We start from the raw sequence: 72,089 nt of genomic DNA on the forward strand, positions 1-72,089 counted from the left end.
GGTCATAGATTCTAGGAAGTTATCATCAATATGGGGCTGTTGCATAAAACAGATATCAGTTTTACATTTGCACAAACAATCTAGAATGTTCCATCTTTTTACTGGATGCCTTAAACACTTAACATTGAGTGAAGCAATTTTTATCTTACAACTATTTGCCATAACAAGTTTAAGTTGACAGAAAAAGTATAATAGAAAGAGGGATATACATAGGATGTGGAAAAACTAGAAAATAATAGATCAAGAAAGCAGGCAATAAATAAGGACAAACAACTAACAAGACAGACAAACCCTTATAACTTTGCGAAGAAAAACACATGAAATGAGATATCGAAACTACAAAGGTATGGTCTAGGAATCCAGTGGAGAACATCTTGCTTGTTAGTGGAAGAAAAGAACAATATTAGTTATGCAACCTCAACCACCAAGTATTGTTTATAATAGATTGAGATTCCATTGCCATTGGAGCATGAAGATCAAGATATGCAATTAAGTCAGAAGGTGAGGTGAAGTATTTGGTGATGTAATTAATCCAGATTCTCATTACTGCAGTGCCAAATAAACCATATTTATATCCAGCTTCTCTCAGTCTGGGGAGTAAGTCAGATATTTGCTTGCACATGGCTACAATCTCCTTTCCAAAGTCTCAATAAATATAGACTTCATGTCCTTTAATCAAAAGTGTTGGAATTTATCCAACAGCCTTCCAAATAGTGGCATGCCACTCACCTGGCTCTTGTCCTCAGAGAGCATGCTGGATCTCCAATCTCTCCTAGGGTGGCATGCGATCAGGGAATTATAACTGTGATTCAACTTCTGCCCCAGAAAGAAATGGATTGGAACAAAATAGCAAACATGGAGAGTTGAGTGCCTTTGAGCTCAGCCCCCATCTTCTTGGAGTCGTATGTATGTCTCTTCTCTGTCCTGGAGAGCGTTGTTGTAATATGTAGGTAATATAGTGCATGGTGAGCTGTACTAAAAAATACAGGTAGAGAGGTTATTCAACAAACGAGTAGCCATGAAATATTCCTTAATGCCTTTGACATGTGTGCTAACAGTCACTTACACGATAATGAGTGTTTTGCTGCATGGACTTCCAATACTAAACTGTTACCCTTTGAGTTGCAGCTTTCTCAACAGAAGACATATTGTGTTTTCACATTACCCACTAAGGTACACCTTAGTTGTTCAACACTAGGCACAAGATGTTCAAGAGTGTGCTTTTACATTCATAGACTATGGCACAATAAGGGATGTCTCATAAGAATGTCATTGTGCACTAATATCAAGGCCTCAGTATGCACGGTAAATAATACCCACATGTCTCAATGTTCAAGAGTTGTCCTGTTTTTTGATTTTTAGCATAATAAAAACAAGTCTTTGGTTGATACGCTTTCCTTTAGTGCACTAACCTTAAGGATGGTACTTAGTCATGTTTTCTCCTTTTAGGTGCGGAGTTGCAGGGATGGTGTTAGGTGTATCACTGGATGTGCAGGGGAGAAGATGCCCATAGTGTCGGGAATTCACAAAAGAGCTGTGAGGTGTTGCAGGGATGGAGTTTGCTTTGTTGCTGGATTTGCAGTGGAGAAGATGTCTCCAGCATTGGAGATTCACAGAAGAGTTGCAATGGAGAAGGAACTCGGCCAAGTTGTGGAGACGTTTAGGTGAGCGGAATCGTTGAAGAGGATCCGTCCTCTTCAACCAGGGGGTAAGTCAACCACTGGCCCGTGATTTGAGTGTGGTATAAATAATTTTACCAAATCTTGATGAGCCAGTCCAAATATCAAAAATGGAGAGGACACGCACAACCGTGTTTATCCAATATTTTCAAGTTACTTGGTGTCGCCTGCTACTGGGGCTTCACCTTCCGTTCCCACAAGTGTTATCTACACAGCCCTACAACATCAGCAATTCAAAGAGTATTAAGGGCGAAACTAATACCATCATTAAATTACGTGCAGCAGGCCTTTCCAGGCAAACTATCAAGCACCCTGGAAAAAATCCACTGCTCGACCTATAAAAAATTATTTCACTTACCATCTAGCACCAGAAACACCCTGATACGGCTCGAATTCGGCTTGACACAACAAAAGCTTGAGGAACTGGCCGCAATTAGTAAATATTTTTACCTTACAACTGCAGCCCCAGAAAACTCTCTGAAATCCAGCATAAAGAATATTTTTCTGGAAAAAGAGAACCCGTGGTCAAATACACTTGCCTCTGCAAAAGAAACCCTGAACCTTGCTGTGAATAACTGGGACTTAACTATGCCGCCATTAAAAGCGCAACGAAACAAGTCCGGCTCTGCTCGCGCATCACTGACCTGAAAGCATTGGAGTTAAGAGGCTTACACGAATCGCTAACACTCCCGCAGCGGGCACAGTCCTCGAAACAGCACCTTATCCAAGCTGTGGGCAAGGTGGCAGTCAATAGGATTTTAGCGTTTCGGCTACACCTGCTGCCCCTTAAAGAGCTTTACGCCACGAATAGACTTGAGATAACACATTCTGAATGCCGCTTATGCAAGTATAAACAAGAGAGCTTCTCTCACATCCTGTTTTGCTGCCCGGGGCTGACTGTCGAGCGTAACCGCTATCTAAAGCCAATTCTACTCAGACAAGGAATTAGAACGACAAAGGAGGAGGTGAACTACCTATTCACAATGGATATAGTGAAAGATATGGCTGTGTTCAGTAAATATATACAACAGATACATGGGAAGCTGATGGCCCAACCTAAATTAGGCCCGCGGCCGTCAACTGATATGAGACATTTCAGCCTATGATGAAATGGACTAATGAATACAGCTCTTTTAACCATGCTTTTACTCATGTTTAAGTTTTTTGTTTCTTTCCTCTTTTCTTTTTCACTATTTTATTTCTGACATGAAAATAATGCCCACCAAAGTTTGTCTTCTTTAATGGTTTTGAGTAACCAAATAAAGTTTTATTCATTCATTCATTCACAAGTGTTATCTAAAGATCAATCAGGTGCAACTCCTGCATAGAATGTGTCTCCCAGTGCACAGCGTAGAGGACCAAAGTGTTGGTTTAATCCAATTTGTAAAGTGAATGAAAGTTGAACTGCACCAGAGTTCGTTATCAATTGATTTTAAAGACCAACCGTCAGTTTCAGTGTTCATTGCGTTTAATAATCAATCATAATCTAAAAGTTCACAATAATCAAATGTAATGGTTTGGCGATGAAAGCCTCAGAGCTTTAAATCAATGTTTATCCCCGTTCACAATCAATCCCAATGCATTTCGGGCATGAATTTTGACCTTCATCAGGGGAACATTCTGCAAATGAAAACAACATATATGCAAGGTCATAGTAGGAAGATCCTCACGTACTCTCTAAAAAAACGTTCTGCAATTAATACATAACATGGTGTTCATAAACATGCAAATCAATGGTAAATGCAATGGTGTACACACGTGTCCAAACATAAAGTGAACATAAAGTGAACTTGTGCGTGAACAGTATCAGAGTGAGGTACAGCATAGAGCGGTAATGCAAGGTGTAACATGGACTGGCGCGTCATAATGTGAACTGTGCTGGTGAGCGAACGCATGAAGTGTAACCAATGTAGTCTAAGAGAGCCACGGGTGGATAAGACGTGATTGGGTACAGAGGCCAAATGTGGCCTTGCATACATGTTGTTTTCATTTGCAGAATGTTCCCCTAACGAAGGGCAAAATTCATACCCAAAATGCATTCGGATTGATCGTGAACGGTCATAAACATTGATTTAAAGCTCTGAGGCTTTCATCGCTAAACCATTACATTTGATTATTGTGAACGTTTGGATAATGATGGTTTATTGAAAGCGCTGAACACTGAAACTGACAGTTGATCATTAAAATCAATCGATAACGAACTCTGGTGCAGTTCAACTTTCATTCACTTTACAAATTGGATTAAACCAACATTTTGGTCCTCTATGCTGTGCACTGGGGGACAACATCTATGCAGGAGTTGTACCTGATTGTTCTTCAGTCCAAATATCCCCATTTACATGTGCCTGTGAGTCAGCCCAACTATCCCTATTGTCATGTGCCTATAACTGAGCCAACTAGTCCCAAAGGCATGTGCCCATGAGTCTGCCCAAACCTCACCAAAGTCATGTGCCTATGAGATAGTCCTTATATCACCATAGTCATGAGGCATCCCGAATGCCCTGGAGAATGTTACTTTTTGCACTTCGGTGCATCATGGCCTGGGGGATAACCATCATGCCAAGAACGCTGTCAAGCGTACAGTGCAATGAGTCACATGAACAGCCAGGGAGGCGCTGAGATATGTGCTCGATCTCCTAGGTCCCCTCAGACAAGGCTCTGGAGGAGTGAAAGCACAAGGAGGTCAGGGTCACGGCAATACATACCAGATGATGATGTTGTAATACTTTACAAATCATTTGTCTTGGCTTGGGTTGGTATAATTTGCTATATGAGGGAACTCGGTGAGCCTTGTCAATTTCAAATATTTCAGATAATTTTTTTTTCAGTAGTGGAGGTACGAGATTTTGGAAAACAGATCTGCAATTTTGTCCCTGAATATTCTCTGGTAAAGTGAAAATATGTAAATTATATTGGTAGTTTCTGTTTTCAAGGTCCAAGAGCTGTTTCTTCATAGGCACTATTGGATTAGCTTGAGGGGTAATTTGGTCAATTTCAGTCTTACTATCACTTATTTTAATGGTATTGTCAGAAATTTGCCTTGTGGGTGCTTCTCTTCAGATTTTTAATTTCACAGCAGTCGGCATCCGTATTATTAGGTATGACCTGTATTTCCTCCAATATGTTTGCCATTGCTTCTGTATGTGAATCCACCATTTTGGTTTTGGCAGGAGGTGGGGAAGATGCTTGCTTTAGTTTTTTAGGAAGATTTTGTGTGTTTTATAAGTCCTCTTTATATTATTTTAAAGACGTCTGTCTGAGTTTGTCAAATTTGAAGTAAATATAGAAACATGATAACAAAATAGTCCAATTGTGTGAAGATAAACTGAGAAAATAGGTAAAAGACAATTGAAAATATGGTGTGTAGAGTGCAAAGTTTAGCAGAAGCCAGTCTTCAATAATAACAGACCTCGTCTGTAAGATATAGAGCAGAAGGTATAAACAGTACCTTTGTGAAGCAGCAACAAGGCTGAATAAGACCTCCCTGTTCCAGTTAGTGTCCCTCAGGCAGGTTTTTCGAAATGCAGACTCCTGACTGGAACATTAAAGGAGCAGAAAAGAGGGCACTGAGGTGTGGCAGACAGCGAAAAAGTTATTGATTATGCACCAGGGGTAATAAGAAGGCAGAAGAAACGCAGCCAGTGAAGATTTAAGGTGTAATTCAACATCTTTCATCTTCATAAATTGCAGGCATTGAGCAAACTTAAAGTGTGTCTGACATCTTGGAACCCATGCGCTCCCACAGGCCCTGCCCAGGCCTAGTTGTGAATTAAGGTCCTGCAATATGATGTACTGTACTATGTTTGGATATGAGCTGATGTGCTGCTATGATTTGGTATGTTCTCTCATTCTCTCGTGTGAAGTGCTGTCATATGATATACTATGGTCATTGTTCCATAAGCTGCTATGCTGTACTCTGGTGTGCTAGATGTGTTTTGGTGCTTTTTGATGTGCTGTACTCTAATGTTCTATGTTCTGATTTATTGTGCTCTAATTAGCTTCTCCCTGCTCTGAAATGCTGTAATTTGCTAGACTGTTATGTGAGGCACTGTAATGTTATGTTCTCTGTTAATTTATCAAACCATACAAAGCCCCTAGATCCCTCCGCTCCGACCAGGAACACCTCATTGTCACCCCCAGAATTAAGAAGGCCCGAACAGGAGGAAGACGTTTCTCGGTTCACACCGCACGTCTCTGGAACGCCTTACCGCACTACCTGAGAACCGAATCCAACTACTTACGGTTCAGGAAGCAATTGAAAACCCACCTCTTCCCTTAAACTGTCTCTCCCCTTTCCTTGCTGACTCCTAGTTGTACTGATTTTAGCGCTGGGATACTTACGGGTGACTACGCGCTCTATAAAATTAAATAATAATAATAATAATAATAATAATAATTACGTATTCTATTGTAATAATCATGTGTACTGTGCTGTAATGTGCATTGATGACATCTGGTGTACTGTATTGTGCTGTGCCATAACGTGGTTCACTATGTAGTGCTATGCTATGCAATTAGCTGTGTTCTAATGTGCTCTGCAGTGCTGTGCTGCTATGGGATAAGTTCATGTAAGGTGTGTATATGATATGCAATCCTGATATGTACTGTGTTGGAATATTTTTTGCTGTACTGTGATGCGTTATTCTCTTGTGTGCTGTGACATGCTGTGCTACCCTTGAAGTGTTGTGATGTCATGAGACATGTTTTGACATAATGTGTTGTGATATTATTTGTTGACATCAAGCCATTTCTGAGATCAGCTGGGATATGCTTAGATACAACATAATTGATGCCCTGTAATATGCTCTGGTGCGCTCTAATGGGCTGTTTTAAAATAGCATGAGTACAGCACTGCTGCTATGTGCTTTGATTCCCTTTTAAGTAATCAACTGTGGTGTACGGTAGTATGATATCATATGATGTGCAGTGCTCAAAACCACTGTTTTCTTGTACAATCTGATGTATTCCAATGCTGCGTGAAGGGCTGTGCCGTACTGTTATGTTATGTTATGTTAAATTAATTTATTGAGCGCGCTAACACCATTAGGTTTCTTGGCGCTGTACAGAGGGAGCAGGGAGGAGAGACAGAAAATAACCCAACTGAGGATGATAACTAGTGGTAGGCTACAGTAAACAGGCGCGTTTTGAGAGAAGATCTGAACATGGAGTAAGGGGAGGACAACCTAAGAGAGAGAGGTAGGGAGTTCCAGAAAGACGGGGCTAAGAAAGAAAACCTAAGGCCACCGTGTTTCTTCCGCTTGAATCTGGGGATAGAAAGTAAAGCCAATTGGGATGACCGAAGGGTGCGAGAAGGAACATAAGGATGGAGCAAGGAAGAAATGAAGGAGGGGCCATGACCAGTGAGGGATTTGAAAATGATGCAACCAAGCTTAAATTTACATCGGGCAGAGACCGGAAGCCAGTGGAGACTTTTTAGGAGAGGTTGGACGTGCTGATCTCTAGGTTGATGGTAAATCAAGCGGGCAGCTTGATTTTGGATCAGCTGGAGTCTCCTAAGTTGGTATGCAGGAATGCCTACGTATAGTGCATTTGCGTAGTCAAGCCTAGACATGACTAACGCAAGCAGGGCCAAGGTGAGGGCATCGGAGGTAAGTAGGCGGGAGATTTTGCGTATTTTCCTGATCTGGAAATGGCTAGAGGAAACTACCGCGCTGATCTGGGGTGTCATGGATAGGTCGTTGCTTATGACAACTCCCAGACTTTTTGCTGAGTTGACGGGGTAAGGAGGGTTGCCAAGACTGGCAGGCCAAAAAGACGAGTGCCAGGGATTGGAGGGCCCCCCGACAAGAACCAGCTCCGTCTTGTCGGGGTTGAGTTTCAGATGGTTTGTGCCCATCCAATCACTGATGAAGCAGAGGGTGTTTTGAAAAGTGGAGATGGATTGGTCACTGGAGTCGATGGTGAAAACCAGTTGAATGTCGTCCGCGTAGTTGAACGCGGAGACATTGAATCGACGGAAGGAACGGATTAACGGGGCCAGGTATAAATTAAAAAGGAGAGGGGATAAGGAGGAACCCTGCGGGACACCACAGGTCAGTTCGACTTGAGGGGCAGAGAACTGGGACAGCCTGACAGCTTGATGGCGATGGGTCAGGAAAGAACGCACCCAGTCCAGAGCTGTACCCTGGATGCCAGCCTTTCTGACACGGTCGACCAAAATATCATGGTCGACCGTGTCAAAGGCGGCCGACAAGTCCAGGAGAACCAGGGCCTGACAGGTGTTAGAGTCGGCGCCCCTGCGTAGTTCGTCCATCACAGAGAGGATGACTGCTTCTGTGGCATGCGCAGGTCTGAACCCAGCCTGCAGGGGGTCCAGAACACAGGAGTCCTCTATAAAAGAAGTGAGGGTTTGAGTAACGTGGGACTCCAAGACTTTGCTGAGGAAGGGGAGGAGGGAAATAGGGCGGTAGTTGCTCATGGTGGACGGATCAGCCGTGGATTTTTTCAAGATGGCGACCACCTCTGCACGTTTGAAGGAGGCCGGAACCACTCCTGAGGTTAAAGAGTTGTTTAAAAGGGCCAAAGGGGGGTCCGGGCAGGAAGTAAAAGCTTCTCGCAGGGCAGAGGGGGGGGCAACAATCGCTAGGGGAGCCAGAAGAGACTTTGAGCAGGAGGGAGAGAAAATTCTCTAATGAGATAAGGGGAAACTGGGAAAGGGTGTGGGTGATGTGGTGAGAGGAAGTGCTAGTGGGGGGAGGGTCAGGTGGGACATGGGCGGAGATGCTGGTTTTGATTTTAACAATTTTATCCACAAAGAACTGGTTCAAAGAATCACATAGAGGCTGGGAGGGGAGCGGGGCGATAGTGACTCTAGCCGGATTGGACAGTTCCTCAACAATTGAGAAAATATCCTTGGATTTATTGGTGGAGTTCAGAATCTTGTTGGAGAAGTAGCTAGATTTAGCCCGGGCTATAGCAGATTTGTATTCCCTCATCTGAGAAGAGAAGACATCCTTTGTCTCAGGGGTATATCCTCGATGCCAGCGTCTTTCGGCCTGACTGAGACTAAGTTTCAGTGCCTTAAGTTCCTCGGTGAACCACCTATGGGCGTCGTGACTGCGCCGCGTTTTAACAGGTTTTAAAGGTGCCACCGAGTCAGCGGCTGAAACAAGCCATTGGGTAAGATGATCAGACTGGGAGTCAATGGAAGTGATGGGTCCCGTGATGGAGGGGGCTGATGAGCTCAGGAGGGAGGTGAATTTATTAAGATCGGCCTTGTTGAGATAACTAAAGAAGAGGTCCATACCTGGTCCAGAATATGACCTTTTATGTGCATGGGTGTGTGTATATGTTGGGTGCAGTTGAGACCCAGCATAAGGTCAGAGAAGGCGAGGGAATCAGGGGTTTCGTGAGGGTCAGAGGGCCAGTAATTGAAGTCGCCAAGAACTAAAACATTGGTGTTATTGATAGTTAGCTGGGTGATAAGCTCCCCGAACTGGACTGAAAAGTTAGGCATGGGTTGGGGGGGACAATAAGCTAAGACACATACAAGAGAGGACCCAAGTTGCTCTAGTTGAACGGTACTGTACCGTTGAATTCTGTGGCGCGAATCAATGTTACATTCTATGCTGTGAGACACTCTAATGTGTCTTACTATTATGTACTCATGTTTCAAGATCTTTCTTTGCATTCACAGTTGCCCTGCTGCTGGTCTCAGCTGGAGTGAATCTTGACTCCCTAATGCTGTCCCCAAGATCACAGCTTTAAAAAAAAAAATCATAACTCTGGTTCCAATTACTTCATTTCTTTATTTTGGAGTTGTTTTATTTATTACAATGTATTCTATTCTTCTGGTTTGGGATTTTTCTTGTGTTGTATTTTGACTATGAAAATCAGTTGTTTGGAATTGTCACATAAGCCACAGTCCTAATTGAGTTTGTTTATATAAGTTGAATTTCTACAAGCTTTAAAAGGCTATACTTCTCAGCGAAAAAGTGTACATTTGTATGAAATCTTACAAATTTTGTTACATTTAGAAGAATGGAAAATCTGAATTCTCTCCCAGCACACAATGAGCCAATTATAGATTAAATGTCCTGGCTGGGAGACGGTACATCATCGTTGCTTGCTGATGCAGGGGAGTGTCCTTGTAACAACTCGCAGAGTACGTCAATGGAGCACAGATGATATTCAGTACTGCCAATAGCTGGTGTAGAGGCATCTGGTTCTGTATTCGATACCTGGCTGCTAGTGGTGCTAGTGGTAGAGCTGATGCTCAACCCAGTTGTAAAAGGCACCTGCGGGTTCTTGAGGAATGTAGTTATCAGTATAGGAATACGCTGGGGACATTGCCGAACACGCGACCTTAAGGGTTCCAGGCTGGTATTCAAGTTCGCAGACGGGTCCGTTGCAAGTGTCAGACAGAGGTGCAACGCACATTTGTCACTGCAAAACAGGCATTGAAGAACAGGTAATATGCAGTCCATCCAGACTGGTCTAAACAATAGGAACCAAGAGGTGCTCAGTTCCCGTAGGCGAGGTGTGCACAGATGCTGTACCATGTGTTCACGGTATCACCTCTCCAGGAGCACTTTTACCATCTTGTTGGTGATTGGGCAAGTCCATTGTGTAGCAGATTAATGACAATCAGGATTCCCGCTATTGACAGCAGGATTAGAGGTAGAACTCCAAAAATGCGGAGTGTATAAAGTTTGGAATAACTCTGAGGATTGTCTGAAAGGTGCTAAGAAATCCAGACCCTATGGTCTTAAATAGGTGTAAAATCCAACTCGTATCAGACATATCAAAGATACGACTCGCCATTTCTGCAAAATGAATGGGGCAGTTTGTACGTATAAGTGGCTGTATCTCAGTCGAGGTCCTTGCGATTTGAAGATCAAAGGTCTCTTGAGCGGAGGTTAAGGGTACTGTTTGATGTAAAAGCATGGATTTTAGTCTGCTGAAGGTATCAAACTGTAAAATAAATATTCAACAAAGGCCATAACGGCTCCTATCGGACTGTACTTGTTGAGGGAAACAATACTTGCATACAGCAAGTAACCCTGGCGTTCACAGTGATTAGATAGCCAATGCCCGGAAGCATCCCACAGCAACCATGATCGTTCAGCATCACGTAACTCCCATTTGAGAGCAGCTCGAATACAGGTTTAATCACAACAGCTGGAGTCCCTTTCATGTGGCAGGACAAGTTTGCTACCGACCCATTACAAGCTCCATGCAATGAAATGTCCTGGCACATGAGAGAACTGCTTAAAGTGTTCTTGCAGTTTGTACCACTTAGAAACACTTCTCGATCCCTACTCCGGCATCAAACTCTATATGGTAAATCCCAGGATTCCTTAATGCATTCCTTACCCATCTTTTCATATTGGCCCACCTCCCTCTGTTCAAGGCAATATTGAAACTGAAAAGTAGTGACCGGTAGAGTAATGTGGCCATGGATAAGCCACTCCGTAGACAGAGCTTCCGCTACTGTAAATGGTAGTCAGTCCAGTTTTTCAATATGCAGTATTGTATATTTAGCTCCCCTTTGTGCCATTTCAACCTGTTAATCTGTTAGATTATATTCAGAAAACAGAGATTTACTGTTTATAAAACGCCAAGGCACATAGCCTGCATGCAAAGATTACAGCGTCCAGCTCAATAACATAATAGAACGTAACTGCGATTGTCCAAGTTGTAATATGGCTAACTCCTGTTCCAGTATGTCTATTGCAGAAGATACAATGTTGCCTAAGGAATATATTCTGGAGGACAAGTTGTTAACACATTGTCTACCACTGTTAGAGATTTTTCTAAGTTAATACGGTCTATTTCCAATATTCTCTCTGCAGCATCTTGTTGGGATATTTTCCAAATTTCATTGTAGGCAGCATAACTGCCAGCATATATGAAATGTTTCTGATTGCGTCTCCTGGAACCTAGTAAAACATCCCTAAGATCTGTCTTGTGAGAGTAAGGGTAAGTGTTGTTTCACTTCGGTGAGTGTTGAGATTTTTAGCCAATCAAGGCACAACTTCCCAACACTGTAGGATGTCACTACCCCTGGGTGTTCTCCTTGTACATAGCGTGGGTCTGGCCTGCGGATACTGTACCCTTCGGTAATACCCAAGAATCTTTATGACATATGTGTGTGTCTAAGGGCCAAATCACCCATTCTTTCCAATTAGGGTCTGATCAATTATACTGTACAATGTCCAATTCTGCCACCCCTCCATCTGTGATGGTGTTGGAAATTGTGTTGTGTTCACGTCATGGTTCTTGGCTAAACCAAGACAGGATGTATATTTCACAGTTAGTTTAGAAGCAACATCTGCTGTGGAATGAGGCATGCTCTAAGTAGCATTTCTGTTCCCTGGACTTGCCAGTCTCTAGAATGCCAGACTGATTTTAAGTCTATTGTGTCCTTCCATAGGTCAAAACTCTGTTGAGACAGTTTGGAAATAAAGGAAGCAGAGTAAATCTGTTTGGTGTTTGTCAACATAATTTTCATTGCTGATGTTGATGTAACCGTATAATAATATGAGGTCGAGTCACTGGTGTTAAATCCTGAAAAATATGAACATTTCTGTGCAATTGTGTGCAAACTGCTTTTTGGTGCTGTAGGGCAATGTTCCCACTGATGGTACTCAAACACATTTCTAGGTGAAATAGATTTGTGCAGAAAATGATGACCATAATGTTGTAACAGTACAAAGTGTCATAGTCTGAATTACATTCTAACATTTCAGTGTTCAGAAATGCAGAAATAGTTTCTAAATCAGACAACATGTTATTAACAGTTTCAGAGTCCCAATCATCGGAAAATGTACTGGAGGTAATGATATCACTTAATGACATTTTAAATACATGAGAAATTTTTTAAAGTTCAGTAGGACAAACTATTTCAAAATCAACCTTGTCCTAAACTATACCATCCGGTATAGGAACGTCTGTGATGTTCACTGTTGACAAGTCTCTTTGTTCACAATGAGACCATTGATGTGATTTTAAAATCAAATTAACGTTCTAGGCTGTAGAGCTTTGTTGAAGGTATCATCCATTAATAAGCATGCTAAAAGTTATAACTAAACCTAGTCAGAAAAGAAAAGATAGTATCCCAGTAATTGCCCAGAGTGCTAACCAAGGAGATACCAGGTAAGTCTTTTTGAGAAAGTTCAGAAAGTCTATAACTTGCTGCATGAGTGATTTTTGGGCTGGCATCTTTCAGGTTCACTTGGATCAAAGGAAACAAATCAAAGTTCATGAAGTAGCCAGAAGCATTTGGATCAATAGTTGGAAATGCATCAGGATTTGTTGAAATTGTATTTTGCTCTCGTCGAGGCATGTTGATATAGATGTCTGTATTAGGTCTAATTGCAACCTGGGTATTATTTTCGAGTTTGATTTTGAAGATGAACTTTGGGTTCAAGGGAACAAGAGGAATGAGTTCCATAGCATTGTTGCATGGTCCTTCATTCCACACAGGAGGCTCTTCAAACGTGATGAGTGTCTCTGTTTAAACTTCTTAGATTTTAGCTAGAGGAGGGCGTCTACTACTGTGGAGTCCACGAGGCCTACTGTTTAGAATTGGCCACATAGTGTGATTTGATTAAGTCAATTGAGAAAAATATTTTCTCCTTTTTTCCGGCAAGAGGAGTCAAAAGCACATTTTTTGTTCCTTGAACTGCTAGGAACGGTACAGGCTTTTTGTAGGATGGCCCGCATTCTTTCTTGTCTGTTATTTTGTCTCTGACCAGATCCCAGACTTTTGGAATCCAGACAGGTCTTGCCATGACTGCCTATCCTTTGCCAGTGGTGGTCTGTTTTATGTAGACATTACTTTGTTTTGTCCTCGATTCATTTAGATCATGTAAAACAGTGAAGCAATCATGGATATCAAATGGTTTCCCATCTACCACAGCAACTTCACAATTAAGATCAAGTACCCACATTCTCGTCCCAAATAGGACCTCATATGGAGTGACACCCCCTAGAGAACTTTGTGGCTGGTTGTTGAGGGCTCTATGTACCCCATATAAGTGATTGATCCAACTACCGCCTTTGCGGAATACCCTAGCTGTTAAAGATTGCTTTAAGTCCTGTTTTTTCCTCTTCACAACCAAATTTCCCTCAGGATGGTACAGAGAGGAGCACCACAATGCTAGACCCATACTTTCCATGGCCTCTTTGTAAGTCCGAGAGCTAAACACCGGGCCACGGTCAGAATGTAACGTGCCAAATGTGTATATCCCTATAAAGACTCGCAAATCTTTGATAACAGTTCAAGCATCAGCCGAGTGCTGAGGCCAAACCCACAGGAATCGTGAGCATGAATCCACGGTAACTGTGATATACTTGTAAGCCCCATCCGATTCTAAGGGACCGCAGTGATCCAGATATACACAAGCAACACATTATTTGGTATTACTCTTTCCCCCACTCCAAGAATCTGAGCATATGGAATGTTGTTCGCATCTAACTTGTAGGAGTACTTGAGTGGAAATGTCTTTGGTACTGCTGAGCTGCCCTTGCGCGAAGCAATGACAGCCACCATTATCTCGCCGTCTATCCTCGTTTTGGAACACGTGATTGCAGCTATGGAAGCAGTGCATACAGCCCCCTTTGCAGCTTCATCAGCCAATGAATTCCCTTTAACATGCATGCAATCACGCTGATGACTCAGTGTGTGTATCACGTGAGCCCGGGGTAGTTCGTTTTTCAACTCAACTACCTATTCCCATGGCATTTTATGCTTCATTTTGCCACCTTTTGCACCTTTAAACCCGTTTAGTTCCCAATGATGTAAGTATTCATTGTAAGACTGTACACATTAAAAGGAATCATACGCAATTAGGGTGCAGAATTCATGATCCATATTTATAAGGGCCAGTATCAGCGCCTATAATTCCGCCAAGTGTGCCGTGCAGTCTCCTAGAGATTGCATATTTGTGCAACTCGGATGGAACTTTCCGTCCCGCATGCGACCTTTAACGTTAGCACATTCTGCGCTGTGTTGTTGCTTACTCCCTATGGCCGGTTGAGCAGATCCGTCAGTGTAAATAATATGTTCATACTGATCTAGAGGCAAGAGTTTGTTTCGTAGAGGATACTCTTGTTCGAATTGCAGAAATGCTTGTGTTTTTAGACTTTGATCAAATCTGTATTCATCATGCATTGCAGTAAGAGAATTATCCCATTATATCCATCTCGGATGTAGGGCTTTTGCATTTGGAATGCTAGCCTTTGTAACAGCCTCTAAGGCTGGTACAGGGGTGATGATGATTACGCACTTCCCCAGAGCCAGTTCTCTTTCTCTTGCTACAGCAGTCTGAGCAGCTGTCAGGTTTTTTTCTGTGGAAATGAAACTCATTTCTGCATTTGTGTACAGGTGTGATTTGTATGCGATCAGTAGCGTTTCGCCTTCATTAAAGGTGAAGTAAGTGTACCCGTATTGACCCGCTATTACATGGATCACCATGTTGCGTACATTTACGCTTGTCTGTAAGTGTTTGGAAGCTATCCTGTCTTCTTGTAGTGAATGTAGTATGTTTAAGTGTTCCTGTGTCCAATGTCTAACTGAAAAGTCAGGTTTTATTAAGTCGTAGAAAGGTTTTAACCTTTCTGCATAATCCAAAATGTATGTTCTGCCGAAATTTAGGAATCCAAGTATTGATTGTAGGTTTTTAAATGTTTTTGGAGGTTGGAGCAGCGCACACTTTTCTAAAAAAGTTAGCTGTCAGTCTTTTCCCTTCACTTGAAAGCTCATATCCTAAAATTAGGACACTGAGGTGGGCAATTTTTTATTTTTTAAAGGTACATTTGTAGCCCTCAGAGGCGTGTCCCATAATCATGATGTTCACCCTGGTCAAGTACTTCTTTAAGTCATTGTCCTTCAGATAAATATCATCCACATAGGATAATGCTTCCTCATCAAAATTTTGGAGTAACTCAGATACTCTTGCTAAAAACACCCCCGGGCTGTTCTTATACCCCTGGAGGAGACAACAAAATTGTCGCTGGGATCCCAACGCTGAGACTGCGGTCAAATACCTGCATTCAGGCACCATATTTTGGCAGAAAAATCCATTTGAGATATCAAGGGTTGTTTTGTATTTTTTCCGGACAATGTTATTCATTATTGTGGCAGTGTGTGCATTTTGAACGCATTTGTTTAAATGTCTGTAATCTAAAATTAAACGATATGGGTTGTCCGGTTTTAATTAAGGAAACAAATGTTTTGCGCATTCCTCGTGAGAAATGTGCATGCGTAGGCACCCGCGCATGCACAGTTTTTATGAAGAAGTAGTGGAAGAGGGCAGCCGGGGGATGCCGTTGATAAGGTAAGGAGTCTTTTAGGTTTAAATCTTTTTATTGACAGTAGCACAATCAAAGCAAAAAATATACACTGCACATGGTATGCGATCTGACAATGGCCTGAAGCAGCCGAAAGGCAGGTGCCTCCCCAGAGTGATGAATTTCGTATGCAGTAGCCAACTCGACCAACAAAGGCATGAGGCTCAGTCTTGCTACTAAGAACCCCCCGAAAACAGGGGGGAAAAAACCCGCCCCCCCCAACTCCCAGTCCCCCCTCTCCCTCTCCCCCCCGTCCAGTGCTCTAAGTCTTCTTCCTGCGGTCTTCTCATCCCAGTTCATAGGAGGTTCGTCATCCGCCCCCTCTTAGGAGCCCGCCTCCGTGGGCCCTGTAAGCCGTAGCAAGCGGAGATATCTCGGGCAGGTAAGTTCTCTAAATTCAGTGACCAATAGAGAGTGAAACGGTTGCCATAGGTCCTGAAATTGATCTATGTCCCCAGCTTGTGTAAGTGAGAGTTTCTCCATCCCCAGCACACCCCACAACATATGTTACCAGCCTGTAATGGAGGGGACTGTAGCCGTCCGCCAATGTGTAAGAATATTCTGCACTGCCGAGCCCAGGGCGATGGCTATCTGGCATCCCCTACGTGAGCGCAAGGGGTATGTTAAGGGGTTAGGGAGCCCTAACAAGGCGTAGGCAGGGAAGCGGGGTAATTCCGTTTGAAAGTGAGCGTCAATGTCATCTATCACTTGAGCCCAGTAATCCTGGAGGAATGAACAGTCCCACAAGAGATGCAGCAAGGTGCCCGTGTGTCCACAACCCCGCCAACAGTGCTTTTCCTTGCTGCGGTCTATCTCGTGTATCCGCTCTGGTTTGTAATACCAATATGTGGAGATCTTAGTGAGTGTCTCTGTAAGCCCTGTATGATACGCAGAGTGGTGCGCCCTGTAAGAGATCTGGTCCCATTCCTTATGAATTAGTGTTCTGCCTAGTTCGCGCTCCCAGCGTTCCCTGCCAGGGTTGTAGAAGTGTGCTGTAGGTGGTTCCAGAAATTTGTATAGGTCTGAAATCAGTTTAGTGTCTGAGGTGCGTGAGAGGAGCCATCGTTCATATGGTCGGAATTTCCTGTCTGCCATCTCCATCACCTGCGGCTGAAGTGCCCAGTGCCTGACCTGCATGTAGCGCATCCGGTCTGTCTCCGGGAGGTTATATTCCTGTTTAAAAAGCGAGAAAGGCAGTACCCCATCGGGCCCGTAGACGTGGTAAAGGAACCGACACCCTGCGGGTCGCCAGTGTGTAAATGCTCCCTTTGCAAGGCCTGGTGTGAAATCTGGGTTATCATTAAGTGGAGTGAGTGGGGAGGGGAATGTGGTAAGGTCATAGATGGTGTTAGTGGTAAGCATGGGCGGATTTCGCGGATTCGCGATCTGCAAATTTGCGTATTTGCGTATTTGCAGATTCGCAAAATCCGCGAATTTGCGGAATCGCGGATTTTGTGGATTTGTTAAATGGGGGGGGTCTTCTGTGCGAGTTCAAGTTCCTCTTGTGTGTATAAATGGTCAGAGGCCGATCAGAGCAGCAGATGAGGCTAAAGAAGCTCCTGGTCATAGGAACTGCATGGGGATTGCGCTCGTGAAAGTCAAGGATGCAAGTGCCTCTGTCCAGCATCACAGCTAATTTTCGACGGTATATCAAGGGAGAAAGCACACCTGCCCAGCCATGACAAAGCTCACTATTGTTTTTGGGCTGATGAATGCGTTACTGAATTTGAGGTGCAACTTGAGCCCCTGCTTTGTCTCCAGTGACCACGTGTGTGTTACTATGCCATCGCACCGATGTGGGCAGGGGTCCCTTGAGTGAGCTGTCCATCATCCTGTAACTATTTTAGGATGGCGCCGGCAAGCTGCCAGCGCCATCCTAAAATAGTTACTAAATTAGCGTCATCAGGAAGCACTAATAGATAAAATAAAGCAGGTGCTCGAGCACCTGCTTTATTTTATCTATTAGTGCTTCCTGTTGAAGCTAACTTAGTAACTATTTTCGGATGGCGCTGGCAGCTTGCCGGCGCCATCCTAAAATAGTTACAACAAGTTCTAGCTTGAAGGCTTGAACTTTTGCCCCCCGAATCCGCCGCTCGCGGATTTGCGGATTTTCGGTAAATTCGCGGGAGTTCGCGGATTGCGGATTTACTGTAAATCCGCAAAATCCGCGAGCGGAAACAGATTTTGCGCTCACACTTAGTTAGTGGCATCCCATGCTTCCAAGGGGACCCTCGTGATGGATGAGGCGTAAAGATTCGCGGGTCGATGGTCCTTACGAAGAAAGGGGATTTCCTGTAGTGGGCGTCCCGCGATCGCCTGGTCTTGAAAGAGCCAGTCCCTAGGCCGCCTGCTTCCGGGCTTAACATTGCCAAAGCCTTCTTCATTCTCGGTTTCCGGCCTTGCCAGATTAAATAAGCTAGGCCCGCCTGCGTCTGCTGGATCCATCCCAACGGCGGCCGCAACGGCAATGCCCGGAAAAGATAGAGGATTTGGGGAGAACTGTCATTTTGACTGCTGCGATCCTGCCCAGCCATGAGAGGGGGGCGTGCTTCCACCGTCGCAGCTCTTCCTGTATCTTTCTTTGTAGTATAGCATAGTTAGTCTTTGTCATAACGGGGAGTGTAGGTGCTAGTTGGATTCCTAAATACGGCACTGTGTCAGATGACCATTGGAGAGGGAAGAGGTATTGTAAGTGGGCCCTGGTGGAGGGGCTCAGGGACAGCTCAAGGGCTATGGACTTCTCTGTGTTCATTTTGAACCCGGCCACTTCCGCAAAGGTGTCCAGTTCCGCCATGCAAGCCGGCAGGGCTGTTCGCGGGTTCTCTAAGGACAACAGAACGTCGTCTGCATAGAGACTGATGGTGTGCGTAAAGCCACCGAATACTATCCCTGTCACATCACTGTTCTGACGGATCCTCTGAGCGAATCGTTCCATAGATAGTGCAAATAAAAGTGGCGACAGCGGGCAACCCTGCCTTGTGCCCCTCTTGATATGAAAACTCTCTGAGCTATAGCCGTTGACCCTTACCACCGCCGTGGGGAGCTTGTAACAATTAAATATGAGGGTGCGGAATTTCTCCCCGATACCAACTTTCTCCAGGATCTGTTCTAGGTAGGGCCAGTGAACCCTGCCGAATGCCTTTTCAGCATCAACCGCTAGTAGCATTCTCTCCCCTGGAATACGGGAGGCTTTTTCTATGAGGTGGACAATTCTTTTAGTGTTAGCCACCGTCTGTCTTTCGGGTATGAAGCCCGTCTGATCTGGTTCTATAAGGCCTGGCAGATGCGGGCCTAACCGGGCCGCCAGAATTCCGGTATATAGTTTTAGATCCACATTTAATAATGATATCGGTCTGTAAGAGCCGCATTTGGCCCTGTCCTTCCATGGTTTAGGTATAACTGTAAGGGATGCACGCAGTAGGTCGGGCGGAATGGCGCCAGGTTCGGAAAAGGTGTTAAATAATCACATGAGGAGTGGTGCTAGCGTTGTGCAGAATGTTTTGTAGAAGAGTGCCGTAAAGCCATTCGGACTCGGAGCTTTCCCCGGCTTGAGCTTGGCGATGGCTGAGATCACTTCTTCAATGCAGATATCTCTGTCAAGATATTCCGCCTGTTCAGGTGCAAGAGAGGGGATCGTAACAGAGTCCAGATATGCGGTTGCTGCTAAAGAAGCCGAAGGGCTGCCCTCGTACAGTGTGGCGTAGAAGCTACGGAAGAGTTCTGCAATCTGGGCATCCTCCGTGGCCATGGACCTGTCCGGTCGGGCGAGTTCTTTGACGCCCTTAAGTTAGCGCGCCACTCGTAATTTGTTCGCCAGGAGACGGCCACACCTATCCCCTCCCGTGTAGTAGGCATGACGGAGCCAGAGGGCTGCGTACTCTGCTCATTCCATGTCTAAAGCCGCTAGAAGTTGTTGTGTGACTTTCAGTTGCTTCCAACTCCTGGGCGCCCCTGTTTGTTGGTGCATTTGCTCGAGTTCGTGCACCCGTTGTGTTAGTTCTTCACGCTTGCATTGCCTTTCCTTATTTTCGGCTGAGGCAAGCACCAAGAATTCTCCCCGCAGGACTGCCTTCATGGCCGCCCGTTGTGTCGCTAGGGTCGTGTCGGAGTTAGCGTGGTGCAACAGATAGTCCTGGATAGCGTCTTGAATATGCTTCACCACCTCTTTCCTATGCAATAACGTGTTTGAAGGCGCAAGACCCTGGGGGGGTAAGACACCGGTGGGAGAGAGAGTGTTTTAGTAACAGGTGCGTGGTCTGAGAGTGAGATCACCCCTATCTCCATTGAGGTGGATAAGGCGCAAACAGGACTAGTAAACAAAAGATGATCCAACCTGGCATAGGTCTTGTGCGCATTAGAATAGTAGGTGTACTCTCTATCTCTTGGATGTGTACGGCGCCAAAGATCTTGAAGATCCAGTTCCGTTAGGCAGTCAGTGCAACTAGTGGAAAAAGTACCAGCTTGGTGGGTGCGTTCGGCGGACCTGTCCAGAGTCATGTAAAACACCATATTGAAATCCCCCCCCAATATTATATGCCTATCCGGCGTGTCCGATATATCTGTAAGGGCTGAGTGTAGAAATTGTTCTTGGTAGTCATTAGGGCTATAAAGAGACCCAATCGTGAACGTCAGACGCCCTAGGGCGAAGTGGTACGCAAGCAGCCTCCCCCTCTGTTTGGCACTCTTATGTAGGACCTCTCCTTTGAACTGTCGTGCCACTAATATCGCCACCCTTGCAGTCTTGGTGGAGCAAGAAAAGAAGAATTTGGATGGAAATTTGCGCGACCTGAGCCTATGGCAGTCGCGAGCCAGCAAGTGGTTCTCCTGCAGTAAGCAAATGTCTGCTTGGGCGTTTTCTTAGCAGGACAGAAGTGCGCGCCGCTTAATAGGATTGTTTAGACCCCGCACATTGAGGGTCAGGACCTTATGGGTTGTAGGTGGCATGATTTATGCAGTGAAGAGCTACGCTAGTCGTCGTATCTGTAAGTGTACAAAGAATGAGTATGAGTGGATAGTGGTGGGCCAATCGCGACATCAGGGTCCTCCAGCCGAATGGAGCATCCCAACCAAATTCAGAGCACTGGACATTCCTCCCCCCCTTCTCCCCCTCCTTCCCTGAACTTCCTCCCCAACTGCCCACCTACCCCAAATCCCTTACCCCCAACCGCCGCCTCCCATCTCCCCCCTCTCTAACCCCAACTGAGAGTCCCAACAAACAAACCATAGTCCAGGCTGAGCGAACCCACGTCAGGCCTGTGGTAAAGTCGTCCAGGGGGAAGTGTGGCAGTGGTGACCTCCGTGGCCCCCCCGCCCGTCTTCCCTCGCCCGTATAGGCGTCAAGCGATGAGTGCAAATCCCATGATAATGCTGTCTCAATGCCCGGCCTTCGTATCCTTGACCACTTCTTGAATGGCCGCTGCCTGTTCCTGGGCCATAGTCACAGGTCCGGTTTAAGTTCCGCTTTGGGGGAGCGGTGTCGCCCCACCTGCTGCCAGTCGCCTCTAGAGTGCTGCATGGACCTCTCCTGTGAATGCCGTGGTGACATTTTGCCCCCGGGTTCGTCATCGTCCATATCAATTCCCAGGGGAGAGCAAGTGTCCCGAAGGGAGCGGAGTTGGTGAAGTGCCCCCTTCCATTTGAAGACGAGCCGGAAGGGGTGTCCCCAAGAGTAGGGGATCCCAGTGCCCCTTAGGAACGTCGTGGCCACCCGGAAGGCCTTCCGTTTTTGCAGGGTGATGGCCGAGAGGTCTTCGTACAAGGCCACCGGGTTGCCCTAGAAGCGGAGAGGTTGTTTCCGCCGGGCCTCCTCCAAGATTCTTTTCTTCTGAGGGAAATCCGGTAGATAGGCTATGATGTCCGGCAGTGGGGTGGGTGCGCGCCGCGCTAACCCAACTCTGTGTGCCCTGTCTATGCGGATTTCATATTCTGCGGACTCGCCTATAACGTCTCGAAACAGCCCCTGTAGGTATTCGGTCACACTGTTCCCCTCCGCCTTTAATGGCACTCCCCGGACTCTGATGTTGTTCCTCCGGGAGCGGTTTTCTAAATCCTCTGCATGCGCTTGGAGGTCCACCTGTTGCTCCTGGAGGCGGATAACCTCCTGCTGCAGCTGGTCAACCTCCGCACTCCTTGACGGGTCTGCTTCATCCACCGTCACAACCCGTTCCCCTAGGCTGTCCACCTCACGGCGGAGTTCGCGCTGTTCCCCCACCAGTTCTGGCTTTAGGGTCTGAAAGTCCTCTCTTAGGTAATTGAAAAGGGACTCGAGGAAAGCCTTGGTGATCGGCCCCCCCCTCCTCCTGTCCCGAAACACCTGCCACTGCCTGGGGGGCGGGCTTTTATCCACTTTTGATGCACCTTTGCGTGCGCATCTGGGGAATTGTGCGTCCTCCACTGCGCCCCGCGTTAGCCATCGTGCCCGTGCCCGGCTATCAGTCAGACCTGCCTGACCGGTGATGCCTCCCCCGGGAGGCGGGTAGGGTCAGGTGTGCTCTGGTCCCATTCAGTCGGCCTGGCTTTCGGCAGCGGGAAGGCCTTCACAAGGTGACCCTTCCTCACCAATCCAGCTCCCCCTCCGTAGATCAGCTTGTGGGGCGTAGTATGTGGCTAACGGGCACCTCCAGTCACTCTGTGCCCTTCCTAACCTTACGGCAGGGCGCCCCCTCCCAGGGTGTCTTTTATGTCTCTGTAGCCTGAACACCTGGGTGTCTCCCGGGGCAGTCGAACCTGTTATCGCATCTCCGCTGTATGTTCTACGCAGTAGGCCCCAATGCCTAGGCCCCTATGTCTACAGCGTGCCGGGCCCGCAGTGGAGGTGTCTGTGCCTTTAAAGGGGTCCACCCGGGTATCCAGTCCAGGGGGTCAGACTCGTGGAATTGCCGTCTGAGTTGCATGTGGGGGTCTCTTGTAGGGCTTCCTGGTGCTGCAAGGCCCACCTCGTTTCCCCCCTCCGATCCAAGGCCGGGGCTCAGTTTGGTATCTGCCCGCCCACACCGTTTCTGCTGTCTGCGATGCTTTAACCCCTGCTCCAGGTTCCACCTATTGCGAAGGGTGCCTTTCCCACTCCCGGGATGATCAGTGAGCCGTCTCCGGCTCGTGGTGGCGGTCACTCTGGCTGTTGGGCACCCCCGGCCACTCCGTGCCCCTCCTTACCATGTGATAGGATGCCTCCTCCCTGTGTTGCTGTCGGGCCCCCGCAGTCCGAGGCCCGGGTTATATCTTGTGGCGTTCTGACAAGGCGTTACTGCCCCGTTGTCCACCCCATGCAGCAGGCCCCGAAGCCTGGGCCTCAATTTTCGTGACGCGCCGGGCCCCCCGCGGAGGTGTCTGCGCCTCTGCAGTGCGACCACCCAGTCTTCCAGCCGGGGGGGGGGGGTCAGTCTCTCCATATTGCCGCTGGACTGAATGTGGGGGCTCACCTCTTGGGCCTCCTGGCGCTACTCAGGCTCCGCAGGTCCGCCACGTCTCCCCTCTCAGGCCTGAAGCCCGGGCCTCAATTTTCGCGACACCTGCTGGGAGTCCGCCGGTCCCCTTCGCTACTGCCGTCTGCTGATCTGTGCTCCTTGTGGCAGAACCCTCCCGTGTGGCCGGGGACCCGGCCGCATTTCAGGGGGATCTGCGGGTCACCTCAGGTATGCGCCTCTGGTATGCGGTGGCGCTCCCACTCATCCTGTCACCAGAGCTCAGCGCCCGCCTCTTCGTTGTGCTGCCGCCATTGCCTCGCGGCCGCCGGGGCAGAACTCGGGTCTCCGTCCGGAAGACGCTGCGCAGCCAGTCGGGCCGCTTAGCTTGCTTCAAAAGTGGCCTAATGTAGTCGGCTGTCGAAACTGTAAATCGCCAACACTGCTGGGGAGTTTGCAGGCTAGAATTAACACTATTTGGGATTCGGGACGGAGAAGCCTCGAAAGCCTGCATCTCCTCAGGCCGCCATCCTAGCCACGCCCCTCAAGGAGTTTTTTAAATAGATATTTTAAATCTTTTAATAGCGCAGGTGGGGGCCAACTTTGCTCTGCCACGAGTGTGCGAAGATTTGCCTGCTCCGCCTACTTCACGGAATGCAGAACAGGCAAAATTCCACACATTCCGTGGGCGGAACAGAGTTGTCAGCCCAAAATTCCTTTTTACAAGATAGTAGCGCATAAAACATTCATCAAACAGCTTTGTAAAACTTTGTTTTAAAATCATTTTAAAAACAGTCCAAAAGGGAAACAAATTACTACGGAAATCAGAGATCACTCAAAGGTTGGGAGGAAGTCCACCTTCTATCGTCCACCAAAGAGGAACTACAGAGTCATGAAGGAGAAAATGAGGAGTAGGATATGAAGGAAGAGGGGGATGTCCCTGCAGGGGAACCAATGCCAGAAGAAGATGAGCTTACAGGTGCCAAATTCTCTACCTTGTTCAAAGAGCAGTGTGTCTTCTTGCAGACTGGCCATGGCTCAGCTAGAGGATAGAGAGACAGCGAGGCTCTGAAATTACAACTAACAACCCTTGTCCTGGAAGAAAATTGATTGACTGCAGGAAAAAATAAATCAGTCCTGGTATGTGGTCGGGGATGTTATTTGCATGTGGTTCGCAGGATATGAATTGGTCCTGCATATGCATGGAGTCCCAAAGGAAGTGCATGCCAATTGTTGGGCCTGAATATGTCTCTTTACATTGCAGATTTTATTCCTTGATGCGTTCACAACGTGGTGGTTACAACGACCGCCTTGTACAACAGACTGCCATTACAATGCAAGTTGTCATTACAGCGACTTGCGCTAGAAGGCGCGCTGGACTTAGGAATAGTATGATTTACTATTCCAACTCCAGTGTGTGCAACACTAGGGAAAGTTTTGGTACAGTAAAACATACTATTCCTTATCCTAGAGCACCATCTGGCGTAAGTTGCTGTAACGACTTGCGTAGTAATGGCACTGCGTTGTTACAACTCGGTTGTTGTAACGAGCGCGTTGTGTTTGCATGCAGTGTAAAACCCAGGATGTAAACGTTGTCTCCCGATGGAAAGTACACCCTATTGGCCCAAGAGGCAGCTGATCACATGACCCATGCTCTTATCTCCAAGTTTTGTCTAACTCCTGAAAAGTGCCACCTAAGGTTTATGGATAGCCAGAAGCAGTCATGCCAGTCATGGGTAATGGGTATAGTTTGTGGATCCATTAAGTAAGGCAGTATATGGTTGTGTGAAGGGCAGCTAAGCAAATGATTATGAGGGGCTTTATAATATGATTTTTGAAGGTGCACACACTGAGTGATTGCTTTACAGACTTGCTCTAGAATCTAATTGATTCTAACCAAACTGTACCCCCGTCAACAGCATTAAGAGAGCAGGCAAAACCGAAAGGAGTTCTATAAATGATCCCAAAGGAGTATTCAAGAGAAGGAGTCTCAAACTAGCCCTGATCATAAGAAGAGAGGGTTTAGGGGACGGTTTAGAGAGACAAACGCCCCAGGATTTTTCCAGCTGAAGTGCTATGAGTGTTACCAATCAAGGCACATGAAGAGCATCTTTTTTGTCCCTACATGCAAGAGCCCTCTACGGGTGGGGGTACCCTGGGTTTTGTCAGTATAGGGCTTGGGGAGGAGGATGCCCAATTTAGTTTGGGGAAGAAGTACAGATGGCACTATAGTGCCCCTGGGTAACAGAGAGGTGGTGCCTCAGGCTCACATGCCTGATAACACTAAAAGGTAGAGGCAAGGTCTCACCATCAGTAGGCAGAGAGCAGCAGCTCCGAGAGACATATAAGCTAAAATCACTATGGTTAGGTATCACCTGGTATCTGAAAAGAACTTATCTCTAATGTAGATCACCATGTTGTACAAAGGAAAACCAAAGGGGATGATGGACGATGGACGGAGTGTTGAACATTGCAAGCACTCTCCCCCAGTCAACTGATCTGGGTTTGATCCATTTTCATTCATTAGCTCACTCCACCTCCCCAGTTCTGACATGACCTTATGCAAATCAGTTTGACCCTGTGCCTCATGGGAACAGTCCAGCACAGGTTGAGACAGCTGACAACCAGGTACAACACTACCTGGTTACCCTAGACTGGGGTTAGTGCCTCAGTTCCTCTGAAAGTAGCTGTGAGGTCATCATCTCGTGTTGATTGTGTGCTGGGGAATGACCTAAAGCACTATCTGTCAGGAAGTAGCACTCACGTCCTATCTGGAGATGTTGGGGTGCCAGAGCTCGGTTCCTATGACCACACAGTCCACGACAACCCGCCAGGAGAAACAAACAGACCAAAAGCCTGAAACAGTTGTCCTGGTGCCTGCCGGGAAGAGGATGGGGAAGGGATGTGGAAAACCCCAGCTGGAAAGTTCCCTTGGTCTGACAAGAGGCTGAAACTGAGGGGGAGGCCCCAGAATGAACAAGGGAGAACATTGCTGTCCTGGGAAATCTGCCTGAGCTATCTGGGTAGCAAGCTGTGGGGTGTCTGGCACAGGCAATGTTCTGCAGGGTGCAAAGGGGATGCCCCACTCTTGATGACCAATGGTAACAGGCTGAAACCCAGGCCAATGGCAACTCCTCTACTGTTCACCACAATTATTGGTAGAATATTGTCCTGTATAGGAAGCTTTAGGTATCTCAGGTTGAGTGAACTCATGTGTTGGTAATCCCCCCAGTGATAACAGGCATTTTCTACTGGAACTGGTAAATGATATCCCACTGCCAGGACAACCAGGACAGGCCAAAACCTTTAACTAACTGTTCACCCACTTCAATTGGCTTGGATGATGATCCACTCATATGCAGTACCTGCCCTGCCATTTATAAGTCATGCACTACCTGCCGGGAAAGTCAGGGGTAAAGTGCCCACCTACAACCTTTCCCCATGGTGGGTGCTCCCTTTGAGACAGTGTGTTAGACCTGGCATCCTTGGCGTGGTTTCCCCTGACTTTTTGCCTCGACCACCTGTATTTTTGACACTGTGCTGGATTTCATTTTTGCAGGTTTAGATGCTTTGGGCACTTTGCCACTGCTAATCAGTGCCAACGTGCAAGTGCTCCCTGTGTAAATTGTTATTGTGATTGGTTATCCATGATTGGCTTATTTGTTTTACCAGTAGGTCCCTGGTAAAGTGCACTGTATGTGCCAGGGCTGGTAATTCAAATGCTACTAGCGGACTTGCAACAATGGTTGTGCCACCCACATGAGCAGCGCTGAAAAGAGGTCTCAAGCCTGCCACTACAGTGCCTGTGGGCAGTTTTTTAACTGCCATGTCGACCTGGCCAGTGCACCTATTTGCCAGGTCATACCCTACCCTTTTCTTACACATTAGTCACCCCTATGGTAGGCCCAAGGTATCCCGCTGGGCAGGGTGCAGTGTATGTGAAATGTAGGACATGTACTAGTGTGGGTAATATGTTCTGATAGTGAAATACTGCCAATTTCGTTTTTCACTATTAAAAGGCTATCTTGCCTATAGGACAGAATGGGGAATACTGTGTAACATGTTTACCTACATAATTTACCATAGGAGCAAGATAGAAAATTGGAATCTGGTATCCAGGCACTCAGAATTTAATAACACGCCTTTTAGGAAGGATGGTTTTTAAATTCAGTGTTTGAAAATAACCCTTTTAAAAAGTGGCTACTTTCTTGTTCAACCTTTCTGTGTGCCTCTGCCTGCTTGTGGATTGACTGTCTGGTTTGAGAGTGACCGGGGCTGGGGTGGCTCCAGGAGTCTGGGTGAGTCAGCACTAGGCTGATTAGACCTATCTGCATTTGGAGTGGTGGGAGGAGTAGCACCTGGGCCTTCATGGGGCTGTGCCTGCCTTCCACATGGCTGGCTCCACCTCCTGGGGTTCGTCTGATGACCCTGGCCCACACTGACAAAGGAAGAAGTTGTGCACTGGCAGAGTGCACCCGGAACTGGTTAGGACTGGGTCCAGGACCCCTCACACATAGAGAACACAGACTTTTGGGTTATAAATATGAGAGCTGAAACCCCTGAAAACTAGACTACTTCGTGATCAAGAGGAATCCCTGCCAAAGAAGATCAGCTGAAGAGACTGAGAACAAGTACTGTCCTTGCTGTGTGTCTGGGGTTGGTCTGCTGTTTGCTGTTTCTACTTAGGAGAGGACTAAAGGACTTTGCTGTGTGCTGTGTCCCCTGCTTGAAGAAGGACTTTGCTGTGTGCTCTGTTCCATCTGTAGAAAAGTCTCCAAGGGCCTGAGAAGAGCTGTCCTCCTGTTTCTGAAGTCCCAGGCACAAAAGAACTTCACCCCCAGCTTCCCTGAACTTCCTTGCTGGGAGTTCCAGTCTGCCAGGAGGGCCTGTAACTGTGTGTGAGACCTTTTTGCTGTGGGGTGCTGGAAGCACGACGCAACGAGAGAGAAGTGTGACGCTGCTCTCACATCATCAAGGAAGCGTGTCGCTGCCTCTGTTCGCCGTCGCATCACCGGAGAAGTGTACCGCCACACAGAGGGTGCCTTCACATACCTGGAGAAGCGTGTTGCAGGGCTGTCACATCACTGAGGAAGCGAGCTGCTGCTGATTGTCACCGCAACACCGGAGAAGCGTGTTGCAGGGCCTGACACAGCTCAGAAAACCACTGAGTTTGCCGCATGGCCGTTGGGTGTGCACGCATGTAAAGACGACATTTTCTCGCATCGCACCGGATCATCGCAATGCATCGAGGCACCATCTTGTCACATCGGAACCGGAGCACAGGAAGAATCAACACATCGCCTTTTCTGCGACCCTTTTGTTTGTTTTGCATTACGCATCCAAGAGACTTTGTGAGTAAAGTGTTGCATTTCATCATCTAAAAGTTTATTTTTGTAACAACCTTTCTAAAGACATTATATTGATTTTTTGTATGTTGGAATTTGGTTGTTATGGTCTTGTTTAGTTTAGATAAAGATATTTTATTTTTCTAAACTGGTGTGGTGTCCATTAGTGGTGTTTTCACTGTGTTACTGTGGGTGCTGGTACAAATACTTTACACATTGCCTTTGGGATAAGCCTGTCTGCTCGTGCCAAGCTACCAAGGGGGTGAGCAGGGTTATCTAAAGTGTGTATCCCCCTTACCCTGACTAAAAGCAAGGATCCCTATTTGGTCAAAGGTACCTACCTCTGCCAACTAGAGATCCCCATTTCTAACACAGTGTAATACACATTTTAGGGCTTCCCAAATCTGCAGCAGTCGCATTTCTAACCAAAAAGTGTAAGAAGTTAGTTAAACTCACTACTATAAGGAAGAAATAGGATTTGAACTACAGTTCTGTCACTAACCCACAAAGCAGTTCTGCGTAGAGAGTGATGTCAGGTTACATACCGGTCACATTCAAGTTTCAGAAACCCAGTGGTAATACAAACAATCATTTTCTCACGAACTACACAGTCCTGAATACTGAATAATGCTAAGAGTGTTAGGTATTTGTGTGAAACCTTTATTTAAAAAGTCTTAATCAAGTACTTAAAAAGTGCTCAACAACCACACAGCACACATATATAAAGGCAATTATCCATGTGATAAGCAGTGAGAATAAAATTAACATTTCTAACATGTTTTGGGAAGCGCCTAGTACCCTAGCAATCTCCAGCTGTTTCTAAGCGCTACACTATATTCATATTCATAGTTATTATTAGCAAGCTCGCCTTTCAAGTTTCTTGAGGACGATGACACATCATACCTTTTGACAGGTAATGTAGCTGTATTTTATCACAGATCTGTTGGGGAGGGAAATGTACTGCAGGTGAAAGAGCACCCTCTGCTAGTCTTACAACCCAAACTCTCCAACTGAGACTGGCTGATCAGCAAACTGACTTACTCTGGTAATAATTTTAGACAAAGTGCTCTCCCAATCAATGGTTTAATGCTGGACTTTAAATAGGATTTGACCAATGATTTAATATTGTATTTTCAAAATAAAATGAGTGGAGAGACATGAGATTCTTCAAGACTAAGCCATCAGGACACAAAATGCATCAGCTCTGTCCTCATGTTGATTTTAGGCTGCTGCTACTATAACCTTGAGACTTACAGCAAGGGATCATGCTAGAATTGTGGTACCTGATACTGAAAATATTAAACAAGAAGTGAGCTGCCATGAACATGACCTTTGCACATCCAGCTAATGGTATGAATGTGAGAGCAGACTAACTTAGCCCAACTAAATTGGAGCCTGTCAAGGTATTCATGACATCCCCGGAATGGGACTAGAGGTTAATAATGTTGAATCCTGTGAAAACTTACATCAACATTATATGGAACTACCATATAAATGAATACATATATAGCCATAATATTTAAGATAACTTATAAATGAATGCACATATCAAATAAAAGGACTTAAAATGTATAAAACATAATATGACACGTTCCTTCATTTGGACTCAGAAGAGTAGAAACAGTCAATTCACTCAGAGCTGAAGATAAGTCGAGCCCTTTACTTATTGTTTCCCAATCGATGATGGCATTACATATTCTCCATATTTCCTAGGAATCTTTGTAGCATCAACGATACGTGAGATAATCACATAGGCATGATTAATGCAATAATTCAACTGTGTTGGTTAAGGACCAGCTGCTAGTGAAGGGCATGGACACACACATTGGAAAGGCAGTGAGATTGCTTTGTTCTTTATCTCTGTATGACTCGAGAGTTGAAACAGTCCTTCAAGAAGAGCATACTTCACAATTGGCATGTGCCTTGCTCTGCAATAGGTTTGGTGCATCTTCAATGTCCTTAGAACTAGAAGTTGTTTGATGTTGATGGATGTAACAGTGCATTTCCAGAGGCAGCTTGAGAGTGATTTCCTGCATACAGTTCATGTACAAAAAGGTGGGTCATACTCGCAGAGCACACAAACCATCCATTTTGTGAAATGTCAGAATCCAGTGCTCACTTTGAACTGCGAGCCAGTCATAACCCAGATAGAAGTCTATGGTCTTTCTGCATTTTTGTTTAGCGAGATAGACATGCTCCATGTTTTTGATGGGGCTGGCACACATTCTTTGCTAGAAAGAAAAGGAGAATGACATAGCAAATTATCACACAGATGGTGTGGAATCTGCCCAACAATATTAAAAACAAGGGCTGGAAAAGTGATGGAATCGGTTCAAACTTAGCTTTAAATCCAGTTACCAGACCAGATTTGATTGTTTTGAATAAATTAACAATGCCAGTTGTGCTTAATCAGCTGAAGATAATGCACTCATAGGGGCACATTAGGATTGCGGATTTTCCACATCCTCCAGGTCGGCAAAAGCCACCGCCGGCTTGGAGGATGCGGAAAAACCACAGCGGACCGACCAAAGACCCACTGCCGCATTAGGATGGCTGTTTGGTCCTGGTTTCAGTCCGCAGCTTTTCCGCCGCGGTTGGCTTACAACCGCGGCGGAAAATCCCTAATATGGTGGCGGCGTCTCTCAGACATATTAGAATGCCCAAAAAAATATGCTTTTCCGGGGCGGGTTTTCCGCCGTGGAAAAGCATATGGACCTTCACTGGGGGGGCCCGTTGCGGGCCCCCTGGGTGAAGGGGGGGTGGTGGGTGCACATGGGGGGTACCTATGGTACCCCCCTGAATTTGTATGCAGAAATCGGCAGGCACCGCACGGTGCCTGCCACTTTCTGCATACAAATGCATTGCATGCGTTTTTAACATTGCGGCGGGTGCAGCTTGAAGCCGCACCCGCCACAATGTTAAAAATAGAGGATATGACGGCCATGGTGGCGGTCACATCCTAATTGCACAGGAGGGAACTCCGCAGGCCATGCGGAGGTTCCCTCCAACTCAGTGATCGCGGACAGACTCAAGTCCGTCCGCGATCATAATGGGCCCCATAGTGTGCAGAATTGGGGAGGATACTTGGCCTCCAAAGTTCTCTGTATCTTTAAAGCAGAGTCTGGCTGTTTGCCAGTCAAATGTTTCTGCTGGCAAGGTCAAAGGAACCGAGGGGCATATTATCAAGAAAGGGCGATACATTATCGCCGCTTTTATCGGCAGGAAACTGCCGCTAAAGCAGCGATAATGGGCTTGATAATATGCCTTTGTGAATTCCCATAGAAACCCAGGCTCTGGTGTTAACCTGGGCTTCTATGGGAATTCACAAGGGCATATTATCAGGCCCATTATCGCCGCTTTAGCGGATGTTTCCTGCCGAGAAAAGCAGCGATAATGTATCGCCCTTTCTTGATAATATGGCCCCTCATTTTGTAGCAAAGTAGCAACAGACTTACCAAGTTTAGCAAACCGCACATTGCATGTGTCTATTCAAGCCAAGGGACACTTTCAGATACACTATGAGTTGGGGGATACAAGGTTATTACCCAACATTTTATCACTCATGATACAGTTAGTAAACAGAGTTATCTTGTGCCATTCTGCAATAGCTTTCATTACTTAATGTTAAATAGGAACTTTTGCTCAAGAGTGTGTGATGATGAACTAGGAGCGATGGAACAAGTGCAACTGATAAGGTACAACTCAGAAATGCCTTCAAAATGAAATGTTACTATTCCATGTAAAGTTACAGAGTGACACAGGAGTGAATGACCTATAGATGATGTGTTTTACTTTAGCTGTGTGTGGTCTCAGGAAAAAGTAGAAAAATTCATATTTTCACTAATTCTGTTCAAATGCTTCTTCATAGACTAACCAACATCGGCATAACTTACCCACATTTAATATGCTTACGATTGCACAAGTGTATCCCAATTATATCTAGGGTCATTGGGCCTGATTCACAATAGTAATCTGAGGCAAAATCCTAAACTTACTACTTTTGGTATTCACAGAAGGCATTTAGTAGTAAAGTTGGGATTCCTAACTTTTCTACTACTAAACAAAGACAAAATCCTAACTTTACGAATTTTGGTATTCAAAAAAGGCATTTAGAAGAAGTAAAGTTAGGAATCCTATCGTTACTACTACTAAATCCCTTTTGTAAATACTGAAAGTAGTAAAGTTAGGATTTTTTCTCAGTTTAGTAGAAGTAAAGTTAGGAATCCTAACTTTGCTACTACTAAATGCCTTCTGTGAATACCAAAAGTAGTAAGTTTAGGATTTTGCCTCAGATTAGTTCTGTGAATCGCCCCCTGTGTCATTAAGTTGAGGACAAGGAATTCTGGAATGAAATTGTTGCATGCATTTGTCTGAATTAACATGATAAAAAGCTATTCCTCCATGATATAATTTAGCAGAATTACTATAGCCTTATAGCCCGCCGTAGCAGGCATACCAGCTATTAAAGGCCAGCTGCAACGTTAAAGGTCCGAGCCGAAGGCTAGCGACTTTAACACGGCAGCGGGACTTTAATAGCCAGTATAGCCCTGCTACGAAGGGCTATAAGGCTATTAATACATTCTGTCACTAAAAGGCCGAATGTTCTAACAAATAAAACAAAGCCTTCAGGGAGCGCGAGAGGATTGAAATCCCTTCAGGATCTCTGAAGCTCTCTGAAGACTTTGTTCACAGAATGTTGGAGCTCCGGGTTTATACCAGCCATTATAAGCCCGGAGCACTCCATTGTTTTCAATGGAGCTACCAACATTCCAATGTTCTAATATAAGTTCTATTTTGGAACATATTATTTAGTTCAATATCAATCATGTTTTCTTTTATTTGCCAACTTAGGAACCTTAGCAAATCATGCAGAGATCCAAATCACCGGAAAGTTGTCTGCTTGTTAGTTTTGATCAGGAAACATTTTTTCTCTGAGTATTTTGCATGCTCTAAGCAGAACCATTTTAACCTTGTACTTGCCAAAATTCTGTTTCCCAAACACTCTTCATCAATATTTTATTTCCAATAATTATAACCTTGTATGGCAAAGTGAAGCCAGTTTCAGAATATTTTGAGGTCCTGAAGCGGAGGTCATTTAACGCACGGTTACTTGGTGTATGCACTCTATTGTGCGAGTTGCACTACACATTGATTGTGAATGGGTGAGTACACTGAATGCAGCACATGCACTTTATTGGGAGACCTTCACCACAAGCTGCACCTAGGTGAGTAAGAATGCCAAATGTTTGTGAAGTAGCACATACTAAGCGTGTGAGATGCATCTGCTGACCTAGATGCAACAAACTAATTAGAACTTCTCTTGTTGGAAACAGTACCTTTCCTTGTTTCCACAACAATCTTTTATCACCCTCATCTTTCCAAACCTTCTCAATGACTAGTAATGAATGTGTGCATAACCTGAGATGTGTGGAATCAGATTGTAGAATCAAACATTGTAATACAGATAGTCATTGGTGCAACATTTACAGCATGATTGGAAGAAGCGAAGTTCATGCTGATTGGCCAATACTGTTGGAGCTACAAGCAGACATCAGAGACTACTTTTCTTATGTAAGTTAATTTTATTTCCAGGCAACATGACTACTTTTATTTTGTTAAAAGTTATTATTCTTAGCTGAAGTTTGTAATAGAATTTTATTCCTAATTATTCGCACTCTAGTATGATAGTGTGGCTTGGGGCAGTGCTGATTTGCTACTATGCAATCTATTTCACCTCCACCTACTATCCTTGCCACTATGGGTGACACCATTATGCCATGGGGATATTGGTGAGAATCTTATGAAAATTATTTGGAAGCTTTTGGTGGGAAAGACTATGTAGCAAAAAGGAGCTATCTTTGTTCGGGCATAATTTGGAAGTGGAGGGTAGGAAAGTGCTTAAAACGTTACCAGTGTACAATAAACATTCCGGGAAAAGTCATAGTTATTCCAACGTGGAGGAAGAGTTGGATGATGAGTATGTTGTGTTGATGAAAGCATTGGAAGGAAATTTTGAAATGAAATTAAGTGTAGTAATGGAAAGACATACATTATTTTCCAGAGCACAGTTGGCTGGAAATATTGTAGACCAATTTGTAGAGAAATTAAGAACTTTAGCCGCAACGTGTACATTTTAGTATCTTCAAGAAGAAATCATTGGGGCTCAGCTGATTAGCCAGACTTTTTGTTGTTTGTTCTTCCGCCCCCTAGCTTTGTTGATTGTTTCAATGTTTGGGGTAAGGGGATGTATTGTATTCATCAGTGTTGCTTGGTACCAGGTCTGTTCTAGAACTGGCATGTTTTGAAAGGGTTGGAATGTTCCTTGGACAGTTGCTGACTGAAGCTTGCCCAGGCTGGTCTCTCCATACAAACTTCAATAAAGAAATTGTCTCTCATCAAGCTACATGTGTGTTTGGAACACTGATTTTACAATGATGTTATCCATTGATATTTTTACAATTTAAGACAATTGTAAAAATAATTCTCTTGGTCCTATAATCCGGAACCCTTTCCCAAGCCATGTCATCAGGCAAAGGGTAGGCTGTAATGTTTGAGCATAGAGATCTCTTCAAGCTCTATGGGAAGAAGAATGTGGTGTAGTTCTCGAATCACTGCTCGTGGCACTGTTTTATCATAAACTTAATGGCCTTTTAATAATAGCAGACAGCAGTTAACATAATAAGCCACATAACAGGGAACAATACTCCTGTAACAATAAAGAACTAGGAGCATGTTAGCATTAGATACCTGTCACAAAAGAAAGGAGAAATCAATGTTTTTAAGTGTGTTGGTAAATTATTTGTTTCAAGTTCAGAGGCATGTTTATAATGCATTATTTCTTGCAAAGGCATCATATCAACTGATATTGGAAAGGTCGGAGGTTCATACTAAATTACAGTTTTATTTGTAATTGTTGGAACGGTAGATATGGATTACATGACAGCATAACAAAAGATTTAAAAAGCTCTCTATACAATACCAGTGAGATGGAATGAGTTGGCCTGTGCTGGTCGGTGGCAACAACTGATGCACCCCCCACTGTCTCTACCTTTGTTTATAATATAATATTATTGTAATTGTCATTCATGGTCCTATAATTTAATAACTCCGGTGCATCCATTAATGTTTATACGTTTTCTAAAGTAAAGAATCCCTACGCAGGGCGAGAACCTTAGGCCTCATTTCAACACATGGTATGATTGATTAGTCAGGCAGGGACACTAACAGAGGTAATTGAGACATTGACACTCAAATAGAACCACAGTCTGTTTTTATTCATGTCTAGGATACCCACTTATTAAAGGAAATTTCCTGGGGTATACCCCTATGCATTTGTATCTCTTGTCTTCTGGATCCGTGCCAAAAATCCAGTCACAATAAATATAAAAACGTGCAATTTTTGGTTGAGTCGGCCCTGGTGGTAGCACCCTACCAGGGTTTGGATAGGTGCAGATGATGAAGCATGTCACTATTTAGTGAGTGAGGTACCTATTCCAAAATGTTTGGATTTCCTCCAGGACCTCTTTTGGAATATTCCATCTAGTTGCCTGTATGTAGGACTCCTCCTCTCTCGTTCTCTTATTGTGAAAGAAACTGTAGACAAGACAGCATCAGATCCATCCATAGAATCTGTTAGTTGGTGTCAAGCTGGAGTCACAGCCGGCATTGTAATCCCCAGATTGGGACTCAAATTCTCCTAATTGCTGCATTCTTCTTCAGAGTAGGGAGAAGTAGTGAGGTTCTACTCTGAAAATGTATTGGTGTCAGATGGGTCTGCTGTACAAACTCAGCCACATAGCGCTTATTGACTTAATTGATGGACCCCTTCCTGTTTTTATTTGAACCAGGCAATGGAGACAGGATTACAGCTTAAGTGCCTTCTAATCCAATAACTGGAATGGGTGGTCGTTAAAATGGACCAAATGCTTGTCTATCAGAGATATTTTCTTAGACTAGATCATCTACTTTTGGTATCTACCCATAAGAAGCTTGAACAACTTTTAGTTTGCCAGTGGTGGACTTGGATTGCCAACTTTCCACTATAATCTATGTCATGTAAATACATAGAAACTCCTGGGAGGATCTCATATGTAGTGTGACCACCTTATATTTCTTTAGGCAAGTTATTTAATACTCTCTAGATTTCATACAGGTGATAAACCAACTCAGGCCTGAATTTAACACAATAGTGGCCAGGGCTTTTTTAAGAGTATTGTTTGCTTGCTCCGTAATTCCATTACTCTCCACGCAAAACAGATGTAAATAATGGAGACATGCTCCCTGAGCAGACATAGCATCCCTGACAGATTTTGAAGCATATAAAAGATCATTGTCTAAATTAAATACATTAATTGCTCCCATGGCTATTAGGCAGTTGAAATCCTTCATGAAACTTCGAGCATCAGTTTTTCTTTTGAGCCAAATCCATAGAAATCTGGAGCATGAATCTACCGAAACCAGTGTATATTACAACCAATTAGCAGATTCGATTGGTCCAATATGGTCGAGATAAATAAAGCCAACGTGTGTTTTAAGATAGAAAGATGAGTATGCACCGGTCTTCTAATAATAGAACGTTTAATTAGTGGGGTGAAATAAATTACCCCAAATATTCTTTAGCTTGTTTATTTGAACCTGGCCACCAGTACTATTGCCAGCATGGTACAGGTTAAGCTACTTATTAGGTATTATTCTATCTCCTTCTTTGAGCAAAGACATTGCTGTAATGTTTTCCTGAATAAAGGGTGTAGGTGTATCTGCTAGAAAAGCCATCTGCACGCTTTTCAATCTTAATTATTGCTTGTATCACTGCTAACAATATTTATGTTAATCTTGGTCTTAGATCTGGTTACTGCTACAACTACAATGGTCTGAATTATTGCGATTACTGCAGAGTTGGCTGCACAGTTTCATTTAGAAAAAATTCCTTAAATTCTAGTGACCATGGTGTGTTGCACAAGCAGAAATGGAAGCCTGTCTTGTAAGTCTGCTACTGTGTATTCTTTATTGATTTCCCTTTTGAATCTTTGAATTTATTAAATCACACATTTACTAGATCAATATTGTAGACTTGCACAAAGAAGGATGATTCTGGTGCTATTGGTATGGGAACTATGGGATCAGCCTTCGGTAGTGAAAGAATCAAGGCATGACGTTCTGCCAATTGCACAGTGCAATCACCTAAAAATGTAGTTTATACTCAGCTACAGCTAGAATTTGCCATTTTTAATCATTCCCTGCACTGCAATGCAAGCCGCAGAGTATTAATGTTCAGTGCCTACTTTGGGCTGTGCAGAACTGTGTGTGTAAAACAAGCTCTGTTATTAAACCAATGGGTAATGTTTCACGAGTTTGTAGTGTGTCTTATGTTTACTAGAGCAATTCTTGGGTGTGGATTGTTAGGTAATATTCACATTTCACACCAACCACATTCAATAAAGAGGCTACCTGTATTCAATGTTGGTGTACAGTGTGAACATTAGGTATACTTTTGTCACAGCTTCTAGTGCAGGAATGGGAGAAAATATTGTTCGAAATCTTCATTATGCCAAAAGGCACTCTTTCAAGATGGTTATCTGCACTATGTTTCTGCTTAGGAGTTATGTGATTTTTAAGCCACAGGACCTTTTAGAATATATATGTATATATCGTGACATGCTGGGTTTTTGTATCCATAGTCTGTAGATATTGTGCCTCTTGCATGTCTGTTTGGACTCCATATAAGATAACTGTGTGTTTTCCTTCTGAAGTTAGGAAACTCTGGCCGGGTATGTCATTTTCTTAGCATGTTTGGTGGTTGTAAGTTAGTGCACTTCTGGAGAAAGTCTGGAGCTAACCCATTGCCCTCACTAGATATATCATAGCCAAGGAAAAACACTTCTAGTTAAGCAGTTTTGTATTACTCACAATTAATTTTATAGCTGTGTGTAATCAGTATTGTCCCTTTCCAGACCACCATAGTCAGGCTCTGTTAAAATCATCATTAATGTAAGATAACTCCTCTGGATCAGGTTGTAAAAATCTCTATGATGCATACAGTAAATAATCCAGGGCTATTCTCATCCTTCATTGGTAATCTTTTAAAGACAAGCTGGTGCCTATTACAGGAGAGTTCAGTTAGATGCTTGCTTTCAGGCACTATATTCTGGTGGGAAAATTAATTGAAGGTATCCAAGGTTGGTTTATGTTTTTTCCACACCAGGTTTTTCATTAAGCCTGTGCTGTGAGCATTTTGAACTGCATAAGTACATGCATGTGAGTGTAAATTCTGATAGTCCAAGACTATCCTGTTGGATCAATCTGACATTAAAACAGTGGTATCCATGGCTGGACTTTAGGTCACAAAATGCCTTCATTCTGTACCTTATCTAGTATTACTTTTGATTTGTGCTTTGAAGACATTGGGCTTGAATTTGGGGCTCACTCATTAGAGCAGTGACATGTGGAATGGAATGTTTATCCCACCCTACTTGATTTCTGTTCAAGACTGGGTCTTCTTTACAGTCCACTCTCTTGCATGTGTTTCCCTGGTATCATCAGGTACTAGGGAGGGAAGGGCTACTTATAATCACTTCATCTGACAGAGAGGAACCTTCCAAATAGAGACTGGAGGTCAGTCATGCTCCTCAAGGATAATGTCATAAGGGTCACATAAATCAGCCATAATACTGCTTTAATTGTGCATTGTATGTCTGTCTCAATGTATATGTTAACATTAAAATTCGTATACTGAGGATTTGAATACTTACCTAGAGTCTACACTTGTCAATATTCTTCAGTCAGTTTCACCTCCAAAAGCTCCTATGGAGTCTGGAGCACTATTATAACTTCAGCTGTGCTATCTAGAAGCATTGTTGTTCAAGTACCCATCTGCAGAAGAATCTGCAGATTTCTACTTCATGCTTTTTTTGGAAGTCTATCTACTTTCATGTTTTTGAAGCGTGTCTTAGATCCAGTGGGGCATATTTGCAAGGATTTAACACTGCCATAGCTAAATGTTTTTTATGGTGCAGCATTTTTTTTAAATTGCCATATTTACAATGTGATGCTAGAGCCCTCTTTCTTCATTTTTTACCTGCTAGCACCTATCTTTTACAATGCCAGGTAAGCTAGCGGCATTTATCAAAAATGATATGCAAGGTAGGTGTTCCCCCAGAAAAACACCACCAAAACTCACTCCACCATATATACAAGGATTTTCTGAAACCCCACTAATACTTAAAAACTGCCACTAGGTCCCATTAGTGGCAATGTTTTGCTGCTAGGACAAGCTGGTCTTATCTGATGCTAGAGTACTTGTATAACAGCAGAGCAGACCCAAATCACGTTGGTGAGTTCTGCCACGTCATGGAACTAATGTTATTGCATCTAGAAGCTCCAAGGAGACAACCACCACTGCCGCTGCCACCACCACAGAGGCAGAGAAGGAAGTGGACATACCACCAGAGGATAACCCTCAGTGACCTCAGGTAGGAAGAGTTAATTCCTCATTATGGACTCAAGAGTGAGTCCACTGTCTACTTCCTGCACGAGATTGCACCATGGCTGCAGCCAACATCCCACCGATGCACCAACATCACTCCATAGGCCAAACTACTCTGTCCTTCACATGCTGGCATCTGCAACTTTTCAACCCACCACAGCCAGAGTGGGAGATGCATCAAGGTTCCTCCCCACCGTCCTTTATGCCATTATCCTTTATGCCTTTATCCTTATGCCATCCTCAGCCTCACGCTCCAGTACCTCTAAATCCCCAACACAGTGTAAAAACAACAGGAGAACAAGTAAGGTTTTATGCCATTGCAGGATTCCCACATGAGTTGGGGGCAATGGACTGCACCCATGTGCAACTTGTGCCTCCTGCGGTGACATACCACATCTACCCCAAGAGGAAACACATCTATTCCATGAATGTGTAGGTAGTTGTGGACCATTTTTGACTTTTCATCAACGTCCTTGCCAAGTACCTGGGCAGGTCACATGACTCAATCATCTTACGACAATCTTTCATCAATCAGTGTTTCCAGAATGGGACCTATGGGAATGGCCTACCGGTCGGTAAGTACACTTCAAGCACACGACAGACCACAAGGCACTCAATAATGGAGTAAGCCATTGTCTTATTATCAGTCTTGGCTAGAATGACACAGTGCATACATTGTTGGTGTGGCCCGATGGAGTTGTACAAATGAGCAACACAGAATCTACAAGTCACATATGTCAACACTCACTAAGTCACTGTGGGCCCCATGTACACATCTAATGGACTGATGCATTATCATCAATTTATGATGCTCTGGTGGAGTACATGCCCAAATCATGTCAATTTGGAAATAGGTATGCAGTACTGCAAGACCCAACAGAGTGTGACTCTCATACACACAAAGTTAAGGATGTATACCGTGGTCATTTTGTTCTGATGGACTATACCATCCAACACCAATGTAGATCACATCCTTTTAACACACATCCTATGTACGGGGACCCTGCAACAGTATGCAAGTGGTGTGCCACCCAAGGGGAGGTGAAAAGATGATGCATAAGCACAGATCTCCTTCCCATGTCCAATCATAATGTGTCCAGCATTCTGCATTACACAATGAAGGAGGAAATTGCACGGATTGTATGAAATTGCTGCTGGACTATGTCCCTTAACACATTATGGGCCATATGCATCAAGCATGCTTTACCTTCGCAAACGTCCAATTTGCAGAATCGGCCATTTGTGAACGCAAAAAAATGCGTTTCTAATGCAGCAAACCCTATTTTGAGATTTGGTAACCTGTTACCGAATCGCAAAATGGGTTTGCAATTCTCTATAAGGAAGGGGCGTGTTTTTGGCATCCCTTCCTAATTCTGAATCGCATCGGTATGCATGAATGTTTTGCTGTATGTAAATCACTTTGGATAAAGTTTATCTCAGCCTTTCCATAATCATTGATGTCTAGTGGTACCAAGCAACATGAGGACCTATGTGCACATGTAATTGTGGCAAAGACCCTCACATATGAAGAAAGAAGTACAATGAGGCAGCAAAAAACATAGCTGAAGCAAGGCAATCCCTGTGTGAAGTCTGTGTATCACAGGCCAATCCTATGAGCAAGTCAAATGAAGATAAATCACACATCTCTGAAACTGAGAAATATGGGCATACATTACACCGCACTGGTTACCCTCAACAACGCTGCATCATATCACAAATCATATACACACATCACATTCAATGTGCACAGCATGTATGAATGTGTGTTGTGAAAACCTCTACAGCAGTCATCAAAGGTGCCAGACTGTGCAGCAAGTTGCCCCCTCATTCACAAACTACATCTCCCATATAGCCAACAATAACGTTTTCAGGGAAATATTGTGACTGTCATAGAGAAATGCTACACTGCTTCCGCCTGCCCAGACACACAACCAATGGACACTGATTCATGTGGAAGATAGGGCCTACAATGTCCCCAAGATGTATTGCACTGTATTGTAAGCAGTCTATGTGTTGCACTGCATAGTGCAACATTATCACAAATCTACTAACTCTTTTATACTGTCACCACAGTGGACTCTGTGCACTAATGTGTAGACTAGCATGTTACTTATTCACATACACTCACAATCCATACTGTGCCTGACACATACAAAAACATATAATTCATATATTACTACAAAATATGTGTGTCTGAAGGAAGACACATCTCTAGCTACCATTACTTGTCAACCAGTCAGAAAGGTATTTGGTTAGGATTTTATATGGTACCCTTAAATAGACACAATAAATGCTTGTGAGACATTTACCTACTCAGTGGCAAAGAGAGTAACCTCATTGATTACAAATCATCACCTGCATTGCAGTGCCACTCAGCTGAATGACAAATACTAAAGGAGGCTTCACAGAGAACAGCACACATATATGTGTAGCTCTGTGTCAGCCATTGCCAATACTAACTTGTTTGTAAGACGTACATTATCATATGAACATGACAGATAGCAAGGTGAATGTATAAAGCTGGCCACAGGCCACAATGGAAATAAATGTCAGACTCATCCTCATCATGAGTTTTGACTAATACTACACTTCCTTGCTTTGCAGCTGATCAAGGTTACACACTGATGCTGTGGGTCATGGCACCAGTGAAGTTCCTGCAAAATGAAGCCCAGCTGATACCCAACCAAACCCTATGCCACACCACGTCTGTCTTTGAATGGACTTTCATAGTCCTTGATGTACCTGGGAGTAGATTGCTCTACTCCCCACCCATTGTCTATAAGATCATCCTTTATTTGGTATAATATATGCATCAGGCCAATGTGCTATGGCCAGATGACAACGTGAAATAGTAAATGCTGGATGATGGAGAGGAAGGAGATGAGGAGCCTCTGCAACATCCAACATCAGTAGCCGCAATACGGTGAAGGGACAATATAACAATTAATTTATTTACTGAATAAGTCAATTTTTGTTTTAAATTATCACATTGTATATCTGTCTATGAATACACTTTCAGAGAACTAACACGGTGTAAGCATCTGTATTCTATACTCACACTACACTACTTACATACTACATTTGTACCACTGATGTCTGTCACGCAGACTAGTTATCTAGTACAGTGTAAGAAATACCCTAGTACATCATCTGGTACATGTGAAATACTGTGTTTGCCAACTACCTGTAGCAGATAGTTCCCCAGTGCCAGCCATAATGATCATGGTGTGGTAACCTAGATGGTGGCAAATAACAGTGTGTTTGTGTCTCCTGATGCTAGCCATGTGTTAGTCCTCATACTTGTGGCTAACAGTAGAGGCCACTTTTATATGATTACTTTGCAGTGTTCCACATAGGATGTGCATGGACCCCCATTCCCAAAGCTACAGTCTGCATATGCCTTTAAAATTAACATATCCACATGTCACATTCAGAAAGTTGCCTCAAGAAACAGATACAAACTCTACATATCCTACGTTGACAGTGCCTCAGTGTTGCATGTCTACATCCGCAGCAATGCACTTGCAACAATGTCTTGTTGCATAGTGTAGACATGGAGTCATATACACAGCGATATTTTCAGCTAAATGTTGGTGAACATACCAAGGAATGCATGGTGGACAACCATACCACAATCAACAAGAATGATAGTCATGGTGGCCACAAATGTTGACACTGTCGCTGTGCCGTGGGATATGGCCAATGGATACAAATAGCACTCATGTGATCAATTAAATATCCCTATCCAAACTCCCCCTTGCATGTGTGTGCACTCAATAGTTGCACACTATCATATTAGGACTACATCCTCATGCCTCCAATTTGCGGCAGGGGCTAAATGCCTTCAAACAGAGTAGCTGTAGATGTATTACACTGTACCTGTTGCATAGGTTGACTCTTGCATCCTGGGTGGAAGCACATGCAATGTCATTGGTAGACATCAGCAACTTAGCACACATAGCACCCATGAGAATCAGCTCCAATGTGCTACCGATGTGTTTGCGCACTATGCATAGTTTGAACCATGAGCCGGGTGATCCCACACATGTGTAGACTTATTGACAAACATATGACATGTGCTAACAGCGGCAATAGCCCAACAATACCCATCAGACAAAAAAAACACATTTACTGTCATGTTGAACATGAACTGCACATTCTAAGAAATAAAAAGCAAATTTTTTAGCCCAAACAAATGACGCTATACCATTCATCGTGAAATTTCTTCCCACCACGTACATCAAAAAGGACTAAGGCAGACGCACAATATCTACATTGTATTCCATTGTAAATCCTTTAGTGCAATAGAGGAATATATGGACGAGCATTAAAAAAATGTCCAACATCCGCCCAGGCAATACAATTTAATGGAGATGGGGAATAGGTATGGGCGGAAAATCCGTTTCGCTCGCGGATTTTGCGGATTTTCTGGAAATTCGCAATCCGCGAGATTCGCGAATCTCCCGCAAAATCCGCAAATCCGCGAGCAGCGGATTTTGCTCGCACTGCTCGCACTGTTCGCGTGAGTTCGCGGCTTCCCAGTACAACTTCGCGCCCCGCGAATAAGTGCTAAATTGCAGAAATACGATCTTAGCAAAACTGAAACTACTTACCAGGTTCAAAAGTTCAGGCTCATCATTAGTAGCCATTTCCTGTAGTGCTTCCTGAGGGGCCCCTCCAGAGTTCAGTTGGCAGTTGCAACTATTATGTGACCCTGCTCTGAACCTCAGAATAGTTACACATATGCCACAAAGGTCCTTAATTATAGCTAAGGGAGACAAGCAGGAGCCAGGCTGGAAGTTAAAATCCATTAATCAGCCCCTAATTCATTATTGTCAGTTGGGGCAGGGCAGGTGTTGTAACTAATTTTGCAACAATGAAAGCACTTAGCAAGTGCAAAAGATCACTAATCAGGGCGCACTAAGGAAGCAGGTGCCAGCTAAAAAAATATTCTGTGACACATTAATCAGCCCCAAATTAATTCAGGTCACTTGAGGCAGGGAAGGTGTGCTTTGCTTTGCCGAAAATAATGTACACTGGACAACCAGAGGGTGTGGTGATGAAACAGAGGGTGGCATGGGTGGGCCAGAGGGTGGCATGACTAGTCAGAGAGTGACAGTGGTGACAGAGAGTGGCAGTGATGAAGAAGAGTGTCCCAAACAGGCTGGACACGTAGAAACAACAAGTTAGCAAAACTTGCGACCCGACAGGTAAGTTCGCAAATTGCGAAATTGTAAAAACCCTCGCGAACTGGCAGAAACACGGGCGAATACAAAAAAAAAAAAAATCCGCAAATTCGCGGGAATTCGCGGATTTTGCGGATTGCGAGTTCGCAAATCCGCAAAATTCGCGAACGCGAGATTCTCAAAATTCGCCCATGCTTAATGGGGAAGTGATATAGTGGTTCTTGCATGCTGGAAACCAGGAACTGTAAAATTAATTTCACTTTCACAATCAGTCACAGTTTTTCTGTCTGTGCTTGGGAGTGGTGGTGCGTTTTGAGCTAGAGAGTGCTTTTGGGGTTTGGAGAGTTTGTGCATTGTGCCTGCTATCTTTGTTGTGTGCCCTTTGTCAATTTGCGTGTGTATTTGGTGTCATTAATTCTCTTGTAAAGTGTTGGGTGTTTGTCTTTTGGGGTATTAATGTAATTGGGGTATTAGGGTGGTTTTTCGGGGTATTTTAGGATTAGGATAGTTGTATGTGGGCTGGATCATGCCAGGGCACAGAAGTATTTGGCCTGTGAATTCCCAGGAGTTAAGTACTTTCTCTGGCTTGTCTGCCCTTACCTGACAAATAAGTTGCAACGTGAGGGCTGTGTGATACAGGACTACCCTGTGAAGGCCCAGAAGTAGACATGGGAGAGCATCAGGCAACAGATGCCGCTAATAGATGGAATTGACCCTGAGATTCCACAACTTAAGCATCGCTGGGCAGATGTGGTGGGTACGGAGACTGACCTGCTGCAGTGCTTGGGTATTTCAGTTGGTGGACAAACATGTAAGTGAATATAATTTTTCTGCTATCTATTGTTTATCATGTGACCATTGTTACATTTAGGACACATTAAGTATGGCTTTCTATGATGTTTTGAGCTAATTTGTCTTGCACACCTGCAAAATGGCAAATTCACTACCTATAGTACAGGAGCAATATGTGCACCAGTGCCTTCTGCGAGATGGTGATGCACACATGATTGTCATTATCACTGTAGGTGAGAGAAATAAGTCCCAAGGAAGCATGGAGTTGATACACATTGCCTTGCCTGTCGAGAAACTTCATGTGATCATATGACTGGTAGTGCACATGTGCTCCAATAATTCAATTTCTTCTGCAGCTATTTGTCATGTAGGTGGCTCATTTACATGGCTGTTGCACAGCTGTCGTTTCCCTTCTTACAACCTATTAATATATGCTGTGACAGAGCTAGAGCATTGGGAAGGAGTACCTTAGTGATGAGCCTTTGATACTCCTTGGCATATCTCCCCTGAGCTGGCTATCATCTATGATGACTGCCATGGCTTACACTGTTTAGCTTGCCTCTAATTGATATCTGGTGTAATTGGCTGAGGGATGCATGAAATATAAGTGTAAAATGACATGCACTGACAGGTATAGTACATAGTTTACTTTGTGGACCAGAACACATGAATTGAGGTGTACGTAGCATATGTATTTACTGGTGTTTGTTTACTGATGGGTTCCAGATAGCATTACTTTACTGATAATAATATATGTATTGTGTAGGTGCACAGCTTCATCCAACTCAGCTACATGTGTGTAGTTAGGTAGTGATGCCACTCAGCACGTGGTTGTGCTAAATGGCCAACAGGTGCATGTGTAAGACATTCACATGTATGTATAACTCAGCCAGCCTTACCAATGTGTATCATCTAATCATGTCAACTGTGTCATCTGAACACTTACAACCTGAAAGGCTGCATGGCAAATAGCCTTGAATTCATACTGTTCTGTTGTTGCTTATATGTGCATAAAAGATGAATGATATGCAGTGCTTCTTATGTCATGTTGCTGGACCACTCCCCTACACAGATGCTGTGATAGCCAACTTTAGCAAGCCAAAATTCACAGGTGAGTGCCTACATCTGTGTAATAAGTGTAGTGCAATGAGTGAATGTCATGTCAGATGTGTAGGGAATTGCTAGTTCCTTTTGCATCGTACTCACAATTTAATTTCTTGAAGATTAGGAATAGTTAATGGGAAGTTGTGGTAACGTTTACCTGTCTATCAGCCTCAGACTAGTGTTGAAGAGTACAGTTTGCCTATCTGGGAATGACAACATGAAAGTTGTGTGTGAGGAGAACCATAATCCCAGTGTCAGACAATTCCAATGTATGTGATAGTGGATGTACAGTAGATCCTGATCTGGGTGTAAATGCTACAGTATGCATGTCATTTGCACATGCCATCGATTGTATAAATATATTCAGTGGTGGCATAGTCCACCGTACAGTTGCATCAGGTCACATATGATTACCGTGATATGCCACTGTATGATGTAGGATAACTTCCCTCCATCCATTGTTACAAGTCATACCTACCCAGTTTTCTGTATAAGTAGCAATGTGTCGTGATATGCCTCCTTGCCACATCAATTACAAAACACTGTGACACAAGAAATGTGCTGACAAAACAAGACAAATCTAAATGTGTGAAATGCTTATGGCATAAAAGTCATTGCAGGATGCCAAAGTTACACTAATGCAGTATTTAGTCAAAATATTTAGTTGGAAATGTTGACTTACACTGATATTGAGTTTTAAATATCGGGACACAGAAATATCGACAGCAAGAATATTTTGGTCAAGAATATCGACTTTAAGATACGAAAAATCCGATTTAAAAAAAGAGAAGTCATTGATATCATTTACAAAAATTCAGTTGTTCAAAATATCGATTTTTTAATTACTGTTATGATTTTTGTGTATATTTTAAATGCATGTGATGTAGTTTTTGTATGAGCATTGTTTATGTTTTTTAATATATGTGTTACATTTTCAGTAGTTATTAATTTAATTTAATAACATTTTCATTTTTTTAGTTGTGTAACAGGTTGGGGGTTTTGGGGATAGGGTGAAAAGTAGATTAATTATAATAAATGAATCAATATTTTTTATTTAATAGTATTTATTTAATTGAGATTTTATAATGTTAATTGTGTTTTCAATTTTTTGGGGGACATTTTAGCTGCGGGTTGTGCGGTGTATGGGGGTAAAGGGTGGAAAGTAAGTTATTTGTAATGAATGAATGAAGAATTAGTTGTTAATAATAATTTATTAATTGACAATTAATTATGGTAATTGTGTAATTAATTTTAGGTGTGACTTGTGCGGTTTATATGGTTAAAGGGTGGGAATGATTTTTTAAAATTAATTAGTTATTAAATATTCATTGATTAATTCACAATTAAATATGGAAATTATGTAAATAAGTTTTGTTGTGGTTTCTGGAGTTTTTAGGGGTACAGAGTGGGAAGTATTTAATTTTCAATTAATTAATTGATACTTAATATTCGTTAATTAATTGAAAATTAATAAGGGAAATTGTTTTTGAGGGGGTTTGGGTTTTGGGTTTATAGACAAGAAAGGTGTGGAGTAACTTCATTTTACTTACTTTATAACTAGTTGTTAAATACTATTAGTTATTTAATTGGTTTTTTTAATTGTGTAATTATTTTTTTTAAGTTTAATTTTAGGTGTTGGTTGTGGGGATTATAGGTGTAAAGGGCAGGAGGTTAGTTAACTTGTATGTGTTTTAATTTCCTTTTTAATTAAGAATATGTGTTTAATTGATAATTAGATATGCGAATTATGCAAATACATTTATTTTTTATTTTCATTGTGAGTTGTGTGGCTTTATAAGCTAGGAAGTAAATAGACTAAATTTAAGTAATAATTACTGTTTTTGCTAATAAATGATTTCTAAATAAAAATATTTATTTGTTTCAAAATTATTTTTTATTGAATTTAATATATTTGTGATATGTATTTAACATTATATTATGTTTTTCTGTTTTTATTTTTAATTTTAAATATATTTTTATTTTTAACATATTTATACTTTAAAAAAATTGCATTCTGTTGATGATATTCTGTTTATTTTTAATTTTCAACTGACTGGAGTGAGAATAGTAAATTTTACCCCTCTGCAATCCAACACTCTTCCTATTGATGCACTGACTGGAGTGGTAATAGTAAATGTTATCCCTCCGCTATCCAACACTTTCCCTACTGTTGCACTCACTGGATGTAGGAATAGTAAATGTTATCCATCCACTATCCAACACTTTCCCTATTATTGCTCTTGCTGGAGTGGGAATAGTAATTTTTACCCCTCCGCTATCCATCAGTTTCCCTACTGTTTCACTCACTAGATTGGTAATAGTATTTTTTTCCCCTCCGCTATCCAACACTCTCCCTACTGTTGCACTGACTGGAGTGGGAATAATAATTTTTACTCCTCCGCTATCCTTTAGTTTCCCTACTGTTTCACTCATTAGAATGGTAATATTAATGTTTACCCCTCCGCTATCCAACACTCTCCCTACTGTTGCACTGACTGGAGTGGGAATAGTGATTTTCTACCCCTCCACTATCCAACACTCTCCCTACTCTTGCACTCATTGCAGTGGCAAATAGTAATTGTTAACCCCTCTGCTATCCAACACTTTCCCTACTGTTGCACTGACTGGAGTGAGACTAGTAAATTTTATCCCTCCGCTATCCAACACTTTCCCTACTGTTGCACTAACAGGAGTGGGAATACTAATTTTTACCCCTCTGCTGTCCAGCACTTTCCCTACTGTTGCACTCACTGGAGTGGAAATAGCAATTTTCACCCCTCCATTATCAAACACTTTCCCTACAGTTGCACTCACTGGAATTAGAATAGTAATTTTTACCCCACCACTGTTCAACACTTTCTTTACTGCTGCACTCATTTGAGTGGGAATAGTATTTTGTACCAATCTGCTATCCAACACTTTTCCTACTGTTGCACTGTCTGGAGTGGGAATAGTAAATGTTATCCCTCCGCTATCCAGCAATTTCCCTACTGTTGCACTGACAGGAGTTGGAATAGTAATTTTCCCCCTTCGCTATCCAACACTTGCCCTAATATTGCACTCACTGGAGTTGGAATAGTAATTTTTACCCCTCCGCTATCCAACACTCTCCATTACTGTTGCATTATCTGGAGAGGGAATAATAATTTTTACCCCTCCGCTATCCAACACTTTTCCCACTATTGCACTCATTGGAGTGACAAATAGCACTTTTTAACCCCTCCACTATCTAAAACTTTCCCTACTATTGCACTGACTGGAGAGGGAATAGTAAATTGTATCCCTCCGCTATACAACACTTTCCCTAATGTTGCACTTTCTGGTGTGGGAAGAGTAAATGTTATCCCTCCGCTATCTAACACTTTCCCTACTGTTGCACTCACTGGAGTGGGAATAGTAATTTTTACCCCTCTGTTATCAAACACTTTCCCTACTGTTGCACTCACTGAAGTTAGAATAGTATTGTTTACCCCTTAGCTATCCAACGCTTTCCCTACTGTTGCACTGCCTGGAGTAGGAAATGTAAGTCTAAAGATATTTAAATAGTTTAATGTTTAAATTTATAATAGAATAATTTTTCAAATAGATTTCATGTTATTGGTATATGTGTGTGTATATATATATTCACTGAAAAAAACATAGGTTTCAGGCCTGATATAGTTAGAAATTAGCATTTAAAAAACCTTTGAAATTCACTGAAAAAAACATAGGTTTTAGGGGTGTTATAGTTAGCTGAGCATTTCACTCATACAAAACCATTGAAATTCTTCAGATATAGGTAGTTGTACTCACTATATCTTGCGCGCCCACTATCCACTGCTGATGATGTCACATATTACATCATTCATGACATGGCCTTTGAGCCCCCCACCCACTTCTAATGAAAGCCCCAGGGTGTGGCGGTCCCCGGGGCTGGGGGGGCTCTGAACCCCCCCACAATTTATAATAAAGCCCTAGGGGTGATGGTCTCCTCTGGGCCCCACATAGCTATAATATAATGCCCCCGGTACTTGGCCCCCTGGGGATTAATTATAAACGAAGCGCAGGAGGCCTCACTTCATTTTTTTTTCAGCAGTGGGATGCACGAATCCTACGCGCATCCCGTGATTTAATTTTTTTAAACTTTTTTATTTGGGGCCTTGGGGTTCCTTGTGGGACCCCCTGAGCAGGCCTACGGGGTCAGGGTGTGCCTACCCTGCCCCCTTTGCGTGTTTTGCTCATTTATTTTGCTGATTTCTTGTGCCTCAGGTCTACCAAGGCACAAGATGGCTGCCAACACTTCCTGATTTGGGGGTTGACAGCCAATTAGAACACAGCTTGTGCACGGCAGAGTGGACTTAGGATACTCTGATCCACCGTGCCCATAGATATATATATGCTTTTAACTGTCGTTTTCTCAGGAACTACTGAACGGATTTACACCCTTTAAGCAAAAGGCACGAGTCTGAACCAAGCACTACCTCTTTGCCAAATTTGGTGTAATTGCATTCAGCAGTTCAAGCTGTAGCCGTGGCTAAAGGTCCTATGGGAAATTGCATGGGGAAAACACGTTTTGGGACCCCCCTTTTTTTTAGGCCCCTGATCACTCCAAAATTCCAGGATAGGATCGGACCGGAGCACCCCACGAGTTTTGAAAATTTCCCAAAGATTCGTCAACCGTTGCCAAAGTTATTCCAAATAGAATGTTGTGGATTTCCTATGGAAAATAGGTCCTAACTATATCTACCTACTGGCGACCGCCAGTAGGTAATATACATATATATACCTCAGTCTCAGTGGGAGATTGAAACGCATTGGTGTTTGGAGTACTTTGGAGTTTCTTTGAAATAAAATGCTTTAAATCATCATAAAGAGGTTTTGTGGTGCGATCCGACTTCTTTTCTTCGTGGAGAGAGATTATTTTATATATATATATATATGCCAGACTTGAATTACAGCATTTCAGAGGCAGAAAATATAAACGGGCTCAGCAACATGACCCACTGGAGGGGAACAGAAACTTTCCAAAATTAACTTTTAAAAAGTCATACACGAAGCAGAACCTACTGGAAGGCAATGAATCACTCTGATTGGAACTACAAATCCTAGCATGCATGGAGAAAGTGACGTAAACAGCAAGGCTCACTGGGGGTATGTAAAGAAGGCATGGTTAAAACGAAGCAATCAGAGTCAGCTGCTGAGTCTATGAAAAGGTCCATGATTAAGAGGCAGGAGCCTTGAAACGCGTCGGACGGAAATGAATTAAAAGATGAATGCTGCTGCTCGTTTTTTCATTGAAATAAACCAGATGGTTTCTTCTGAAATCGTGTGCGCTCTCAATGCTTTGGGCAAACTTTGTTGGAATATATATATATATATATATATATATATATATATATATATATATATATATATATATATATATATATATATAGATATATATATATATATATATATATATATATATATATATATATACATATATATATATATATATATATATATATATTTTTTTTTAGACAATTTTAAAATAATCATGTGATCAAGCCTGTGGACAACACAGGCGAAACGCGTCATGGCGGACATGCTGAGCGCTAAAAAGCATGAATAAAAGCAACTTTGTTTTGGCACCAGAATTGGGTTCTACTCTTCATCATTTGTTCAACTGCAAACTAAGTCGGTGGCGCTACAGGCGTCTGGCGAGACTTCTTCATATATATATATATATATATATATATATATATATATATATATATATATATATATATATATATATTTATTACCTACTGGCGGTCGCCAGTAGGTATATATAGTTAGGATTTTTTCTCTATGGGATTTTTGAAAATTCTATGTCTAATAACTTTGGCGTTGGTGGACGGAATTGGCTGAAATTTTCAGGAAAATGGAACATTTTGTTTCTGAGCAGCCCCTGAAAATTTGGGGGGGTTTCATCAAGGGGGGGCCGAGAAAAAAGGGGGGTCTTAAAACACGTTTTTCCCATGTTAATTTCCATAGGGCGGTTGGCCTCACTTTTAGCTCGAACGGCTGAATGGATTTGCACGAAACTTGGCAAAATTGTAGGGACTGTTAGCCCGATGTGCCTTTGCTAGGTCTCAATATATGTGCTCCAGTGGATTTTGAGTAATTTAGGTTCAAAAAAAGATATATATCTGGGCGGAGCCTAACCACACATCTGATCTGATTGGCTGTCAGCACTTCATCCAAGAAGTGTTGGCAGCCATCTTGGGACCAATATACATGATAGCACCTCATTAAAAAGCATTGTAGTTAATAGAGGGTTTTAGGACTTTAGTTACATTATAAATCATTTGTTGATGGTACCATACTCGTTTTAGGAATTGTGGTGGGTTCTAAGGTGATTTTACCATGTGAAAAAACCTTCTGCTGTGATATCATGAATATTGTTTGAAAGAAAACTAATATCTCAGGATTTTCCCACAGTGGTTTGGAAGGGGATCTATAAGCTAAACTGAAAGCATATTTTCTGTAAATTCACATTATCTTTCTCAGTCATGTGAAAATGAAGTCTGACATTCTCAGTAAAACATGTACATCCAACAAGGACAGAGACTGTCAGTTGATTCCTTTGTGTTCTACTGCAGCCTCCTAGAGTGTTCTAAAGAACAACTAGAGCGCTAACAGTCCTACTTATTACAAAGGTATGGCACACCTGAAGCCATCTTGATTGGAATAAAGTGGTAACTCTTAAAACATTTAATTTAAAAAGAAACATGAGGGGGTATATTTTGCCATAGAAAGTATGATTAGTGCTGCAGAATGAAAAATTAGGGCACATTTTGAGTGACTTTTCAAATCCTCTTCTATTTCATAAAAAAATTCTGACATGCAGTCTCCCAAAATGGCCACCAGAGACAAAAGAGCCCAAATGTAGCCCAAATATCACCCAGATGTAGCCCAAGTATAGCCCAATGACAGAATGTCCCAGAGTGTTCTAAAGAACAACTAGAGCGCTAACAGTCCTACTTATTACAAAGGTATGGCACACCTGAAGCCATCTTGATTGGAATAAAGTGGTAACTCTTAAAACATTTAATTTAAAAAGGAACAAAATGAGGGGGTATATTTTGCCATATGAATTATGATTAGTGCTGCAGAAAGAAAAATTAGGGCACATTTTGAGTGACTTCTCAAACCCTCTTCAATTTCATTAAAAAATTCTGACATACAGTCTCCCAAGATGGCCACCAGAGACAAAAGAGCCTAAATGTAGCCCAAATATCACCCAGATGTACCCCAAGTATAGCCCAATGACAGAATGTCCCAGAGTGTTCTAAAGAACAACTAGAGCGCTAACAGTCTTACTTATGACAAAAGTATGGCACACCAGAAGCCATCTTGATTGGAATGAAGCGGTAAGTCTGAAAACACTCAATTTAAAAAGGAACAACATGAGGGGGTTAATTTTGCCATAGAAAGTATGATTAGTGCTTCAGAAAGAAAAATTAGGGATCATTTTGAGTGACTTCTCAAATCCTCTTCTATTTCATTAAAAAAATTCTGACATGCAGACTGAAACATGCACTTTGAATACCAGCAGCAGACGTCCCTGGTGAGCAGTAGCTTTACTACAGTGATCTAATGTGCAACTAGAGTGCTAACATTCAGAATTTATGGCAAATGTGTGACACATCTGAATGCCTTCTTGATGGAACCAAAGTAAACAAGCATTGAAAATGCAATAGATCTCGCCCTCGTTTAAGTTAAAGCCATTCTGTTTGTAATGAGGTGGCTTTTTAGCTTTGCTTTTATTAGTGTTTTTTCAACTTTCATGTAAATAACATGCATCTGTATGCATATAAGTATATGTATGCATGCATTTATGTTTGTATTTATATAGATATACAGATGATATATGTTCATATATGTATGTATATATATATATTCACTGAAAAAACCATAGGTTATAGACCATATATAGTTAGGAATTAGCATTTACAAAACCTTGAAAATTCACTGAAAAAACCATAGGTTATAGACCATATATAGTTAGGAATTAGCATTTACAAAACCTTGAAAATTCACTGAAAAAACCATAGGTTATCGACCATATATAGTTAGGAATTCGCATTTACAAAACCTTATTTTACTCACACAAAACCATTGAAATTCCATATATAGTTAGTTGCACTAACTATATATCGCGCACCCGCAATCCACTGCTGATGATGTCACATATTACATCATTCATGACATGGTCAGTGACATCACTGATGACATCACTGATGACATCTCAAATGACATCACTGATGACATCACTGATCACAACATCCAGTGACTGTATGTTTCTGTAAAGTCAAAATATGTCTTACATATTGAAGAATGAGTGGATGTATAAGTGTCTGGATGAAGGATTTAGTAGGTGCATGACTGACTGTATGAGTGAGTGATTAAATGTGCCTCACTGAGTGCATGGGTTAGTGACTAAACTGTCTTAATTTGTGCATCATTATGTCTGTTGTTCTGTAAACTGTTGCAAGTGTTGATAAGTAGCTATATGAGTAACTATATGGGTTATTGATTGGTTGCCCAAGTATTTGTATGGGAGACTGAGTGTGTGTGTGGGTGGCTGGGAGGTGTATGACTCTGTGCATAGATGTGTGAGCAGTTGATTCACTAGATGTATGGTTTCAAAAGTGCATGTGGAAACAGCTGTATGGGCGGTTGACTGTGTGCATGAGTGTATTGGTGAGTGAATGGATTTCTCAGTGCTACATGTCAAAGTAAGTACATATGTAAAACACAGTACATGTGAGAGTTGACATATATAAATAACTGTGCATAAGAGCCAGTGAATGTGTGAGTGGCTGTATGGATCATTGTGAACTTGTATCAGGGATTGTATAAGAGAGTAAATATGTGTTAGTATATGTTTGAATAAGTAAAGTTTGTATAACTGTATAGTTGAGGAAATGGAGGTGTGATTGATTCTTTGCATGACTGACTAGGTGTGTGAGTAACTCCATGGACGAGTGACAGTCTGTGAGTGTCTGTTTACACTGATTGTATCTAAGGTTATATTAGAGTCTGAAGAGGTTCATCGTATTATCACATGAATGATATCATCAGTGATGTGATCAGTAATGTCAAATGAGATGTCATCAGTGATGTCATCAGTGATGTCATTTGAGATGTCATCAGTGATGTAATTTGAGATGTCATCAGTGATGTCATCAGTGAAGTCACTGACCATGTCATGAATGATGTAATATGTGACATCATCAGCAGTGGATTGCGGGTGCGCGATATATAGTTAGTGCAACTAACTATATATGGAATTTCAATGGTTTTGTGTGAGTAAAATAAGGTTTTGTAAATGCGAATTCCTAACTATATATGGTCTATAACCTATGGTTTTTTCAGTGAATATATATATATATATATATATCACCTACTGATGGTCGCCAGTAGGTAGTTATAGTTAGGATTTTTTTCAATGTTAATTCTCAAAATTCTATTTGGAATAACTTTGGCGCCGGTTGACGAATCTGCCTGAAAATTTTGGGGGGATATGTCAAGCGGGGGCCGAGTTAAAAGGGGGGTCCCAAAACACGTTTTCCCCATGTTAATTTCCATAGGGCGGTTGATTTCACTTTTAGCCCGAACGGTTGAATGGATTTACACCAAACTTGGCAAAATTGTAGGGACTGGTAGCCCGATGTGCCTTTGCTATGTCTCAAGATATGTGCTCCAGTGGATTTTAAGTAATTTAGGTTCAAAAAAATATATATATCTATAGCCGCGCCCCGGGACGCGCACCGGGGAGCGCCCCGGGCGCGACATGCGAGGTGCGCACGGAAAGCTGATTGGCTCTCGGGTGTCTGTAAACATTCGAAACAGTCCGGAGAGGCCGCCATCTTGTGTCTCGGTAAAATCGAGACACAAGAGGTGGCTAAAACAAAGGGGGAAATGACCATAAGGCAACAGGGATAGACCCCCTTTGGCCGCCTAGGTTTGATGTGGGGGCTCAAAAAGGGCCCCGCGGGGCATTTAAAATATATATTTTTTTTCGTTTTGTGCGGGGGGAGCGCTCGGTGCGCTCCCCGGTGCCCGTACCGGGGAGCGTACTATGAGGAAACAAGAATGACAGAGTTTTTTAAAAAGGAAGCCTTTTTTTTAGAAATTGAAGGTAGTTCTAAAAAGAACTTTTTTTTTTCTTCTTTTTGTTGTTTTATATTTTTTTTGTGTTTTTTGAACATTATGTACCTTTTTTGGCTTTTCAAAACAGTTTTATATTTTTTTGTATTTTTTTAGGGGGAGAAACAAAAAAAAGGGAATTGAAACTGGCTCAACTGGAGCAAAAAAACAAAAAAAAAACAAAATTACTTCTTTTTGGGGCACTTGTGATTATCACCTGCAAGGACGATGAGCTTTACGCTTTTTTCACCATAGGCGATAAGCTTGCCACATGCAGAACAAGTGATTTTAAAATCAGCAAATCTTGGCTGAATACAAGGCATCATCTCTGATGTTTCTGGTCCCGATGAAGTGGGTTTGTTTCTTTGGGAGGTGGTCCTTGAAGAATGGGGAAGGTTACTGGCCAGTTCCCTGAACTCTGCACGTGAATAGTTGTTTGGGTGCTTTCTGGTCATATGACGAATCATGGTATAGTTACCAAATGAATATTTTTTGTTTGGGCTGCCCCTTGAGAGTTCTTCATTGCAGATTAGGCAAGTTACCTTGGCCGCATTCACTTTTTTCTTCCCCTCTGGGATTGAAAAAAACTCCCATACAATGTGTGGCTTGGGCTTGTATGGGGTATTTTCTTCAGGCAGCCATCTTCTCCTCCCCTCCTCCTCTTCCTCTTCCTCCTCCTCCTCTTCTTGACCACCAATATAATCTGGAGCTGGTCCTGTTGGTGGTGGTGGTGGTGGTGGGGGGCAGATGCACCAGCTGCTGCTGCTACTGAAGCCATTATTAAGATCCAAAAGGTACAGAGATGTACAAACAGGTCTTCCTCAGTCAAAGGACAAAGTCAGAATAAGGAAAAAAGGTGGGGTCTTTCATCATTTGGAAAAAAAAACTGTCCTGAACCAATGAGAAGTGTTATTTTCAGGTCACAAGACCAGGGGCTTCATCATTATGAAACCAAAACTGTTATGAACCAATGAAAAGTGTTATTTATAGGTCACATGACCCGACGCGCTTATGCTACGCGCCCCAGGTCGGATGTTTACGTTGCGCGATCGTATTCGCACAAGTACTTCCGGGTGCGCTTACGCCGTGCGTATCACGCAGACGCGGCTACGCGATACGTCACGAACATGTTTTCGTTCGCGACATTCGCGCTAACGGGACGCTCCCCGGTTCGCGCACCGGGGCGCTTCATGTAATTACGCTTTCCGGGACGCTCCCGGGGCGCTCACCGGGAGCGCTCCCCCCCCTCAAAAAAAGTAAATAAATACATTTAAAAAAAATGGGAAAAAATGTATGGACTGGTAGCCCTATTCTTAAGTGGTTTTTACGAAAATTAACTTTGAAAAAATATATATTGGGATACATTGGGCTATATATGTTAGAGCCCAAATGTAGCCCAATGTAGCCCAATATAGCCCAATGTAGCCCAAAGATGGCCACCAGAGACAAAAAGAAAAATTGCACAAATATCAGCCAGATGTAGCACAACTGTAGCCCAATGACAGAATGTACCAGAGTGTTCTAAACAACTAGAGCGCTAACAGTCTTACTTATAAAGTGAGACTTATAGTTAGGAATTAGCATTAAAAAAAAACTATGAAATTCACTGAAAAAACTATAGGTTTCACACCAGTTATATTTAGGAATTAGCATTTAAAAAACCTTTGAAATTCACTGAAAAAACCATAGGTTTCACACCAGTTATAGTTAGGAATTAGCATTTTAAAAACCTATTAAATTCACTAAAAAAAACATAGGTTTCACATCAGTTATAGTTACCTGGACATTTTACTGTCATAAAACCATTGAAATTCCACGTTATAGTTAGTTGGACTCACTATAACTTGCGCGTGTAATGCACTGCTGATGACGTCACATATTACATCACTCATGACATGGTCAGTGATATCACTCATGACATCACTGATGACATCATCCTTGTAAATGTGTGTCTTTCTGAAAAATAAATAAATAAGGATAAATGTTTAAATAAGTGTGTAATTGTTTTTTTTTTTTAAATGATTGGTTAATATGTATCAGTGTTTCACTTTGTTTATAAATGGCTGCGTGGATTGGTGAGTAGTTACATGTGTGTGTATATGTGTTATTATTTGTTTTTTTTAGTATCAATATGAGTGTCTGTATGGTTTGGTGGGAGTGTTACTTAGCACATAGATGCATTAATGACTGACTCACTGTTTGTAAGTGTTTTGAAGACGGCATATGTGCAGGACTGTTTGGGTGGATGAGTGTGTATATGCGTGTGTTAGTGAGTGAATGACTGTCTCACTAGTGTCTTTATCAGTAACAAGATATGTTTTAATCTAGTATATGTGAATATCGATGTATATGAGTGATTATATGTGAGTGTGAGAGATTGAAAGACTTCTTGTTTAAATAAGTATGTGTTTCTATAAGTGATTGTTTAAGAGAGTAAGAATGTGTACGTTTCCTTAGAAGTAAGGTGGTAGTGTGTGTATAGCTGTATATGCAAATAAATGGGTGTTCAATAGTTTATTTTCATGTGTGAGTATGTGTGTGAGTAACTTTTGGATGACTGTCGGTGTGTAGCAGGATGTATAGATGTATCACTACATATGATGAGTGAGTATATGTATGAGTGACTATATAGAACTGTTGATGAATGAGTAAATGTCTATATAGATGGTGGAATTATTGAATTGGCTGTTGTAACTGGTATGGGTATCTCCATTTTTTAAAATGTTTTAATTTATATTTTTCTTTTTGTGTTTCATGGGTTACATTACAGTGAAAGGAGGTCTGTCACTCTGTCACAAGGATGATGTCATCAGTGATGTCATGAGTGATGTCACTGACCATGTCATGAGTGATGTAATATGTGACGTCATCAGCAGTGCATTACACGAGCAAGTATAGTGAGTCCAACGAACTATAACGTGGAATTTCAATGGTTTTATGACAGTAAAATTTCCAGGTAACTATAACTGATGTGAAACCTATGGTTTTTTTTGTGAATTTAATAGGTTTTTAAAATGCTAATTCCTAACTATAACTGGTGTGAAACCTATGGTTTTTTCAGTGAATATATATATATATATATATATATATATATATATATATATATATATATATATATATATATATATATATATATAATTTGTTAATTTTTATACAATTTTAAAATAATAAAATACATTACAATTATTGATTTAATAATTGTTTTAAAGTAAATATATATATATATATAAATTATTATATATGTATCTTTAACTTTTTTAGATTAAGTTTATTTGTTATATATGTCAAAATGTATACTAAATCTAATTTCTTTTTAAATGTAACTTTATTCTTTAACGTATTAATATATTTAATATTTATTATACATATATATATATATATATATATATATATATATATATATATATATATACATATATATATATATATTACCTACTGGCGGTCGCCAGTAGGTATATATAGTTAGGATTTTTTCCCTATGGGATTTTTGAAAATTCTATGTCTAATAACTTTGGCGTTTGTGGACGGAATCGGCTGAAATTTTCAGGAAAATGGCACATTTTGTTTCTGAGCAGCCCTTAATAATTTGGGGGGGTTTCGTCAAGGGGGGGGGCGAGAAAAAAGGGGGGTCCCAAAACACGTTTTTCCCATGTTAATTTCCATAGGGCGGTTGGCCTCACTTTTAGCTCGAACGGCTGAATGGATTTGCACGAAACTTGGCAAAATTGTAGGGACTGTTAGCCCGATGTGCCTTTGCTAGGTCTCAATATATGTGCTTCAGTGGATTTTGAGAAATTAACGTCCAAAAAAAGATATATATCTGTAACAGCGCTCCGGGCTGCGCTCCGGTTCGCGTACTTTTCGCGAAACGGAACTTTGCGATGCGAAGCTGATTGGCTTTCCGGTGTCTGTCAACATTCTAAACAGTCCGGAGCGGCCGCCATCTTGTCTCTCGGTAGGATCGAGTGACAAGAAGAGGTGAAAAACGAAGGGGGAATTTATTGAAAGGGGGCAAGGTAGACCCCTCTTGACCCCCTAGGAATGATGTTGGGGTTATCAAAGGGTCCCGTGGGTAAAATAAAAAAAAATTGATTTTTCACGGTAGAAGCGCTTCCCGGGCCGCGAACTGGGCCGCAAACTGGTAGCGAAATGGGAATTCGCCATTTTGTGTTTCGTTTTAATTAAATTACTAGGTATAAGGGGGTGCGGGAGACGTATCCTGATCCCTTATGTTTTCTGAGGGTGGCTGAGGAGGCTCATATATGTTGATACATGTCTTCCAGCGGCAGTGCGTGAGCGTTTTTTTTTTTTGCTGCGTGACGTCTGTTAACGTTCGATTCGATGGAAATTAGGAAGTGTTGACCGCCAATTTGTCACTGCGATAAAATATTTTGTTATAAATGAATCCTTATTGATAAACATTGTCTGCGCCATCTTGCCTTTTTTTCCAATGCCACAATTTTGTCGTGCACGGCAGCCATTTTAGATGCCTTGACCAGACCCACTGTCTGCACGCCGTCGATTCTCAGCACGGCTCCCCACCCTCACAAGCATCTCCCCCACGCACTGGTCACCCCGGCTCTCTCTCTCATGCATGGGCCATAAACTTCCCCCCATCTGCGCTGCTCTTCCCTGAGAATCACACCCTGTGCCCGCCCGACACCTCCCTTTCACCCTATTCACTACCGCACCCTCTGACACTCCTCTTCCTCTGTCTCCGATTGTCCAGGCCGGTCCCAGGCTATCACCTAGCCCTGCGGATGTAGTTTATGGCCCCAGCTGTAGAGAATCCAGACATGCCAACCCTCCCGATTCAGGCGTGAGACTACCGATTTCAGTGCTAGTCTCCCGCCTCCCGATTCCTGCAAGCAAAAACCCGATTCCTCGGGGGTTTCAGCTGACAGGGCTTGGTATTGTGTTACGTGCTAATTCTTCCAGGAAACGTCAGAGGGCCGATGCAGGGGCTCAAGAAGGGGTGATAAACCATTTAAGCCTCATTAACAAGCGCATGGTCTTTTAAGGATCTGTGAAGTACTCGGGGCGGCGGTGTGTGTGTGCCCTCCTTCAGGAGCGGGCGGGGGGGGGCACTGCCAGCAACTTGCCAGGCCAGGCAGTGTTCAACACTTGCATCACCCTTTCTCTGCCTGCTATTGCGCTCCATGCTTCGGAAAGGTAAGAAAAAGAACGTGCATTTGAGTTTGAAATGTCCGATCCTGTAGCAGCACACTTCCAAAGCCCACACATGACAATAACCCGATTCAAGGCCCCATTCACCCGATTTTTTAAAAATATATAGCACTCCAACAAAGTAGTAGGATTATAAAACTTTATTAACTTATAAATATATAGAACGCAACAAAAACTGTAAATACATTTAAACATTTTTTGGAAAAAAGAAGCAACAATGGTCAGTAGCTGTCTTTTGTGGGAATAGTCCCAAGGCAGCACAACGTGCTGAGTTCTGAACGGCACCCAGGTGATGTTACCTGGGTGCCGCACTGGTTTTTGGTATCCTACAATGCAGCTCAGAAAAACAGTGTGGGGCGCCCCGGGGGGTGCGCGGGGAGGCCTCGTCAGTAGCGGTCTGTTGTGCGAATAGTCCCAAGGCAGCAGAACGCGCTGAGATGTGGATGGCACCCAGGTGATGTCCAGTAAACTGCCGCACTGGTTTTGGTATCCTTCAATGCTGCTCAGAAAAACGGCGTGGGGCGCCCCGGGGGGGGGGGCGTGGGGGAGGCGGCGTGAACGGGCCTCCCCAGGTGGAGGCTCGTCTGCTGTACTGGGGCGCCCCTTTACCGTTTCAGTTGCCATTCCGCCCGCTTTTGCTACACTGTGCCTCATCCTCCATTCAGCTGTTTATCGCCCGCTCTTGCGGCTACAGCGTCTCGCTCACCATGTAGTTGAGTTGCGCCCACTCTTGCAGTGCAGCGATAGGCGGCTGCCACAGGACTCTTAAAATGGCGGACGGCTCTTCGGATTTGGGCCTGGTCCACTAAAATGGCCCTGGGACACCTTGGAACTCGGACGCTTGCCTGCTAGGGCTTGGGCTCCATTCTCGAAAGCGTCCCCTCAGCCGTTAAGATTCTACAAAAGTCTTGGGGGCCCTCGACTCCTGCAGGCTTCCGGTGGGGAGCGGCTGCCATGATTGCTCGCGGAATGACCACGACGGAGCCACGAGATGGTGGTGCTTTCATGCTGACGCCAGCTTCAGTCTGAAACATCCAGAAACAAGGTGGGGCTTTCATCGTTTGGGGAAAAAAAATGACCTAAACCAATGAAAAGTGTTATTTTTGGGTCATATGACCAAGCCTTCCATCATTAGGAAACCAAAAGTAAAATGAACCAATGAAAAGTTTTATAAACAAGTCATATGACCTGTTATGCGGCATAGGGCTACAAAAAGCGTAGAAAATCCGTTGGCACGTGAGGCGGCGTCAGTAGCGGACCGATGTGCGAATAGGCCGAAGGCAGCACAACGCGCCGAGATCCGGATGGCACTGAGTTGGTGTCCAGCAAGTTGCTGCACTGGTGTGGCTATCCTACAATGCTGCGCCGAAAGTCAGCGTGGGGCGCCCCGTTGGCCTGTGAGGTCGCGTCAGTCAGTGGGGGCTGTGCGTCTCCCCCAAGATGGAGGCTCCTCGGCTGCAGTGGGGCGCCCCTTAGCATTTCGCTCGCCGTCCAACTGAGTTGCGTCCGCACTTGCAGCTACAGTAGGCCGAAGGCAGCACAGCGCGCCGAGATCCGGATGGCACCGAGGTGGTGTCCAGCAAGTTGCCGCACTGGTGTGGCCATCCTACAATGCTGCGCCGAAAGACGGCGTGTCCAGCTGAGTTCCGGTCACTCTTGCGGTACAGTGACTCGAACGCGCCGAGATCCGGATGGCACCGAGGTTGTGTCCAGCAAGTTGCCGCACTGGTGTGGCCATCCTACAATGCTGCGCCGAAAGTCGGCGTGGGGTGCCCCGTTGGCTTATGAGGTGATGTCAGTAGTGGACCGATGTGTGAATAGGTCGGAACCAGCACAAGGCACCAAGATCCGGATGGCAAGTCCTGAATGTTGAGTGCCATAGTTGAGAGTTCTGAGCAGTGTTTGTAACACTGTCTGAAGCTTATTTGCACCTGCTGCAGCTTCACTATTGCCCTGGTGTGGCCAAAGATCGCCCATGACATAGGCGGCCGGCTCCCGAGGTCCGGCGGAACTTTTTTCCTTTTCCTTTCTGCATCTTGTCCCACAATCCGTTTGACCTGAAGACACGACCAGGTCCCTGAATGTGTGCAGGGGGACGTTATTGATTGAATCAAAATGGCGGCTTCACACAAAGCTGACTCAAGCGTTGCTGTTGATGCTATACAGACAAAAAATGGTTTTCAGTTTGTACATTCTTCAGGATTTTTTTTCCATCCAAGGCTGATTGAGAGTTTGTAGAAAAATGGCTTCAGATTTTCCACATACTACTCTTCAACATTCTTCCTAAATGTAACAATGTGAGACTCACTAGGAGAACGGCTGTTTATCTTTCCTTTCAAAATGCTGCCAACAATATTTTCTGAATGGAAGACACCATCTTGTAGCATAAAGGGCCGAAAGGGGTTCTGGTCTGGCCGATGGTTGGTGGAGACATTTTGACTATATCTTGGACCTGCCCGGCCTCGCCCAAAATGGCGCCGGTATAAATGGGACTCATAACTCCTTGTTGTGTACTGGTTGAACAACCTTGATATCACGAGATATGAATGCAGTTTTGATGCTCATGGCGGGCGGGGACGAGAATTGATTGAATATTTCGACATCCCTATTGATATCAAGTTCTGATGTGTTATTGATTACTGTACTATTGAAAGTTCGAATTAACGTCACCCATGGTACTTGCCCGCAAATGTATATCTAGATAATTTTTTTGTAAGTGGCCCTGTCGTATTTTAATTACAAAATGTATGTCCACCGATTCCGCAACTGTTAGACACCTTAGTTCTTGCAACCTAATGGCCCGCTCGTTAAGTTCCTCTACAATGTAAACGTCTCCTCATCATATACGAGTTCAGTTTGCTCCGTGGCCGGCCCGCGTGGTTATAGGCCCGTATTTGTATACTGACATTTTCACAATAAAGGTTTTTAAAACAAAACATGGTAGTAGTATTTACATTGGTAAAGTTTTTACTTTTAGTCACTGTTTTCGAATCAGTAAAAGGCAAGTGAAATAAAGCAGTCCAATTACATGACGGATAAAAGGTATAATACGTAGGAACGCAGTAAAGATAAATGGTCAAGGGCAGTTGTGTTTTCCACTCCTGCAACATAAAGTGATCGATAAGAATCTGATAATCAGGCGTATCGGCGACTAAGACAGCAGGCCGAGCCTCTTTTACTCAACGGCTCCGTCATGGGACGAAGAAACGCCCTTTTTCTCGAAAAAGGAATATATTTTACTTGCAGGACAGTTGTAAATTTTCCGGGAAAGTACATTAGCCTGGAACATTATAACATATATGTTTAAAAAAAAATAATGTTCGAAACCAATAAAAAGCGTAATTTTTAGGTCATATGACCAAGCTTTTCATCATTAAAATAACAAAAGTAAAATGAACCAATGAAAAGTTTTATTAACAAGTCACATGACCTGTTATGCTTACGTTACGCGCCGCGCCCCGGAGCACTTCCGGGTGTGCTAACGTGGCGTGTCATATAACGCATTACGCGACAACGTAGGTCAAGAATATAGTCAAAATGTCTCCACCAACCAGCGTTCGGAACACAACCCCTTTCAGCAGTCCAAAAAGTTCTGTTAAATGACAACAGAGGGGACAGGCAACAAGAACCATCAGTCAAAGAGGGGAGGGCAAGTTCTTCTCTACCGGTTCATGTTGGGGCGCTACCGGAACTGATCGAAGTGGTAGTCTACAGTGTTTCTGGATGTTTCAGACTGAAGCTGGCGTCAGCATGAGAGCACCACCATCTCGTAGCTCCGTCGTGGCCATTCCACGAGCAATCATGGCAGCCGCTCCCCACCAGAAGCCTGCGGGAGTCGGGGGCCCCCAAGACTTTTGTAGAATCTTCACGGCTGAGGGGACGCTTTCGAGAATGGGACCCAAGCCCTATCAGGCAAGCGTCCGAGTTCCAAGGTGTCCCAGGGCCATTTTAGAGGACCACGCCCTAATCTGAAGAGCCGGCCGCCATTTTGAGAGTCCTGTGGCAGCCGCCTATCGTTGCATCGCAAGAGCGGGAGCAACTCAACTACATGGTGAGCGAGATGCTGTAGTCGCAAGAGCGGGCGGTAAACAGCTGAATGGCGGAAGAGGCACAGTGTAGCAAAAGCGGGCGGAATGGCAACTAAAACGGTAAAGGGGCGCCCCACTACAGCGTGTCTTCAGGTCAAACGGATTGTGGGACAAGGTCCAGAATAGAAGAGTCATCAAAAGGCAAAAAGTTCCGCCGAACCCCGGGAGCCGGCCGCCTATGTCGGGGGCGATCTCAGGCTACACCAGTGCTATAAGACTTGGGGAGGGGGTCGGAGCCAAGCGTCTTCTCCGAGTCCGTGCCATCACACCGCCCCTTGGGGGCCTCCGTCAAGCGGTTTAGGGAGGTACCAAATCACATTGTTTTCAAATGCAGTCAGGTCCACAAACGGCCCTCACTTACTTTGAGGATAGTGAAGCTGCAGTATAGTGCAAATAAGCTTCAGACAGTGTTACAAGCGCTGCTCAGAACTCTGAACTATGGCACCCAACATCCAGAACTTATGCCATTTGAGAATGGCAGTGACATCGAAGCAACTCAGGGACCAAAACCATGAACGTACTTTCACGTATGAAAATCTTACTTGGGGAGGGGGCAGGAGCCCACGCCCCCTCCCAGTCCGCGCCACCACACCGTATGTTTTTAAATCTGAAGCCATCGTTCTACAAACTCAACCAACCTTGGATGAAAAAAACTAGAAGAATGTACAAACTGAAAACCAGTTTTGGTCTGCATAGCATCAGCAACAACGCTTGCTACCAGAGTGCATAAGTTTCATGCTCGATCGATTGAGCTAGCCGGATCGGGCAACAAAAAGTATAAAATAGTTATGTAAATAGTTATTTAATAAAATGTTTTACCCTGTTACTTTGCTGGTGTGTTGTATATATTTTTAATATTTGCATAGGGTTTGTCGTTATTTTGGGCGGGGTGGGTGACGGAGCCGAGCTGTCTTGCAGCCCTCATGGTGTGGAGCTCAGTTCATCTCACTATTTTCGTATTTCTCATGAAGGGTTGTTCCTAATGTTTCTATTTTAGCGAGGTCAAAAAGAGATCCAATTAGTGGCCTACTGATTTTGCTCGATTACTTTTATTTTTTTACACGATTTTTCACTATCTGCAAAGACTAAACAGAGTATTGCGACTTTGTGCTTGTTTGTAAATAGAGAATGAACCAAAGAGAATCAATTGTAAAACAGTAAATGCTTGGATAACAATCAATCAAATGGAGAGACAAGCAGGCACGACGGATTACAACGGGGGTAAAGGCCTGCGTTAAATACCCTTCACTATCTGCAAAGAGAGAGTACTACTAAGAGAAAAGAGGGGAGGGGGGGGCAGCGTTCAAAGCACATCAGCATGCATAAACACGAAAAAGTTTTTACCTATCACGTACTTGACATTTGACAGCTTTTGATATTTGCTATTAAAAAACCATTGAAATTCACAGAAAAAAACATAGGTTTTAGGCCATATATAGTTAGGAATTTGCATTTACAAAACCTTGAAAATTCACTGAAAAAACCATTGGTTATAGACCATATATAGTTAGGGATTAGCCTTTTCAAAACCTTATTTTACTCACACAAAACCATTGAAATTTCATATATAGTTAGTTGCACTAAATATATATCGCGCACCCGCAATCCACTGCTGATGATGTCACATATTACATCATTCATGACATGGTTAGTGACATCACTGATGACATCACTGATGACATCACTGATGACATCTCAAATGACATCATTGATGACATCTCAAATGACATCACTGATGACATCACTGATGACATCTCAAATGACATCACTGATAAAATCACTGATAACATCTCATTTGACATTACTGATCACATCACTGATGATATCATTCATGTGATAAAACCATGAACCTCTTCAGACTCTAATATAACCTTAGATACAATCAGTGTAAACAGACAGTCACAGACTGTCACTCATCCATGGAGTTACTCACACACCTAGTCAGTTACGCAAAAAATCAATCACACCTCCATTTTCTCAACTATACAGTTATACACACCTTACTTATTCAAACATATACTAACACATATTTACTCTCTTATACAATCCCTGATACATGTTCACAATGATCCATACAGCCACTCACACATTCACTGGCTCTTATGCACAGTTATTTATATATGTCAACTCTCACATGTACTGTGTTTTACATATGTACTTACTTTGACATGTAGCACTGAGATATCCATTCACTCAGCAATACACTCATGCACAGTCAACCGCCCATACAGCTGTTTCCACATGCACTTTTGAACCCATACATATAGTGAATCAACTACTCACACATCTATGTACAGAGTCACACACCTCCCAGCCACCCATACACACACACTCAGTTTCCCATACAAATACTTGGACAACCAATCAATAACCCATACAGTTACTCATATAGCTACTGCTCAACACATGCAGCAGTTTGTAGAACAACAGATATAATGATGCACAAATTAAGACAGTTTAGTCACTAACCCATGCACTCAGTAAGACACATTTAATCATTCTCTCATACAGTCAGTCATGCACCTACTAAATCCTTCTTCCAGACACTTATACATCCACTCATTCTTCAATATGTAAGACATATTTTAACTTTACAGAAACATACAGTCACTGGATGTTGTCATCAGTGATGTCATTTGAGATGTCATCAGTGATGTCATCAGTGATGTCATTTGAGATGTCATCAGTGATGTCATTTGAGATGTCATCAGTGATGTCATCAGTGATGTCACTAACCATGTCATGAATGATGTAATATGTGACATCATCAGCAGTGGATTGCGGGTGCGCGATATATAGTTAGTGCAACTAACTATATATGAAATTTCAATGGTTTTGTATGAGTAAAATAAGGTTTTGAAAAGGCTAATCCCTAACTATATATGGTCTATAACCAATGGTTTTTTCAGTGAATATATATATATATATATATATATATATATATATATATATATATATATATATATATATATATATATATATATATATATATATATATATATATATATATATATATATATATATATATATATATATATATATATATATATATATATATATGTATATATATATATATATATATATTCAACGATTGTTGGTTCAGGTCTCCGTCCGTGTTTGGTGCTTCTTGCAGGTACGTGGCTTCGTGCGGTGGAACCAAACCGCTTAATATAACAACTGAGTCTCCCAAAGAACACAATATCCCCCGGGAAACAAAATGAAGCCGCCACTCCAGCCACTCGAAAATTGTGTGAGACAGCTTAATTTATTCTTAAATCCATTGCAGCATATTCACAGCACAAAAAAACAACGCGTTTCGTTAGCTCCCCACTAACTTGATCACGGTGATCAAGTGATCAAGTTAGTAGGGAGCTAATGAAACGCGTTGGTTTTTTGTGCTGTGAATATGCTGCAATGGATTTAAGAATAAATTAAGCTGTCTCACACAATTTTTGTGGCGGCTTTATTTTGTTTCCCCGGGGATATTGTGTTCTTTGGGAGACTCAGTTGTTATATATATATATATATATATATATATATATATATATATATATATATATATATATATATATATATATATATATATATATATATATATATATATATATATAATATATATATATATATATATATTCGGTATGAAAACGTCCAAAAGACCAGCAGCTGGATAGACGAAGCAAGACCCATGGATAGTGTAGAATTTCTTTATTTGGAGACCCAACACCAGTCCGCCATGACGCGTTTCGGCTTCACCAAGCCTTGATCACATGACACTGACATGGGGGCTGATGACCCATTTTAAACTGCACAGTGTTAATTTACATAATGGAAATGGAAGAAATACTTTCACAGTTTTAGTCGCGTATTGCACAACATACAGACTTAACCCAGTTCAAGCAATCTAAAACATGCGTCAACATAAAATGTTTATATGCAAATAATAAGTTCTAGAAAACTTACCCTCAAATTTGCACAATGTTATACAAGTAAGAAAGTCGTTGAAAGCAATTACGAATATTGTTAAAAACACCTACACTAGTAATCTGTTTTAAAACAATAAATATTCACAATCATTGCCCCAACTGCTAAAATGTATGTACAATTTTACCGTATGCTTAGGCATCTGCAACAGTAAAATCTAAAATCACATGTTAGTGCCAGAATATTTAAAAAACTATGTGATAAGTATTCTAAAACTGGCAGAGATTCAGCCCAAGTGGGCATAAAGTGCAGTAGATGGGTTAAGTCCATGGGCAAAGTTGCAGTTGTAAAGAAAAGCGAGAGGAGCGGTACCGCTCAAGTGGGCAGAAACCACTGTGCAAAATACGCTATAATCATTGTACAAAATTGCAAATGAAACTCCATTATATAATACATTTAAAGTGCTACCAGTGAATTTAAAAAGATAGAACAGATGTTAAATATCATGTAATTACAATCGTGTGGAGGACTTATAAGTGGGGTTGTTCAAGGATATTTTATACAGATTGCTATATAGTAGGATCACGATACTGTTGATTGCTGTCTGAACAATACATTATCAGAATCTTTTTTTACTTAAAACTGACTGATTATAAGTAAGTGTAGCAGTCATCACAGGTGTTGAGCCTATTAGGTATCTTGGTATCTAGTAGGATGATATGCCTAGTCTCCAATTTCCTTAGCAAGGCCTCCCTGTCACCACCTCTCCTTTGTGGGGGTAAAGTGTCTATTACAAAGTAGATTAAGAGTGAAGCATTTCTAGCATGGACCTTGTCAAAATGCCTCGCAACCGGATCCGCTGGATCCGCATTTGTGATAGCTCTCAGGTGTTGTAGGATCCTTTTGTACACCTGCGGTCTGGTACTCCCCACGTACCTCAGACCACAGGGACATTCTAGTACATAAACTGCGTATTCCAATCTACAGTTATCCTTCTCTTTAATCTTAAAGGGAGTAGGAAAAAGTGGAGACAGGTATTCTGATCTGCTGACCCCGTTTTTGCAGGCTTTATAAGTGGAACAGCGCAAGAAGCCCCTACTACCGGACAACAACGATCCCGTGGTTACTACAGGGCCACTAGAAACTAGGCTGTCTTGCATGGACCTGGCCTTTCTGTAGGTGATATTGGGGGATTTATTGAGAAATTCTCCTATTATTGGATCCCTTTTGATCAGAGACCAATGTTGTTTTATGATTTTATGTATGGCCTGATGTTGATTACTATATCCAATAATTAAGCGAACCTCATTGTGTGTTGTTTGTTTATGGACCCTAACAGTGCTAGTTGTTGGGTTCAACAGAGTCTTCCTGTCACAGCTGTTCGCTCTTTTCATGGCACTATCAATGCAGGAGTTGGTATAGCCCCTATCCAGG

Source organism: Lissotriton vulgaris, chromosome 4_1 (genome assembly GCF_964263255.1).
Source record: "Lissotriton vulgaris chromosome 4_1, aLisVul1.2, whole genome shotgun sequence".
Classification (NCBI taxonomy): domain Eukaryota; kingdom Metazoa; phylum Chordata; class Amphibia; order Caudata; family Salamandridae; genus Lissotriton; species Lissotriton vulgaris.